Source organism: Molothrus aeneus, chromosome 4, assembly GCF_037042795.1.
Source record: "Molothrus aeneus isolate 106 chromosome 4, BPBGC_Maene_1.0, whole genome shotgun sequence".
Classification (NCBI taxonomy): Eukaryota; Metazoa; Chordata; class Aves; order Passeriformes; family Icteridae; genus Molothrus; species Molothrus aeneus.
In genome coordinates, this window is record NC_089649.1 from 30,988,254 (window position 1) to 31,049,201 (window position 60,948).

General features: G+C 40.9%; 1 protein-coding gene and 1 non-coding gene across 5 annotated transcripts; both read left to right on the forward strand.

Moving 5' to 3' along the window:
• Positions 1-21,154: 21,154 nt before the first annotated feature.
• On the forward strand, positions 21,155-26,892 carry NPY2R (neuropeptide Y receptor Y2). Of its 4 annotated transcripts, none has more exons than XR_010783568.1 (4): positions 21,155-21,302; positions 23,178-23,256; positions 24,310-25,562; positions 26,455-26,892. XR_010783568.1 is itself a non-coding variant. In XM_066549041.1 (4 exons), exon 3 carries the CDS (start codon positions 24,346-24,348, stop codon positions 25,501-25,503), a length of 1,158 nt encoding a protein of 385 aa, XP_066405138.1. In that variant the 5' UTR covers positions 21,155-21,302; positions 23,178-23,256; positions 24,310-24,345; the 3' UTR covers positions 25,504-25,529; positions 26,455-26,892. The 4 variants fall into 4 exon arrangements, 3 of the variants coding, with proteins under 3 accessions (XP_066405138.1, XP_066405136.1, XP_066405137.1); XM_066549041.1 differs by having other exon boundaries at positions 24,310-25,529; XM_066549039.1 differs by having other exon boundaries at positions 24,310-26,892.
• A 13,742-nt stretch (positions 26,893-40,634) lies between these two features.
• On the forward strand, positions 40,635-40,756 carry LOC136556356 (U6atac minor spliceosomal RNA). Its single transcript, XR_010783661.1, has one exon. It is a non-coding gene; the product is annotated as a U6atac minor spliceosomal RNA (small nuclear RNA).
• The last annotated feature ends 20,192 nt before the right edge of the window (positions 40,757-60,948 follow it).

The window sequence follows — 60,948 nt, forward strand, 5'->3', positions numbered from 1 at the left end:
TATTGTGCAGTTGGAATCTCTAGAATGAGCCTCTCATGGAGGTGTCAAACCAGCAGCAGAAGCTCTATTAGAAGTAGTGGCTGTTTACTCTCCGTTGATAAAGGCCAGTCACAAATACCATGAATTTTACATTGTTACTCTTTCTAATCTGTAGTAGGGGATTTAAGAGTTTACAAATGAAATCTATTTATGCATTTCTAGCAAGGCTATAACAACGGAAAGCAGCAATAAATGTCTATTTTCTGCTTTATTTCTATATTTTTTCAATTTTTCTCTCTACTAATTTCAATTCCCACTGACTTATTCACTTGTTATTTATTCTATGTCAGTGTCATTTACACATGCAATGCTGTATCTTGACTTGGGTATCAGATGGCACCTGAACATGTGCCAAACCTCTTCCACTGCCTCAAAAACTACAATTAATGAAAGTTAACTTTTACCAGAATAAGATAGGTATTTAAAAACTGAATGGATTAATTTCTAAAATTAGGAATTAGAAATCAAATTTCTTTTCTTTGGGCCCTTTGTTAATCAGGATTTTCATCAAATAGGTGAGTAATTTCAAAGAACTTCTGGCTATTACAAGGTTATGGTTAACCCTATTCATGCTGAGCACTGAGTAAAACATTGCATTTTGACTTTGAAGCCCGGTATTGGATAGAAGAATAGCACAAAGGCAGGATACCAAAAAACCACATTTCTTATTAAAAACATTATTATGGGCATCTTGTCTGTAAGACTGCAGTGGAAAAGGATAGCAGTGAAATTTTTTAAGACTGAAATACTGGAGTAATCATCTTTGCCAATACAATTCTATGGGAGGGACTGGGGAGGTTCTACATGAGGACTGTAGGGTGGTGATGGAGATGGAGCAGAGGAGGTGGGGAGAGGGGGAATGGGTGTGAGTAGGTGAAAAAGGATCACTCATGAGCTCAGAGGTGAGCGAGAGGGACTGGGAGGAGCCAGTGGAGATTTCAGCTTCCTAGAAAAAGAGAATGATCAGTTAGCAAGGGTCAGTGAAGCCTGAAGAGTTCTGAGTGGATGAAAGCAATATATCAGAGAGCTGTGGAAGACTGGCAGGGCAGGAAGACCTCATGGTCACTTTTTTCCTCCCCTCCTCACCCACATATTCCACAATGCCTCTTGTCTCAGGATCCCTACTCTTCCCTAGAGTCAGAAGCCACACTCCTCACTCATCGCCATCCCAGCACCTCCGACAGCCACCCTCCAGCCCTGCAGGAGGCAAGAATCCTGCTGCTTCCCTGCATCTGGGCCCTTCTTAATCTGCTGCACCCTCTGGGCTGGAGGGAAGGGATGGAGCAGGGCTGGTCTGCCGGATGGAGACTGGAGAATGTCTTTCTGCTGCTGTCATCCCCAGGGGAAAAGCTGTGACAGTGACCCCTACTTCTGCTGGGAAGCGCTAGTCCTGGGGCACTTGCTGCTGCCCCGCTCTTTGGCCCCTGCTTTAGCAGCAGCAGCAGACAATACCAGAGCCTTGCAAGCAGAACGTGGGGATTGGCATAGGCAAAGAGCAGTCTGCTGCTGAATCCAGCCATTCATGATCCATTAATGCCCACAGAAATCAGTGGGAGTCACTCTAAATGTGGGGTAAGTGTAAGAATGGCAATACAAAAACCTGTCAAACCTTGATTATTTTTCTCTGCATGATTCCTATGCATAATGGGTTGAATATCATTAACAATTCCTGGGTATCTTCTACAATTTTGTTTTCTGTGTAGGAATGCCCAACCCAAAGAGACTTTTTGATGTTCCATGCTAAAATCTTGCTGCTCAAGCAAGGTCATTTCTGGCTGTGGAAAAACCTCACACTTCAGCATGGTTCAAAGAACTTATTGTGGCCCAGACTTAGGTATTCAGACACTTAGAGATGGAAACTGGAACATAAGACATCAAAGCCCAAAACTCCCACTGATTCACTGATACATTTTTAAATACCTCCAGATCAAAAAGACTAAATCCACCAAGGAACCTAGATCCTACTTGCAAATTAAAATGTGTACTTTCAAAAATAAATTACTATTAGAAATTTCAAAAATTCTAAGTAACTGCTTCCTTACCCCCAAGGTACTTAAATTCTGCTGATTTGCATCCAAAACAGCCCCTCCATGCCTCGTTCTATCTGGCATTTGAAAAACTCTGTGTGTGCCAAGGACATCCAGACTTATTTACCAACTAAATACCCAAAATATCTCTTAGATTAGTTGTTCTCAGACTGCACACTACTCAGGCAAAAGAGAAGGGATTGCACCTTCCACAACAGCATACTTCTGAGGTCAACTAGTTCCTGTGGCACATAGGACACAGCTGTTCAGTCCCTTCCCCTGCAGAATTGGAACAGATGCTGAAGCTGCACTCCTCTTCACTCAAGTGAATACACAAACAGCCTTTTCCAGTCTGTGGTGTTCTTTGGCTTCATGGTGATGCTAAGAAAACAACTGTCTGTCACTGCAATTTCTTCCTGATTTTTGGTTGACTTGGTGCCTCCTGGGATTTTCTTATGGGTGCACAGTGTGGTTCCTACAGGTCACTGCACTGTTTAAAGATTAGGCTTTGCAGTGCACATTACTGAGTTTTTCAAATCCCTTCCAGGCATTTTCCCAAGTGGCACATTTTCTCAAGTGCACTTCTTCAGCACTTTGGCTTCCTTAACTCCCAGCTGGAAAGTTTCTCAGGCTAACTTCTCCCAGACCCACTTCTCCTGCATGTGCCTGGCCCTCTCCTGATTACCAGGGTTATCTGGCAATCCTGACACAGAGACACTGGAAGCCACTTGTCTCTTTCTCCTAACTCCTTCCAAAAGGTGAGACACTCAGTGTGGGAAACAGTGCATTGTAACAACCCTCAGCATCCTGCCAGGGTAGGATTTAGGGTTTTCTCTTCAGTACCTGTGGGATTTGTCTATGGCCTGTGGGAACTGATAAATATTTTAACTGCTGCAACTGTGTCCAGCAGGTGTGATAAGTCAAGGCATCCTGCTCCTTTAGCTCATAGCCCAGCCAGTCAATAATGTGAGCTGAAATCAATGCCCCAGGTCATGAACAGGGCACACAACCTGCCAGCCATTAGATTGTCTCTGCTGCAGGAGGAATAACCTCTGCAGAGGGAAAGGATGGGCAGCTGGGGAGGATAACCTTTCAAACTGCTCCAACACGCGTTTGGAAAGCCTATAAATCTGAATCCCTAAAGATAAATTCTCTGCCATGAAGATTAACTGCAAGTGCCTGACACAGGGGGTTTTTCTGTATTGCAGACTGCTGAAGACAGACAGATCACTCAGTCTTTAAAGAGGGACAATCAAACCTTTCGACCTGTGGCTCAGTGCAGTTTGCTTGAAAAGAAACTGACCATGGTTGGTGTTAAGACCACTGACTGTGATAAAAATGTAGGGATTGCAGCACTCTCCTCAGGCACCATTCAGTGCCATGTGCCAGAGGCTGGGCACACATTGCCTTCAAGACAAAAAACTCACAGCTGTCCCTTCTCTCTTTTGGGTCAGAACAACCAAACCTCTGGCTCTGTAGTTGAATGAATGGCTTTTTGTTTCACTGGCCAAGGCAGAGGCCTGAGGTCTGTCTAGATGAGGAACTGTGCTCTGGAAACCTTTTCAGAACAACTGCATTCAATCTCATGGAACCTGAGTTTTGTATCAGTTAGAAATTGTTTATTCTCTGCATATGATGCCCAGATAGGTGGACCTATTTTATAAAAATGCACTGTGAAATTGTGACATTATATCCCTTAAAGCAGTTAACATCTCCTACTGGGATGTAGAGGTCCTCTGAAAGCAGTGACACATTAAGTGACAGTCCTTACTGTTATAAGGCAGCAATAAAAGGGTTAACATTGTGCAGAATCTCCATGAATTTTAATTTCCTTTGAGATAAGACCCAAACAAACTGTTCTTTAATGTGCTCCACACAATCTACTACAATATCAAGATTTTTACTTTAACACCTGTTCAATAAATTAGAAATATCAGTGTTTCAAAGTTTGCTTCATAGCTATAAAATGTTTTAAAAAGTGTAGACTTGAATAGTGACTTGAAAAAAACACAGCCCTTTATAAAGAATAATAGAGGAAACATATTATTCAAGCAACAGTTCTATTATTTTCCAGCTACACTATACCTTTCATATTCAAGTGCACACAGAATAAACACGCTGTGATTTTGTATGTAACAAACTCTTTCTATTGTAGGTTTAGAAAATCTGAGTTCATTTATGTCATTTGCATTCCACGTTTTTTATAATTAATTCTACTGTCAAATTTCATTCTTTATTTCCCTTGAAATTACTATTTTCTTTTGGGGTGTTATCACATCTTTGTACAATCTTGTTTTTAAAAGGGCATCACTGTTTCCTGACTTGTCTTTCCTGGTATGGAAAGCATTTTTGTGATGAAAGACCTAATAAATGACTTGCAAATCATTTATTTGACAAAGTTAAACCAGGAACACTCCACCCCCAATACAGATTAGTATGGAGGTAATTACAATGTTACCCTTAACAGTGATTATTTATTTAATTTGTTTTTTTCTTGTGCAAAAATCAATGAAACTATTTCAATTTTTCTGAGATTAATTTTGATCTTGATCAGAGCCATTCTTCTCAGACACCATAAAGTGCAGTAAACACCTCTGACATGTTCCCCCAGTCTGGGGGAATTGCTCCTGTCTCCATTTTACATAGATGTTTGACAGGCTCACTGGGAATTAACACGCGTGGCCTGTTTCACTGCTGGTAGCTTGAGCTGACCATGAGTCTGAGCCTGGTTCAAATGTCCATGTTGACAGAAATTTCTTGAGATGCAAGTCTGGGCCAGGCCTGCTACTGCAAAGGAGAAAGCCTCTGCTACCAGTGTTTACCTGAGTGTCTGTCTCCATTAGAAGCCATCACCACAGTTGACACACACTACAGGCTCTCCTGTCTCCAAAGGGAAACACGGCAATTGGGAGGATGACCCTTGTGAGAGAGGGGTTGTACAACAGGGGTTAAGGTGTTATCTCTCAGCTGTGGCTTACAGGTGCTCAGTGTCCAGGAAAAAAGGAGATTTCATCTCCACTGATAGACTGAGGAGCAGTCAGGAGTCCTTCAAAGCAGGACCAGTGCCCTGCATGGCAGTTTGTTTCACAGCTGATGCCAAAGGCATCCTGAAAGAAGCATCTGGGATATAGCCCAGCTGAAATGTTAATCCCTCCCAAGCTGCAGACAGGAGAACTCCTGCCCAGAAGCAGCTGAGTGCAGCAGTGGTTGATTGGCAGCTTTCCTGAGGTATTGAACAGGGGCCATTTCATGCTCATTTGTGCAAGGTAAATAACTTTTGGTGTCCTGTTTGACAAGGTCTTTGGTGTTGAGATGACTCTGAGGTGTTAAAAAATCTCTTTTTCCCAGCTCTGAGACAGAAGAAGAAGATGGGATTCTTCGGCTCTGGTTCTCAAGGTTGTTTATTTGCTCTTATCTAACACATTGTCTTTCTGACCTGCTGAGGTCTGTCAGGCAGGTTGGGTTAAGGCACACTGACCACCCTCAGGGCAGTGTTATCTTTTTATACTAAAAACTACGTGAACTTTATTTACAATAATTTTCCAATACCTATCACCTATGTTAGACAGTTTGTCTCTACTCTAAACCAATCCAAAAGTGCCACCATCACAGCAGAAGATGGAGGCTAAAAAGAAGCAGGAGGAAGGAGAGAACACCTCCGGATTCTTCTATCTTGCCTCTTGAACCCCCATTCTAAAAACCCCAAAATTCTACATTTTCACCCTGTGATAATTTCACTATCATTCTATTCAAACCCTTGAGGCTTGTAACTCCTCACACAAAGTTGGTAATTGTTTCCATGGGCTAAAATCGAGGCACAGGTGTCTCTGACTCTATGCCAAGGTCTCTGAGCCCCCTGCCAGGGTCTTGAGTCCTCCGGGGCAGTCAGAGGAATGTCCTGGGTTCCAACACTGTTCAGCTTGCAAACAGAAGGCTCTTGAATCAGGAGAGCACCTGAATGTAAAAGATTAAAGTAATTCGTAGTCAGGACAGTGTTTTCCTGTGTTCTAGGTAGTACAACAAACAGGTCTACTTTCTTCAACTGGATTAAGGCTATTGTGCACAGTATTGCCAATCCCATCTTCAAAATCCACACAATTGGAAAATCATCACGGTTTAAAAGTTGCGAGACTTTAGGCCTCGCATTTTTTATTTGCTTAGTATTATATTTTTTATGCTACATTTCTGAAGCTGCTTCAAGCCTTTCCTTGAGATCAGAATGACTCAGAATGTACTCAGAAATGAAAACTCCTTTGCAATGTCTTGCTGATAGCATTTGAGACTTGAAGAGAAAGCATTAGCAGTTGTGATACTTGCAGAAACAAGAATTGCCAAAGCTGCCTCTGCCTCTGTTTCAATTTCCACTTTCCATATTTCAATTTTTTTATGCTGAAAGCAAAAATAACTGGAAAAAAAGAGACATAACCACTTCATGAGTGTGGATGTGTTCAATTTATGTTATAGAATTTGCTTCTGAACACTCTCAGCAACCACAGCTGGCTTAACTAATGGAACAGAACTATTTATTCCCCTCCCCATATCCACAGAAGCTATTTTAGATGTATCTTTTCTTTCTTTTTTCATGACACATAGAGTATCTTACCTTATGAGAGAAGTAGATCAGCTGAAAAGAGGTACATCATGTTATGGCTCATGTAAAAAAATACTGTGCTGTATGAAAAAGCCTGTATATTTCTTCAGTCATCTGAAGTAAAAGCAAGAATGATTAAAGAGAGTTGCAGTAGAGGAGAAGACAAAGAAAAATCAAAGGAAAGAACACAAGGCTCACTGTACAATGGATGTATATTGACAGACTTAGAAAACTTGAGCTCAGGATTCACACAGAGAGAAAAGGAGGGGGGAATCCATATGATTGTAAGAATAATAGCATTCTACTGATTTTTCCTTAGGATTCAACCTGTGATTTCCACTCTGGGATGCATCAAGATGAGATAGGGAACAGAGAGATGGAAGAAACTTGCTGATGTCTTTTATGACCTACTGGATCTATGAGTAGCTGCAGCCCAAGAGCCAGCCAGCTCCCTTGTGTAGTGCTGTCAAGGATGTAAAAGCACATGCTCTTGGCAGCTTCCTAAGGCACTCTGCCAGTTACTGATGCAGATATTAAAGCTGGAGAAAGCTCAGGAAGTGTGTGAGGGGCAGATGTTCTCCAGTCGACTTCAGTAAGCTAACTCAGGTGTCTGCAACGATGGTTTCAGGGATGCAGCCTGTGTGATGGATACTGCCAGTCACACCCGAGAATCTGAAGGTTAGTGAGCCTTCAAAGGTGATTTAAATACTGTTGAATTTCCTCTGGGGGATAACAAAATGGGTATTTGTCAGTGCTGATCCCAGGGGTATCTGTAAGCAAAGAATGTGAAGGATAAATCTTTTGACTTCTACAGCAGTAGAGGTGCTGCTATTCTGCCTCTGGATTTGCTCCTGAACATCTTCACTGTATTCTCTCTCATGTTTCATGGCAATGCCATGATTTATTTGGAATTGTGAGGGAGGAAGATTTATGGTTATATTTCCGGAACATCCAGCGGAGAAAAACCACTAAAAACAGATCGGAGGAGTTGAGCTGTTCATCTCAGCAGCCTTTAGTAAGTCCCTCTTCAGACTGAAAACAGGCACCGAGAACAGCTGCAGTTCCTCCAGATGAATTCGCTGTGCAATGTAGGGAGTGTTGTGGGAGGGGGAGAGGTCTTTTCCCTGGTTTTAGAGAATCCTGGCTTTCAAATTTTGATCCCTTATTACATGCTGGGTAGTGATCCAGGGCTAGCAGTGGGAAATGTTAAGCAGCTGAGATCAGTAATCAGCATTATGATTTGATTGTCCAGGAACAATGTCAGCAATGCATTATAAGAACCCATCAAACAAGAAAACAAAAAAGTTCATACTTGAGGGATTGTTCCTCACCAATCTCCAGCTCATTTGATCTCACATTTCAACTAACACATCCTAGTGCACCCTCTAAACACCCGCTAAATTTCACAGTGTTTGAAATATGCAGTGGATTTTTGAGCCTATTTAAATAGAAAAAAAAATCTCATCCTTAATTACAGCAAATTTTTTGGTTTTTTTCTCCTGTGTGTGGCTACAACAGACCAAGTTAAGGCTGCTGCAAGAAACAGAGGATTAAACTTAAAAGCAGTAATAATAACAATAATAACTGATAATAACTGATTTTGGCCTTTACTCTTGCTGTTATATGTAGGGACATAGAGAATATAAATTATATGAAGAGCAAATTACCATCCATTAGTTCAAATGTTAGTTAATTAGTCTGTGAGATTTTTCCCTGTCTCATTATCTATTTGCTCTCCTACTTTCCAGGGGTAAAAAAAAAAAAGGAATAAAAAATAGACAGCTCCCCTATTCCAACCTCTTTCTCAAATGCAGCACATTTCCAGGGGATGTGATTTGCCTGTCTTCCCTCAGCATTGTGATACAGTAAAGTGGTATCAAAACTGCAACTGATAATTGCCTCCAGAGGTTGTGAAAACTGATGAATATAAATAAGTATTTAAGCCTCCCTTGGAGCAGTTAGCAACATACAAAATCAATATTTTTTCAGTATTTTCTCCCACACAAAACCACCCTCTAGTCTGGGGGTGTGGAGAGCTCTTTGGCATTTTCAGCCTTTTCTGTGAGCTGGGAGAAGGTATGACAAGAAATCAGGAAAAGTGAAGAAACACTCTGCTGTGTGGGGTATTTGGAACAAGGTGGGCAGGGAAAGACAAAAAGGTGCAGCAGAAGAGGTTGAGTGAGGAGAAGACAGTGTTTGATACTTATGGAAACCTAAAAGTGAGAGGGAATCTCTGCCAAAGGGGATGAGGGGGCAAAGGGAGTTGTAGTCTCCAGGACTTCTGGTCTTTCTTTAATTATTTAGGACCAGCTTAATACTTTTATTCAAGCAGCTCCTCATTCCTGAGAAAAAATGTTTGCTCCCCATGCAAAGCACAACAGTAATGCCATCAGAAAACCTGGGAACAATGTTCAACTCTAGAAACTGGACTCCGATCCAGAAATTTTAATGACTGCAGCAAAACAAAGCCCTAAAAATATGTTAATTAAAAATAATTATTTTTGTGCTTGCCTAATTCATTCTCTTCAATCAACATATTTACTATTTAACTGAATTTGCATAATTTTTACGTTCTATACATTTATATAAAAGATCCATAGCTATTTTAAAACATTTGTTCACCTCCTTTCATTTTTTCAAAAGCCCATATTTTCCTTAATTCTACTGCAAAAAAATGCCATGGTCAAAACCACAAAAAAATATTCCTGCCATTGATAATTACCGCACAGTTGTTCCAGTTGACAAATTCTGCACCATTGACTGCCTACTGAGATGCAATCAAAATTAAATGGGTGGAAATAACTCTGAACTGGCAGGTTTAAGCTCTAGCAAAGAAGCACAGGGTCTTATTTTCATGACAAATAGAAAATTGCCTTCTGGGTCAAACTAATAATCCATTTCATCTCCAGCAGTGGCAATGGGAAATGCTGTTTGGAGACAACTCATGATCCTGTCTCTCCGCTGTCCATCCCCCTCATATTTCTCCACTACCCTCCACTGCACCAGAGATGCCAGCAAGTATGTTCCTACCTCTTCATTTTAGTGTCCCTTTAAGGATTTGCTGCTCTGGAATTTGTCTGCTTTCTCCTTTTTCAACTTTCTGGTAATGTGCACCTCCACAGCTTTCTGTGCCAGCTGAAGGGAGAGCAGTAGTGGAATTCAAAGTAGGACTTTCTTCTGCAGGTTTTGAACTGCTCTCCAAAAGTTTCAGTGAGTGCCCAAAGGACATCACAGTACTTGGGAAACAACAGTTCTGTATGTTCTTTACACTCTGCCTCTGTGATTTTATAAACCTTAACCATATCCCACTCAGCTTGGGGGAGGAATAAGATCATAAAATGTCCCAGCCTTCTCTGATTCCCTGTGAAGGCAGCTGCTCCATCCTTTTAATCATCTTAGATGCTTTTTCCTGCATTATCTTGAATTTCTCTATGTCCTTCTTAAAACATGTAAATAGGATTGTACAGAATGTTCAAGACGTGGATGCACAGGCATTTTAAATTTTTTGGTTTGCACTTACCATCTTTTCTGAGAAGACCCAAAATTTTGTTGGCATTTTTTTGGCTGCTGTTGCATGTTGAGTAGATGAGTTCAAAGACCCTCAGGTCTCCTTCCTGAGCTCCAGCTGCCAGCTTCCAGTTCAGCCCTGTGTAAGCATGGCTTAGGTTATTCTCCCTAGATGCACTCACTATATATATCTAGACAGGATCATCTGCCACTTTTTTTCTGCGCTTGCTCAGCTGTGTATCATCTCTCTAGAGCTCATTTCTGTGTGTGAGTGTTGTCTGACTCCCTGCAGGAGTTCAGTATCATCTGTGAACTGAGACATCCCTTCCTTCTGCAGGTCATTGATCAACATCTTAAATAAAACTTATTCCCTAAGATACTCTGCTGCCTACTCTTTATCCTGAAAAGTGGCAAAGACTCTGTAGGCAGATTTCAAACCTTATAAGCACCAGTCCTACAGCAACTTGATTTCTTTAGTAGCTTTCTGCCAGGCATCTTATCATGTGTTTGTTGAAAATCCAAACAAAATATACTTTTTGATATGTAGGTAACTTGTAGAACTTCAGAAAGCTTCAAAACACGATTTCCCTTTACAGGATTTACTTAGTACAGTGAAAGCCACAACTCGTTTACAGAAATGCTATTAAATCCTGCACTAATCCAAGTGTTGGCAGCCAGAAGCTGTTTCTGAGCAGTGAGAAGATGAGAGGGGTGGCTTCTTTTTATATGGACTTGATCTTTTGAATGTCTACCCAGGGTGGAAAAGCTTAGACCAAAACAGCTTGAGGGAAGAGATGCTACAATATTTGCAATAAATTAAAAAATATCTGCTTTGGATTGACCAAAACAAAGTCCAGTGCCTGCGGGAGCCTTCTCAGTGTGGAAACCTCATCTGGTAGAAGCTCCAGGCTAGCTAGCTAGTAAAGAGCTCCAGTTTTCAACAACAGCCACGAGATCAATGTCAGAGTGTCCAAAATAACAGATAACTTGGGAGTGGATAACTCTGTTCCCTGACCCTGAATATCTGAAAAGCAGAACACTTAAAGACTTCCCATGACAGCTTCTGGGCTGTCCCTTCTGGAGCTATTTCTGCAGCCCCAGACGCTCATACATTACTTTCACTGGTCCCTTTTGGACTAGTTTTCTGCAGAAGAAGAGGTTGTTCATGAAAAGCAGAAGGCAAGGCAGCTGCAGGCTGTCAGCCACCAAGGGGAGTCTGGCTCTTGACACTTTTCCCTCAGACCCAGTGCCTTTTCTAAGCTGTGGAGAGTGCAGGGATGCACAGCTTAACACCAAAGTCAAGCCCTCTTTCCTTGAAACAAACGTGGGTAGCAGAATCCAAGCCCTGATTTGAAATTGGCCTTTTTTGCACCACCATCCCAATGCTTTCTAAACTACAAGACATGAATATGGTATAAAATTTTGGGTAAAAATGTGCATTAGATTTGGAATCAATCAATAGTTCACCAGTGTAGGACTGGCAGATTCAGTTGTACAACAACAGAAGTTGGTGCTCAAGCAGAACTGAACTCACCTGGGATTAGAAAAATAATAATAACCTAAAGACTGCTGCATAATCACATAAACCTGATTTTTAAGTACACAGGTTTTTTTTTCTCCCCTTTATTAATCTTGGTATTATTTCTTAATTTCTGGATACATTAAAGTTTTAGTAATATGAACCCTCTTCAGTATAAATTGATATCTTTTATGGAAAGACAGATAATTGTTTTATTTATACCCATAAATGAATGATTATATTTCACATAGGAATTATTTTGAAATAATATTTAATATTATAGTGCACTATACCTCTGCAATCATATTTATGAATGTGTGATAGCATTACTGCACTGTTCTACTGAGTTTACGAGAAAAAAGTCAGAGAACTGAGTCTGTAATTTTTATTATTTTGTAACAAGGAATGTTCTGTTTCTTTTGTTGTGTAAAAGCTCACAAAGAAGCATAAACAAAAAGGAATTATTTCTCACTAACAAATACTAGTAATTTAAAACAATATTGCAATAGTAAAACTATTTTAGGTTTCTTTAGGAGTCAAACTAAATTCTACACCTCCAAATAAAGGCGGTGCTGGAGACGTATGTGCCTGCTGCAAGGTGAGAGGTGCTGGCTTGTGGCTGCTCTGAGCCACTGCTGTAGCAAGGGGTTGAAGCCTTGAACTACTTTGCTTAAAGAGAAATTTAATTGTGGTGAAGCCTTTCTGTCTTCAAGCTCTTGGATTTACTGCCTTCTATTGTAAAGTATGTCTGCAGAATATTTGTTACTCAGGTTTCTTTACAAAAGTAACATTTTCATTGCAATGAAGGTAAATAGGAGACATACAAGAGGTTTTTTTAGGCTAGAGAAATTTCAGGATTTCTACAAGGGGTAGGTTCATGTTTGGTCGTGTTAATACTTAGCTGGACAGCATAAGATACAATGTCATGGAGAAAATATTTGTGCAATGCTTCTGCCTTTTGTCTCTGAAAAGGCAAATCAGTTAAACCATTAAATTTTTCATAGGTATGATTTCTTTAAAATGTCATAAGGTGGTAGAAAATCTAACAAAACTTACACAAGAATTCATTATAATTCTTCTGTTATTATTTTCACTACTTTCCCCCTATGTAGGACAGATACATTTGCACTGTGAAGAACAAAATAATAACTTTAAAATCATACAAAACTACTTGGTAATTAATCTTTGCTGAGGGAAGAAATGAGGTGATAAAGAACCAATGTCCTAAATTTTGCTCTCAAATTTGTTAGAGACAAAAGTAATAACACTGATGAAGAAGAGTTCTCTTCTCACACAGAGACACTAAGAGCATTTTCTTCAATTTTGGCAGTGAACAAAAGCTGCTATTAGGAGAGACAAGAGTGCATCAAATCCTCTCAGGAGGAGAAGTTAATAGCCAAAACATCTATGTACAAATGTTTGCTGGTGACACCATGCTGGGAGGAAGGTTATAGGAATAAAAGAGAACAGAAATGTATGGGAGTGTCCCGTATGACTGGCAGGAATCAATGCTGGAGTAAAGCCAGAATTACAGGGAAGATTTCACAATAGAGGGGGAGGGTGAGTTGGTGAGAGCCACAAACTGGATTTTTTGTACATAATAGAGAAGCCAGGGTAAGATAGATTGTGTGCAGATACACAGAACAGGGTGGTCTCTAGTCATTCAACAAAACTCTACTACAGAATCTGTAGAGAAATTTGATTTTTCTGGTCTTCACTGGAGGGCACTGATTGGAAGGTGTAGTATTAATTTACTGTAATGGCAGATCCATCTAAATCTGCCATCATCTTCACCTGTTAGGTGAAGAATTAGTGCACTGTGAAAATGTGTAAGATTGATAATATGACAAAAACTTTTATGGACATCAGAATGGGTTTACAGATTAAAACAATTGCTGTTTTGGTTTTTTTTTTCCTTTCTATTTTTGGCAGTCTAGGACTTGCCATATAGGAATTTTTGCCTGTAACACAGTAAAGGATATTTACAAAAAAGGGAGTCCATATGTGGAACTTGTTTGGGAGAAGTATTTTGGATAGTTTCTGCATTCAGGGAAGCCCCCCCCCAAGTATTTGTGAACAAGAGAGAGAATATCATACAGACTGTCTATAAGGACAAATTTGACACAACCTGCAAAGCATTAAGACTCCAACACTGTATAGTTCTTGTACCTGAAATCAATGGACACTATGTGTTTAAACTTCACTGAGGATCTGGGGAACAACTACCCATATACTAGATTTCAATCCAGATACTGATGGGGAGAAAATACACTTGCACATCCTTGTGGTATCACTAGTGACAGGTGGAATTCCTTTCACTGAGTTTAGGTACCCACAGTGTACAGAGAACTAGCTGAGGTTTCCACTAGGGTTGAAGAAGGTCTTGTAAACAGCTGATGGTGTTCAGGGTGCAATTCATCCAACCCAACATAATAAAGTTTTAAACTCCACTGGTTAGAAGAAGTGGGTCTCTCTTGACATTAAATGAAGTCTAAGATAACAATCTCAGATGCAAACACCTCCACCACAGCCAGCCACACACAGCCTCTTGAGATGGTTTTGCATTTCTGGGGGGATCATATGTGTCTTACCATTCCCCAGGACCCTGAGATGATCATGCTGCAGCTTGCAGGACAGGGAGGTGATGCTGAAGAGCAGTTGAATCTTCCCCACTCCAACCTGCAAAACCAGCACTACAGAAAGAGCTTCTTGCTGAAGGAAGGCTGTGCCAGCCAGAGGTGCAGTGTGAAGGGAATAGATCTTCAGGAAATGATAGGAAAATTTCAGCGGAGCATGAAGGAAGCTTTCAGCTGCTCTGCAAAAGCAGGAGCTGGCACATTCCTTTGTGCTGAAGCTGGGCAGGATGGATAAGCTGTGTGCACAGAGGGTGCTCTGGCTGCTGCTGGTCTCCTGGCTGTGTGCAATCACAGAACACAGCCTTACAAACATGCCAAACCCCTACCCACTTTTTTTTCCCAAGCCTCTTCCCATTCCCTCTCCTCCATCCTGAAATATCCCTAGCAATTCAGATGCCATCACTCTCTGGAAAATGTGGGTGGGAATCACAGGCAATTAACAAAGGCAAACAAAGTTCATGTAGAAAAGTGCCAGTTCAGTTCTGAGTGGTAGGCAGACTTTTTGGATCAGAGCACTTTTCAAGCTCATGAAGAAGATAGGCTGACAAACTTAACTTGTTCACAAACAATGCTGTCAGTCAAAAATGAGGCACTGAAGTTTCACTACACTAGAAGGTGTGACACCTGTAACAGAAGGTATCAGCAAGGAAGAAGAGGAAACAGTTGAAACTTCCCAGCATTTCTGTGTGTTAGCATTTGAGTCATAGAATTGCAGTTCGAGAAAGGGGGTGTACAGGTTTGCTGCATTTAGCCTAGAATTTAGTCCTTCAGAAGTTCCAAAATTGTGACAGAGTGCACAAATGAGACAGTAACTACTTCACTTTTTAAAATGAGTCATAAAAGGTATGGACAGTACTCTTTTTCCACTTCTTTAGCAATTAAAGTAATTTCTCAAGGATAAGAAATACTTACAAAAGAAATCCATTAATTTAATGCTATGCATTTTTCCCAAAAGATATTATTGCATAAAATGCCACACAGAGGTACAGAATGAACCTGGATGAAGCCAGTGAGGGGTTCAGAACAGCCTGCAAATTCATTGTAAATGTAGGAAAGTTTACTGAAATAGTGCACAGAAACTTATAAGAATTAATTAACTTTCAGCAACATGGGAGAAAGATATTCACTTTGTGTCTTAGTGAGTGAAAAAACCCATTTATTTATATAAGATGACATTTTCATAAATTTTCACTGGAAACTGTTTTTAATTGCATCTTCTATTTATGCTCACAACAAATATGATGTGTTTTACATGGCATTATATATCAGACAGCATTATCAAAAGGGCTGTCTTCATTCATGGATGTTGTTATTCATCAAAATAATTAAATTTCTGATAGGTTACTCTATCCATATTGATTCTTTGGAACATCTCTTCAGGACCTAGATGCCAACCACACCAGCAATCTTCTTCATCTTAATGAAGGCTGGCTGAGCAAGGTCAAAAGATGACCCATTTCCTTAAGCTTAAGAGCAAGATGAAAAGGGTTTGTCATGAAAAGAGTAGCATATAGTAACAAAAAAACCTCCAAAACATATGGATATTTTTCAGAAATAAGCTCACTCCAATATATTTCAGAGTAATGTGTAGTCAGCTATATGCTCTAGGCACTCTCTACAAGGAGGAAAGAATGTATGCAAACTTTGTGACCAGTTTTCTGTATTCTGTATTCTGAGATCTGTAACTTGGAGAGGAGGGAACACATATTTGAAAGTTTTTCATCTTTCAAACTTAGTTCTGTTTGTCCCAAAGACAACACATTCAACTCTGCACAGACATCAGCAAGTCAAAAACTGAGCCTGAAAACATTTGATTCAGTTTTAAAAACATACATAACCTTTAAAAATTGTTACAAGACTAATTTTTAGACAAAGCAAAGGGTGAGTGGTATTGTTGCTTGTAACAGCCAAGGATCTCTAGAATTAGAAGTAACTGGCATGCAAACAAGGATAGAACAAGCAGATACAGTTGACTCACTTTTGGAAAGCATCTAGAGATTCACTGCTTTCCCAGCTACCAGAAGCTGAGGACTGAAGTGTGTGTGATATTCAAGCTGTAAACTGTAAGTGAGAATCTATTCTCTGTGATGAGTACTCTAAAATAAACAGAGCATGCTTGCCTCGAGAACATCTAAAAAACTCTTTAGAAATGGCAAATACTAGTTGTCCACCAAGCTTTCAATAAGCTAATGAAGTATCATTTTCCACATTATATTTTTGAGTTTTCAGAATTGTTTGTACTTAAAAAGAAGCTGAATTAAGGAAAAATAGGAAGGAGAAAATGTCTAAAATGCAAGCAACACAAAAAATAGTAAAATAGTTTATTCCTGGTATTTTAAAATCCTATTAAATTTTGGCCAGCCTCTTTGAATTGAAATGACAGAAAATAGATCATAATAAAGGCTGAGTTTTCAGATTGAGATCTAGTAATTAAAACATAGAAAAACCTGTGAAGAAATGACAATTTCTATATTCTCTGCAGAGAAAGGACAGCATGCCAGTAAAGAGCAGGAGTAAGATGGCAAAATGCATAGTGAGAATATGAAGAAATATCAAGGACATGCTCATTGTGTAAGTTTTGCTAGCTGGGAATAGGGAATGAAGCTGTGAACCTTAGAGAAAAGTAGCGTGTCTAGTTAGTTACAGACTGTGTCACAGGTATGTAAATACAAATACGTGCTGGTGTTAAATGGGTGGCTTTGAACCTGTCTCTTCTTGGATGAACTACTTGATTTTACAGTGCTGACTTTGAATGAAACAAGCACATGCCATGCACTTGGTGATTTGGGAAGGCTGGGTTTGAAATGCAGTGCCCAGCTCTGCAGTCTTGCCTTGTGTGGAAACAGGGCTGAACCCAGTCACAGCCTGTGAGCGAACAGCCAGTTGAACTGAGCCTTTGGTGCAATCGTTTTTGCACGAGATGCACCCAACTGTTTGTTTAACCAGCACTGGCTGGGAAGTACTGCTGTTAGCAGCTCCAAGTAGTATTTATACATACCTACCAATACCTCTCATTACCTGCTGACTTGTATTTGCCCCTAAGGCAGATTGATGGTGTGTTTTTGTGCATACAGTTATATTACTGCGTTTGAAAAAGAGAAATAAGTAGAATTGAACCTGTGAGAAAAGGGAACAACAACAGCTTATAACTGTATGGCAAAATGTTTATGGATCTCTATAAGTAGAAAATTCACTCCTTAGCTATTGAAACACTTTTGTTCTGACCTTTTAAGTAAGAAAAGTCTTTTATGTATATAATTTTACACCATATGATCTCTGTGTGGGTACCACATAACAGATTCATCACAGATATTTTTTCTCAAGGTCATTTTCCAGGTTTTTTTTTTTCCCATTTTATTTTTAAGGGATTTTCCATTCTATGTAGAACACTTAAATCCCTGAAATCTGACTCACTCCAGGAAAATCTGTGTGAGTGAGGACTGGCAGAGTTTGGGTTGATTGAATGGCATGCTTTTAAAAGTCAGTGATCAAGGGACGGTGTTTTTTTAAAATTCAACCCTCACAGTAAATAATATAAGGGAAATTCTGTCTGGGGACAGGAGATGGGATAGCTGCTGCCTTTTCTTGTTGGTATTCATCAACAAGAAAAAGATTTGCCTTATTTGCCATTTCAGCAAATCTGATGTTGGACAAGTGATTGGACAAGGACTGGCAACTCTTTCCTAGTGCTGTGATTCAAACAAAATCATTACTGCTTCAAGTCTGGCCACTACAGGCAGACCTTTCTTTTGCTCCTGAGAGCTCATAAACTTAGGAGAAGCTGACATGAATGTTCATTGTTCCATCAGAAAAAAAACTGCATGTTGGACAGAATTTGACAAGACAATTGTCTAACAGTAAAGACAATTGAACAGAGACTGCCAGAGGCAAACTACGTAAATTGGATCTTTTACACCTTGCCATACCTCCCTAAGTGGGATTTACAGCAGAAACAACATAAATCCAACAGCCTTTTTTCCCAAGCTGTTAAGATATGTTATCTAATTTCATCTTAGTACATATACATATTCACAGCAAAAGCTCATTTATAGACTTGCCTTAAATAGGAAGCTGAGATTTAAAGTTCATGTGGCTCATTTATTTAATGCAAGTCAGTTTGCACAGTCTCACTTTACAGCCCATATCAAGGCATCACAAGAGCGTAGCCAACAGGTTGGAAGTGACTATTCCCCTCCATTTATCAGTTGTGAGGCCACATCTCTGGTCACATCTGGGTTCAGTTTGGGGCTCCTAGTGCTGGAAAGACATTGGTAGGCTGGAGTAAGTGCAACAAAGAGACAGCAAGATGATTGAGGCTGCTGAGTTACATAACAATCAAAGCAGTGTTGAGGGAACCGAATTTTGTTCAGCCTCAAGGAAGCCAAGAATGAATGGAAATCTAACTAGTGTTCAGAACTAGGAGGAGCACAGGGCTAGGACAAGATGCACTTAGAACAAGCTGGAACATGGAAAAGTCTGATTTGATAAAAAAAAAAAATTGTCTTACTTTGAGAATTGTTGGCAGGATGGCCTCCCCATTGAGGGCCGTATCTCTCACTCAGAGATACTCAAAACTCTCCTGGAGAGACACAACCTGCTGCATCTAGACTTGATTTGATAAGGCTGGATGTGAAGATTTTTGGAAGTTCCATCCAACACATTGTTCTGTGATTCAATGACTCATGGCTTATCATGTTTTTTTGGTATGGAAATTTGAGTGCACACAAAGTATCCACAGTTGCTTTGGAGGTGATCACCCAGCAGCTCATTTCATATTGAACAGCCCATTTGCTACTTGACTCTTTCTGCCCTTGATGTTAGTGTTTTCATGGCTTTTGGTTCAAGGCAGTGTTTATGGGGCCATTAAATCCCACTCTTCTACAAGCAATAAAAAATACTGGTTTTTATTAGAAATGCATATCCATTATACATTTCAGTTGTGGCTGAACACAGAATTGCCTTGTAACAGGGAATAGCACCTCCTTTCTCTAGCATGGGAAGCCAGCCCTTACCAGCAAAACAACCTCTAGGAAATTGCACTTCTTGGCTTCTTCCAGGAACCTTGGAAGTGTAAGTAAGGAACAGCCTTCCCCTAGCTATGGAATCCTGAGCTGGGCAGATTATAAAAATTTGTAGCATTTCACTATACCCTCCAAGACATTAGAAGTAGTCAAAATTAGAAATGTTAAGTTAGAAGGAATGTGCAGAGTAGGGCAAAACAGCAATACCCTGAGATCAGTGGAAAGCCACTGCTGACTACTTGTCAGAGAAGGAAAGGAAAAGATTTCAGGCTGTCACAGACATGTATTATACAAGTGCTGTAATTACTAAAACTTGTGGCATGCATTTATGTCTGTTGAGAGATCAAAAAATAAATCCTACAATTGGATTGACTGGGGAAATGAATAAACAGGGGTAGGAGAATTGAAACTCCTGGCTCTTTATTTAGTCATCAAAGAAATCTATTTTGCAATAAGCTAGGGGCATTCCATTAACAGCCTCAGAAGTACTGAAGGACTAAGAGCAAGGCCCTTCCTGAAGAGATAGCCTGAATTAGTAAAGATCCAAGGGGGTTCACAGGACATGTTTTGAATTTCAAAAACAACTCTAAATCACTGGAATTACTCCTTGATGCTCCCTTAACATTCTCTGCTGTAGATAAGGGCATATTATTTATTGAGCATTACCTTTGACAAGGGAAATGCTTTTGTACCGAGTCTCCTTTTGAAGAAAAAGATGGCAGAAAAGGGAAGAAAATGTTGCTGATCCCTAAAACTACCTTAAGTATGAATGCAAATTTACCTAAGTGTCAGGAAGTAAAGTGGTATTCCTATTCGGGAGAACAGCTTCTGCAAAGTTTGGGAAGAAAATCGTTTAAGTATCAGTGCTAGCAGCCATAGAGAAAGCAGTCTCCTAGTTCCTATTCTAGGGAACTGTGACCAGGGCTGAAGCACGTTTTGGTAAATCAGGTCCCCCAGATTTAGGGTACTGAGGAGACAGTCCCTTGAATGTCAGCTGGACCCTATCAGAGGCACAGTAATGCTGACTGGCACTAGGTCTCTGTCAGGCTGGCTGGCAGGAGAGCTGTTTTGAAAGGTTATTGGTATAGAACCAAATAAAAGCAGCAGCTGTTGTCTTTACCTTTCCAGCCTTGTAAATAAATATGAAATATTTTATTTTGTTCTTGACAGAATATGTAAATGCTTTATTCATCCTTACACCTGTTCTGGCAACCACATTTGAGGATCAGAAAATCTGTGCAAGCTGCGGTGTTTGTAAGCAAGGATTTCAGCAGTTGTTCGGGGCAAAGGCATCCTCTTTATGCTGCTCCAGAAGGCATCTCGGGCACTGGGAAAGCTAGGGAGCAGGCTCGGGTGTGCGGCACGTACACCGGCTCGGGTCTGGCACGACTCCCTCTTTTTCCAAATCCCTGCTTGAGGCTGGCAGCGCTGCCACCGCTGGTTCCGGAGCGTTGGGCAGCCGGCACATCCCGAGCGGGGGGCAGCCGGCACATCCCGAGCGGGGGGCAGCCGGCACATCCCGGGCGGGGGGCGGCCGGCACATCCCGAGGTCGGTGCGGCCGGCACATCCCGGGTGCGGGGCAGCCGGCAGATCCCGAACGCGGCGCATCCCGAGCGCGCTGCCCGCCGCCTTCCCCGCTCCCGGAGCCCGGAGCCCGGCAGGCGGAGCCGGCGCCGCGCCCCGCCCGAGCCCTTCCCCGGCGGCGGGGCCGCCCCGCCCGTGCCGCCCTCCCGGCGTGCGGGGGCCGCCGCCGCCGCCTCCAAACTTTGTACGGGGCGAGCGGCGCTGCGGCCCCGCCGCCCGGGAGGGGAGAGCGGCGGGAGCCGAGCCGGGCGGCGGAACCGGGGCAGCCGCCCCGCTGCGGAGCGAGGGCTCCGCTCCCCGCCCTGCCCTGCCCTGGCACAGCGGCTCCCGGGCAGCAGCCGGCCGTGCCTCGCTCGCCTGCTCGGGGCGAGAGGAAGGTAAGAACGGGAAGGGGGACGGAGCGGCGCTCCCGGCACGGCGCGGCGGCGGGATCCCCTCAGCGCCCGGGCACGGATGTCTGCCCCCGGGCACGGATGTCTGTCCCTGGGATAGGTGTCTCCCCCCCGGGATGGGTGTCTGCCCCCGGGATGGGTGTCTGCCCCCGGGACAGGTGTCTCCCCGCCCGGCATGGGTATCTCCCGCCGGGAGCAGCGCACCGGGGGCCGGGAGGGAAGCGGCGCCGCATCCCAGAGGCGCGTTTGCTGCCAGCTGCGCCGCCGGCAACCCCAGCCCCTTCCCCAGCGCAGGCACTGCGGTCCTGATGGGAATGCTGCTTGCTAATGTAATCACGTATTCTGCCCTTTTTGCTTACTTGCTCTCAGAACCCGTGTAAATCCTCTTTGGGCCTTTCTCGGCCGAAAGTTAGATGCAATTTTGTGCCTGACCATGAGGATCTGGCTGCTGGGGGGGGAAAAATGGGAAAAAAGCCCCGGTGTGGTGCAGTATGCAAGGTGTGCCAGTAAATGCTATCACCTGGAGAGTTTATCCCAAAAAAAAAGAGCAGAAAGGGTCCTGTCAAACACTACCTGGAGTGTCACCTCAGTTTTATCCCCATTTTTTGAAAGCAATTGATATCTTGCCCACAGAACTGTCCCACTGACCACGTCAAACTTGTCCAGTTTATTTCATCACTTGATGACACACGAGCTCATTTCTCTTTTAAACCGTGGTTGTCCTTTATTTCTCCCTCAGCTTTGTCTTATTGACAAGACCAAAGCATCTTTCATCAGCCTGAATAGGGCAGTAACAAATAAAATAAAAGTTTCAGAGCAAGAGAAGGCTTTGCTAAAAAGAAGGAGTTGCAAGAAGGAATCAACAGAAAGTCAGGGACTAGAGAAATAGGTGAAACTACTTTTGGGAAGAAAGGGAAGCTATGTTTTTTGGCTGAGCCTGGATTTAGGGCAAAGAAGGGAAAGAATTTATATTTGTCAGCCCTCTCACCTTTCTACTGATGTGTATGACATTACCTGCATTGAAAAAAATTATGAGATTTTGAAGCATCTGACAGTCCTGGGAACTCACCAAATCTCTACTGTAATAATGTATGGAAGAGTAATTCCTAGGTGTAGGAATGGGTCAAAGGAAAGTGCTCATCACAGTTCTCAACTTCTGCATAGCCATGATTGTGCAAATTGTGGTGGGTCTCTCACATTTCTAACCTGGTGGACTAAAGGTGTATTGATAAGGAATCCCTTAGGCTTAGGCTAGTAGTTGAGCACCGATTATACTGCTAAAATCAGTGATGTACACTAGTATGAGCAGCTGGCACATCTCAGCTACATGTCTTGTGGTGCTTCACCTCTCAGGCTTACACTATTAATTGTTGAATTAATGTAGGCTAAACAGTATGGCATAATTCTGACCTGTTTAGCTGGGAGGAAAATGCCTTTCCACTCATGCAGTCGATCTGCTTCTTTTGCAAAATAGCTTGCCCTGAGAAATTCTTTGGGATGTGTTGTGCGGGATAGAAGCAAGCAAAAAGTGTTCAGTCTCCTGCTGGCAGCCAACACTCCTTTCTCAGTTTGGAAACCATTCTGAAGGATGTCAGTCACTGATAGTTACTGGGAACAGAGGTAGGGATGAAAATGGATCTCTGTTCCTCTGAAGGGACCCCATTTCCTCTGTGAAATGTTTCTCTGAAGATGGAAGGAATTGAACGGAGCTGATCAAAAAAGAACAAGAATTTTTTAAGAGCCATGTTCACCCAAACACAGCTGTTTATTTAGGCAGACTTGAATTTGAGAAGGGCTAAGCAATGTGTAGCACTCGATGGCAAGAAAGTGACATTTCTTCTCTACGCTTGCTTTCCTTAGGGAAGGTAATGAACGGGGAAGTCGAGTGAATAACTCAGGGCTGCCTTTCCCCTTGGTGGCAAACAGTGGTGTTTTATTGGTAAGTTTGCTTGGCACTGGTAATTTCTTATTCTTTTCCCAGGCCAAGGAAAGGCCAGGTTCTCAGTCCTTGGTTAGCATGCCCCTCATGCTCTGGGCAGTTTTCATGGGGACATGTACTTTTTTACATTGGACTGAAGTCCAAGTCAGCAGCTGATTGTAAACCATTCATATATTGTTCCTACCAAAGTCTTAGGGTAGCACAGAATTTGGCTCAGCCTGTGTAAGAAAGGGAAAAAATAGTGATTTTTATGCCAGTGGTGAAATTCTTACTGAGTTCAGGAGGGGAATGATTTGCTCTTCGCTATGGCTGCAGTCAGAAGTGAATGCCTGATTGGCAGCCTCCAAGGAGCTCTGTTTTCTGAAACATCACACAGAAAGGAAATATCATGTATAACTGTGTTTCAATTGTTTCTTGAATTGATTTCAGCACGAATAAGTTATGCTGTCATTTCAAAGAAATGCTATTATTTCCATTCTGTTTCAGTGGTATTTTTTATTTGCCTCATGGTACAAACTATTGTAAAACAAAGTTTCTTAAAGAAAGATCCCAGCAATTAGCTCACTGATGTTAAGGAAGGGCATAAACATGTAAGAATTTAGTAACTATTTAAAGGAAACACTTTTCATTAAGGAAAAGCTGGAAGATTATTATGCTAATAACAGTCTGGATGGTGCTGTTCCATGTAGAATTCACATAGATATTACTGGAAGATTTGTGCTAAATAAGCACTAGTTTTATGTAGTGGATTGTAAAAAAAATTATATGCTGCCCAGCAGGATCTTAATCCTGCATTTACTTAGGCAAACTTTGTCATTGGAATGCTTTTGAAATCTGTTCCAATTTTCAGCAGGAGTCATGCCTAAATAATATTACTGGATCAGCCTTCAAAATGTAAGGGCAAGAGAATTCAAATATATTAAGCCAGATCTTCTCTTAATCCTGCAATGTAGCATGTGGGTTAGGAAAGAGATGTAGCTTTAGCTCTTTCCTTCTTGTCTTAGCCCATGTGGACCAATTTCTCCACTTGTTCTTGTACGGTTTTGTTTTCAGGGTCAGCTCTGTGGCTTAGACCAGGCTGCTGCAAGGATGGGGCCCCTGGAAGCAGTAGGTGAGGACAACCAGACAGATGAAATGAAAATGGAGCTGTTCACTAAGCTGTACTTGACAAGATACACCACACCACTCAACGAATTGGCTCTGGACCCTAAACCAGAACTGAAGGACAGCACAACACTTGTTGAAGTACAGATAATTCTTATCTTTGCCTACTGCTCCATCATCCTGCTGGGAGTGATTGGAAACTCCCTCGTGATCCACGTGATCATCAAGTTCAAGAGCATGCGCACAGTGACTAACTTCTTCATTGCCAACCTGGCAGTGGCTGACCTGCTGGTGAACACTCTGTGCTTGCCCTTCACTTTGGTTTATACGCTCCTGGGCGAATGGAAGCTGGGCCCGGTGTTGTGCCACCTGGTGCCCTATGCCCAGGCCCTTGCTGTCCACGTGTCCACTGTCACTTTGACTGTGATCGCTCTGGATCGTCACCGCTGCATCGTCTACCACTTGGAAAGCAGAATCTCTAAGCGGATCAGCTTCCTGATTATAGGAGTTGCCTGGGCAGTCAGTGCCCTGTTGGCAAGTCCTCTGGCCATCTTCCGTGAATACTCATTGATTGAGATCATTCCTGACTTCAAGATTGTTGTCTGCTCTGAGAAGTGGCCAGGGGAGGGGCAGCTCAACTATGGCACCATCTACAGCATCTCCATGCTCCTGATCCAGTATGTTCTGCCTCTGGCAGTCATCTCCTATGCCTACATCCGTATTTGGACCAAGCTCAAGAACCACGTTAGCCCCGGGGCAGGGAATGACCACTATCACCACCGGCGCCGGAAAACCACCAAGATGCTGGTGTGCGTGGTTGTGGTGTTTGCTGTCAGCTGGCTGCCCTTTCACACCTTCCAGCTGGTCAGTGACATTGACAGTCAGGTGTTAGACCTGAAAGAGTACAAACTGATCTACACGGTGTTCCATGTCATTGCCATGTGCTCCACGTTTGCTAACCCCCTCCTCTATGGCTGGATGAACAACAACTACAGGACGGCCTTCCTCACGGCCTTCCAGTGTGAGCAGCGGCTGGACTCCATCCACCCTGAAGTATCAGCAGCTTTCAAAGCCAGGAAGAAGCTAGAAGCCAAGAGGATTCAGTTCCCTGGGGACTCTTTCACGCAACCTACCAATGTCTAAGATGTCTGACTGTAAAGAAGAAATAAGTATGTTGTGGACAAAGGGATGAACCCATTTTGGTACATGCATTTTCAATGCGTAGTTTTATTCATAAATGGTGAAAGAACAGTAGCAGGAAAGTCAAGGCAGGTATTATGATTTGAGGGGAGTTAATTGATGCTAAGAGTATGTAAATATACAACTGCAAGGAAGTAAAAGGGAGAGGCTTAGTTTATGGCTGTCTCTAACAGGGTAAATATAAAACTACTCCATCCCTCCCATATCTTCTTGTCAAGTCTAAATGACAAGTGCAGGGTTTGCTGGTTTTGCTGGAGGAAGGCAAATGCTAGATTTGTAGCATAGGAATATTGGTGGTGGGAGTGGGTAGTTTTTATATTTGATGTGAAAATCAGGGAGTGCAGAAGTCTGCCAGGAGAAAGAAACATGTCTGGTGGGAGAATCTGTGTTGGTTAAACCTCAAACTTTTCAGGCCCCTTTTCTCCTACAGGCATCTTTTGCAAAGACAAGGGAATTAAGAAGAGAAATATGTTACTTCTTTTTGACTTGTGCTAGACTATTTCAAGCCAGAGCATTTGAAATAGATTAGGTGGTGAAAACAGAAAAGAAAAGAGAAACAAAACCCACCCAAATACTGGATTCAGTGAGAGGAAAGGTCAAGTTTCTACATAAAATGGAATGTGGGTTTTGGCCAATCGAATGGGGTAAAAAGTCATCCCTTAAGAATTGGAGTTTATGCTGGTGAGAAAATCACGAGCCTGTGACTTGATCAGTCATTCCCTGCAGATTCCTGCCTTTCATTCTGCTCTGGGAACAGCTCACAAATGCAGTGCTTCAAAGTGGCATTTGAGGGCAGGGAATGCAGGCTCAGGTCTTCTGTGAGCACTTCATAAACTGCTAATATTTTCATTTTCAGGACCTGCTTAAATGTCTAATGTGTTATTAACTCCACAGGCTTTGAATTGTGGCTGCTTCTGCCTGGATAATAAAACAGCAGATAATTCTGATCCTCTGGAAAGGCTGCTAGATGGTAAAGTGCTTTTCCTTATTGTGGTTTTATGTCACATATTCATCTCGTCTCAGAGCTTTTTCCATCTTTAGCCTTTGTGAAAATTAAGAACATCTGAATGACTGTAACCTAATAACAGTATGCTATGTTTATGTGATAACTTATCAGTTATTCTGCATGCCGTAGTTAATAGCTAAATTCCTTTTTTTGCTCAGGTATAAAATTTTAATCTGTTTACCATGTTGTACACAGCAATGTTCAACTCTTCTGTGTCTTTGTTAAGCCTCTTTGAACTCATTAAAGAGATGAAGAAAATTTCAATCCGTGTTTATTCCCAGCTGCCCTGTTGCTTATCTAGAATAAAAACAAGTGTGATATTTTCACTTGAAGTCTAGTTTGATGGCTACATTTCAGCAGCCTCATTTTTTCCTTGGATTTTTTTTTATTCCTAAATTCATTATGTTCTCTCTTACAAATTAAAACCCAATAAAACTCCAGTGCTGAAATGTTTGCAATGTAATGAATGGTATCAGGTCTTTATCAAGTGGAGAAATTCATCTTTGTGTATTCAGTATTTGACACCATCCTTTAAATACCCATGAAATCATTTGGACTTGGATTTTCATGAGCAGAAAAGGGAGGTCTAGAGAATTAGCTAGTGTTTACTCGAGCAGAAAAAAGTATCCATCATTCTTAAACAGTTGTACAAAAATAGATTAATTCTCTACCATGTTCAGGACATGATATTGCCCACAAGTTATTTTTATCTGAATATTAATAATATCCAAAATGTAAAACTCTTATGGGTGAGGAAGGATTATAGAAGTGTGCAATTATTATGGACATCAATCACATGTATCACTTGACTCTGAACCCTTCATCAAAAGTATTATTACTACAAATAGCCTCCTTTATTTGAAACGTAAATGATTTAAAAGTTCTGTTTCAACTCCTTTAAGCCTGTTAGAGTGTGGTGTATAGACAGTTTTGAAGTAACCATGACAGTGTGTGCAAAATCTATAATTGCCAGACTAATTCTCTGTAATTTTAAGTCTGCTTTACATCATCCTGTATAAGAGCAATTAATTACAAATAATCTTTCCATTCATTTCATGGCATCTTTATTTTATGGCTTCCTGAGCTTTCTCTGCAGCCATCATGCTGAGCCAGAACTGGTGTACTAGTTTACTGGATGGCTTTCCTCTCTGCCTTGTGGAGGTGGTGCCTTGGTCAGTGCCTGCTTTAGGGTAAAAAACCCATGCACAGTGTCCCACTCAAGGTGTGGATTTTCCCACTGGCACTTGAAGAGGGGATGTGGAAGAGCCAGCACTGACTTATGTCTCTTGCATTGCTTAGTCACTCCTGGGACCTGGCTCCTGCATGAGCACAGCTACACACTTTAGTACCCATCACTAGGGATGTTCCTAGGAAAACACAGCATTTTATCATCAAAAGCAATGATGTAGCAATATCCCTCAGGGTTGCCCCAAATTCCAGCTGTCAGAAGGATCTGGGAATTCAGGGTTCATCCCCATTTCCCTGTAAGGGAAAGTGAACCTGTAAGCAATATCTGACCACTGGACTGAGAAGTCTGCAGGGGACATTCTGTTTTGCCTGAAATAGGAACCAGGATCCAGGTCTCCCCATTCACCTATTAATGCTTTAATGATATTTTTAAGGCATTATATTATTTTCCTGTTGCTTAGGTACAGGTTTCATACAAAGCCAAAGAATAACAACAGCATTCACCCATTGCATAATTTGCTAGTGGGCAGCAGGGCATCCCATCCAAAAGGAAATGTCATCAGTGGTTCAGAGCAAGAATTTGAACTAACGTACCTCAGTTCTCATCAGTGTGACTGAGCCAGCACACTGCAGCCTCTCCTCAGGCAGCAAAGTATTTCTTTTTAGAGCTGTTCTATTGTTCAATTAAACATTGAATATCATGGTTTTATGGGCAGGAACTTATGACCTTTGCATGGCACTCAGGTTCAGGGACAAGGATATCAGAACAGATACAGACAATTTAGGCTAGGCCTCCTCCCTTATTCTCCATGAGTACATCAATTATAAAGATACTGCAGCACAGGCAGGATGAGCTCACTGGGACTAGTGCTATGCTGATCTTTGATATTACAGAAATGAGATCTATCTACCACATAGATGCCATCAGATGTGATGTAGGATCCTAGCTGGTCATCAATTTTCTCTTGGCCTCCGTGGAAGAGGATGTTTTGATGCCTTGCAAGTTTTACAGGCAGAAATGTGTCTCCAGTCTCTGGCAGCAGCGCAGTCCTGAATGGTCCCTTATTGTGGATATTCTCAGTTCAGTTGAAGAAAGAACAGAGATAATTTCTCCCAGGCTAAGCCTGGGAATCTTAGAGGAAAAATTAAAACAATTATTATCTCTCTCTCTGTGGCTGTTATAGATATGGTTCTCCAGAGTGTGCTATTCATAGTCACCAACAGAGTGAGATGTTTCTACTTTGAGACCAATCCAGTGTTACCTTAGCGAGTCACATTATAAAAGACCCGCTACTTTCATTAAATGCCTTTCCCTTCTGATCCACCTGGAGACTGGAGTCTTTCTTTCCCTCCCTGACTCAACAGCATCATGTTATTCCATAGGTGCAGCTGCAGCTCTGTGCTCTCCCAGCTCTGGCAGGGCACCAGGCAGCTCAAGCCTGGAGGCAGAAGAGCTGCACTCGTGCACTTTCCTGAGGCTGTCGTGCGTTTGCCTCGGAGGAGAGCACAGCGCTCTGCTGCTTCTGGACAAGTTCTAAAGTCACATTGCCTGTACAGGGTACAGCAAGGGCCTACAAGTGGAGAAGCAGTACTGAGTGAGCTTGCTAGGGTTTTATGGGAAGCCAGTGAAGATGAGGTTTTGGTAAGTGGGGACAGTGCTGAAGCCTCTCACTGGCCCTGTGAGTAAATAGCCTTCACTGAGAATTGTGACCTCCACTCAGGGCTGCTGCCTATGACTGAACAGAAAGATTTTCTCAGATTGTTAATGTGAGAAAAAAATAGATTTGAGGCCATAATTTGAGGCCATAAGCAGTTAAAATAAAAGGACTAAGCCCTGACAGCAAATGGGTTTAATATGCATATCTATTAATATATAAATTGTACGTCAGAGCTGTGCAGAAGTTGTTCTGTAGAATGAGTCTGTAGAAAATAGTTGTCTGTCTGTATAACCCTGCTTCTATACAATGTGCAATGGACATACATACCTTGTCAACATACTAAGTTAGATAACACTAAGAGTAATAACAGAATGGAAAACACTACCTGCATTTCATCTGTCAGACCACAAAAAAATCACTGAATTCACTGATTAGTATAATCCATTTCCTTGCTTCATAGTTTCTAAACTCTCTCTAGGATTTTCTTACTTTAATCCAGATCATGACCTTAAGGGATGAATTTTGTCTTTGGATGCCTGAGTTATTTACCTAATACTGTCATTATAAATGCCACTCCACAATAGGGAAACTACTTTGTGCCAAATTACAGGTTCTTTGCCCTGAAAAGCTATGAGATGTATGTAAATCCATGCAAGACTGGTTTCACTAAAGACCTGTGTACTGCGGTACAAATGCTTATTTATGCAATCAGTAGTGATTTTCATATTTCCAATTGGCTGCCATTTTAAAGGAAATTCGTACAAGTGTAGTGAAGAACTCTGAGGCTGGTAAAGCTGGAGAAGTAAGAAAGTCACAGGATGGTAAGAAAATCACAGGATGAGCTGCTGCTTCAAGAAGAAAGAAAGAGAGAGCAAAAACGAGGCTAGTGAAGATGTCATTGATTTATAGACTTTTGTTCTTCCTTTAGTCAGACCAGTGAGAGAAACGTGTAGAAATGAAACCAGGCCAAATGAAGACATATGTACGAGGGACAGCGTTGCCCAGGGAAACTGAGGAACTTTCAGAAGAAATTCCTGTGATTGTTTGAGCCTTAGAACTCACATCATGTTCTCGAGCCAGTAAACCCGGATGTGTACATTACTCCACCTAAATGCAATACAGCTGAACAGCTCTGTACTGATAAGGTATCAGAAGCAATGGATGTGTTATTAATTCTAGCCAGGATATGGGATGAATAATGCATACAAGCTCCTCATAAGCTCATTTCAGATGGGATATATGAAAAAAATGGTGCTTGTATTAAAATCTTTTCCCTCTCAGACTTCACTGAGCTCCTGTGGAAGCAAGAGAGCTTCAAACTCTAAAACTTGAAGACAGTGGAATTAGGTATCTGAGGGATGGATGGAGGCACAGTGTAGCTCGAAAACGTGATTATAATTTTTGTTTTGCTGATCTGCATTGGAGAAAAGGCTGTAGTTTGCCTCTTGGACCTGCAGCTGAATTGCACAACTGGAGTTTATATGAAACAGACTTTTATTTGCATGCTTCACAACCCTCATAATCTACTAACTCTGCTATGCATGATATCTTCAACAGCAGAATCCATGCTTACACATTTATTGGGTCAAACTATTTTTTATCCTTTCAAGTTTGCATAGAAAAAGAGAAATTTAGGACAATTCTCCTATTTATTATCATCCTTCAAAATCAGTTATTTGTAGCCAGCTGGATTTTAAAGTTTTTTGGCAGTACTGTAACTTAGTAATCTATTTAAGGTAGCCAAGGTGGTGAAACAGCCAGCCTTGTTCTCATTGCACTCTGGATTGGGGCAAGCACATCTCAGCAGAGCCTGGCTACAGCTGCTCACCAAATCAAAGGTGAGGCCAAGATACCATTTCCCAGTGGATTCTGAGGATTGGTCCCAGAATCCTGAGCTGAGGAAATATTTTTCAGTTTTTCAGTGCTTGGAATCTTGGTTTATGCTGCTGTGAGGACAAAGCAGCACGTTGCATTTGGCAGCATCCTTCATCCTGGTTACACTCTAAAGTAGACAGCTCCACAGGTTGTAAGTGTGCAAGTGCCACATGTCTGCTGCCTCTCCAGTTCAGTGTAGCCCAGCTTCCAGAGAAGCTCTCAAACAGAGCTGACAGAAAGTGTTTCACAGGTACCCTTGGACTGAGCACGTGGAACTCTCCCTGTCACAGGGACACTGAGGGCATGAGTGATGACAGGGTTGCTGTGACAATTCCTCTCAGGGAGCTCATCCTTAGCTCTGATTAAAACTTGGTCTTGTACCTCCCACTCTCTGGAGCATTGAGGTGGCCTGAGGCACCAAAAGCTGATGGCCACTTCACATTAATACATGAAGTGAGTGGTGGTAGACTGGCACTTCGGCAGTGCCTTTCTTCTCTGTGCCTCCATCAGCTGTACTGCTCATTGCAGAACTGAACTGGCATGAAGATCCATGGGGAAAAATGTTTTACAGATAAGAAGTGTTAATGTTCTTGTACTGACACTAACACTGGCTGATGGGTGGTTTTGCAAAATAGAAATACTTTATGACAGAGCTGGGTGCAGCTGTGGTGGGATGGGGGTGTGCAGCAGCAAACGTCTCCTCTGTCACCACAGCATGAGGAAGATGCTTGCACAGAACCACACAGAACTTGTTCAGGCCAGTATGATGTGCAGGAATCAAGAAACCTCTTCCAGTTTAATTCCTGCTTCTGTAGGTGACAGGTGAAAATTCAGTGTTAGTGATATACTATGGTATTCGGTGTTGAGATCTCTCACAAGGCATATTAAGCCAGAGGAATGATTGCAAGGACAAGTAGAACTAAAAATTATGCAAGGGTGAAGCTATAATAAAGTCATTCTCACTGTGCATAGCAAGTTTGCTTTTTTCCAAGTTAAAATTCCATGGTTATCTCAGATAACTGGAATCAAAGGTAGAGAAAAGAGAGGAAGAGAACTCATTGCATTCAGAATCCTTATTTTATTTGCTTGTTTTCTTCTAATGGGGCAGCAAAAGGGCTTATATCCAGCTCAGTGTATAATTGATTACCAGGACATAAATTGAAATGAAAAATCATGCTCTCCATAATTGCTATTCAAAAGCCTAAGCTTGCAATATTCCCTGAAAGTATGCTTTCTGATTTATCTATGCCATTCATCATGCTTCCCCTCTTAGTACTTGTGCCTGTGCCATGAATTTCTGATTTTAAACCTCAGAAAAAGCTGCCTTTCTGACTCTTAAGTTAGCTGTAAAACCCAATGGTATTTTATCTTACTCTTCATAAACTACTGTGTAGTATCTCTCCTTATCTCTTCTTCTGTCTTGGGCTATAAGAGCATGTAGCAATGTCTACTTTGTGTTTATTATTTATCTGTTCCTGACAAACTCCTGGAACACTTCATAATGTCATAAGCATCTGTTGCATATGTATGATACAGCTAATTTCTAGCTTCTCTGGCTTTCCTATGGTAGAATATAGCTCTTCCAGTTCATAAAAAAAAATCCAATTCATCATTTTTGTTGTTCAGTTTGCTACTTCTCTGAGACATAATATGGGTGATACCAGAAAATTTTTCTCTCTCTCTTTGTGAGATTATATGTATATGGAAAGCTTGGTACTACTATGAAGGAAATTAGAGTATTTGGCTGCATAATGCTTAAATCTTGATTTCTGAATAAAACCCCAAACTAATGATTCTTCAAATAGCTATGCAAAGCCCAGTAATTTAGCATTAATAAAGCAGCAGAAAGTCCTGCATGGGCTCTTGACAGGACAAGATGGCACGATGAGGCAGTCACGTGACTTGAAAAATACTGAACTTTGGCTCAAGAAGACACTTTGCTTACCTGTTTTGTCCTGTTACACAGGAAGTTGCTTGTCCCTTCTGCTGGAAACAGGTGCTCATAGTGCAGGCTCTGCTGCTGAAAGGGGAGGATCCTGGTAAACAAAATACATAGGCCTTTGTGTGTGATTCTGGCAGAATTATACAGCATCCCTGAATACCTCCCCTTTCACATTTGGTTGCCCATCTTCCCACCCAGTTTGCTACAGAAGAGATATTCCTCTTGGGATCTACAAGTGACAATCCTTCATGGTCTGTTTACAGCCTTATGTCTTCAGAAATCCTAAACAAGTGTCATTCAAACAGTGGGAAAAGAGCCAATAGTGCAAATAGAGCTACAGCTCTATCACAGCAAGCCTTGCTTTTTGAAACAAAGGAAATGCTGACTCATCAAAGAAGAATAGGTAAAATGAGGAATGTTAGAGCACTGATGACATTTTTTGTTCCTGTGCTCGTGATTTCAGATTAGAAACTGCATGAATGGTTTTCTACAGAAGTTACACCTAACCAGGATCACAGCTGCTGAGATGAAAAACAGATGAAAGAGGTTAACTATTAAGACTGCTTTTGCCAGACTGAAGTGCACTTCTAATCTTTGTACTGTTGTGATTCTTGGTGTTGGTGTCTATAGCTGAACTCCTGCCAGGTGATGTGCTTACTGTTCAACTTTGTGTTACAAAAAGAGCTGAAAGATAGAGAAAAGTAAATTTTGGTGACAGTTGCTTTTGCATTTATGCTTCCAACTCCATTTTATTCCTTTGAAAATCTCCCAATAAACCATGTCATGCCTTTAGACACACATGCCCATAGCTCACACAACCTGCCCGGAATGCTTGGCAGCACCTGACTGAAATTTCATTGGACCTGTCCTACCATTCTGACGGAAGGCAGCCAAGTAGGAGGCCTCATTTTACCTGGGTAATTTGCAGCCCTAATTAAGCATACATTCTCTCAGACACAGGCTGAACACTCTCAGGGTGGAAAGCTTGCAGACACTCTACTGTCCTTGGTGAAGTCCTGGCTCGTCCATGAGGATGCACCAAGTGTGAATGACTGGGCCCTCAGAGCTCTGTCCATCTGCAGGTCTCTCTAAGACTAACATCTAGAAAAGCCAAGGGAAAGCATGTACTTTGCACATCTTGCCACACTTCTTTCCTTACATTGCAGCCTACACCTTAGGATGTCAATGTAGAGTGGCTTTTATCAGTGTTACTTGGAAAAAATGGGTGCTACTTTCTGTATCTCCATGGGGGTTTTAGAAACCATGTATTTGTCTGTAGCCCCTATTTGGAATCTCACCACAATAACCCTCTTGAAAAAGTGGGAAAGGCTCCTCATGTAGCCAGGTTTTTTGGTCTGCTCCATTTCCTGGGGCACTTCACTGATCACTACTGTATATTTTCCTCCTGGCTGTCAGGAGGTCAGGTTTTAACATTCAGCAATAATTTTGGTTGCTTGAGTGTGTAACCAAGACCAGTCTCATCCTTTATTCCTACCCACCTCAGCATTTGAAATTGGAGTTTATGAGTTTTTTCATGGCTGAGAGTCATATACACCCATATTTAGAGTCTTATCCCCTCAGAGGCTGCTGAGAACCTTTGCTTGATGCAGATTTCAGTTTTTCACTGGGCACTTTTCAGATAGAAAGAGGTGAACCAACCCTAAACACAAAAAAGCAGCCTAGTTTCTGCATCCAGCTTTAGAGAAGGACAAAATCTACACTGGGAGAATTGCCTATTAGAGTTCAACAATTCATTGGATTTTCATTTCCCATTAACACACACAGCTTAATTGATTTTTAAAACAGTTCATTACAAAAGTATGGTCCTAGGCAATGTTCCTAGTATACTTTCATAATGTGGCTGCAGACTGGCTAAAGGGAGATGTGGGCTATTAAGGCACAGATGTGTTCCCATTGTTTATAATCTTGCAAACACTTAATGCAGACCCTGCAGGATCTGAACACTGTGGCACCTAGCAACTCAGGAGTGCTTCAGTCCTAGTGTACACTGGCAGGTATTTTATTCAGATGAACAGCATGCCACTTGAGGTCACGATTGCTTTGTAAATCCATACTTAGGAGCTCTATTGAACTCTGTAAAATTATACCAGACCAAAATATTCTTTTTCATGGGGAAAAAAAATAAAGATGAGCCTGATGTATTATCTTATTTTACCCTCAGTTACTTGCTATGTTTAGTACAAAGTTATTAGTTGCCTAACACTGAGACTTGTCTACCCTTTTACTTCTCCTTCCCCCCCCCCGCCCCGAGCAATGCTTGATTTGAGTAGAGCAGTATTTTAAAAGGAGAGAAAAAAGTCAGATGTTGGCAAATATATCTGGAAATGATAGTGAGCCATTGGAAAAGAAGGAAAAATGTTTTTCATGCAGAAATTTGTATTACACACTTTTTTTGCCACCACAAAATGTAGCTAAATGCTTCCATTCGGTGTTTTCCAAAGCAAAGCAAAACAGAACAGTAGGCATGTAAGCTGGTGACCAGATTCTCAGCTCCCATAAATTAGGTCAGTGTAGCTCCACAGCACATAGCAATACTCAGACCATTTATATCCCATTGTGGCACCAGCCTGAAGAACTCTCCCTTCCACACGCTCAATTTCAGATAGAGGCAATAAAAGGAAATGCACTATGTTAGCACTATGACAAATTTTTTTATTTGCCCTACTTTTATCTCTTTGGAGCTTTGTTTGGATGGATTATTGGTAAATTCAACTTGTGTCCTCCATCTGAAACCCCTCCTGAGGCAGGAGGGAGGACACAGGAGAAAGGGGCTCTGCAAGTCAGAGCAGCCAGGGCTGTGGCCACAGCTGTTGCCAGCAGCAATGGGCACAGGGGAAGAAAGGCTGGTGAGTAACTGGCGGCTGGAAGATCTTGGGTAGGAGATTGAAACAGAGATGCCTGAAAATGGGATAACAGGAAGATGGGGGATTTTATTGCAAGAGAGTTCGAAATGACACGGTATGGGGATAGAAAGGAGAACTTGAGGTCTTAGAGCCAGGAGATCAGATTTTATAGAAGAACAGCTGTGTGAAATGGTAACAGAGACATGGATTAGAGCTGTGGTCAGGGATGGGTAATAAAAAGAGCCTTTTCTCAGGCCTGTTAACTCCATATCTGTTAGGTACCCTTTTCACTCAGCTAAGTGTTTTTGAGAGTTGACAATCTGTGATAATGGTGATATCTGCTGATCTCCATCCTTTTTAAGTATTGTTATGAAAATTGAAAAAACATTCAAGGGCATTTAATCACCTGAGCAAGAAGTTTTACTAGTATTTGTGTTCTTTCTTTTAGTAAAAATAAATATTTTATTCTGAGTTTGTCCTAGAAGTCACAAGATTTGAAGAGATCCCAGGGAAAAACTATTTTCACTGGTTTTAAACCTGATGCAGTTCCCTGTTTCTCCACACTGCAAAATTTCAAATTTGGCAACCCAGTGGACAGTCCAAATGAAGCCTGAAGCTCCTCATCAGCAGCCAGTTTCCTTGCCTTGAGTTTCAGCAATCCAGCTGATGGCTGGCAGTTGCTCCTTCATCTGTTCTTGTTCCCATAGAAACAGAGAGAGAAAATAGTAAAACTTAGGTAAAGCTTTTTTTCTTGGTTTTTTTCCTTCTTTCTCTGAAAGAAAGAACAGCAGCAAAGATGTTCATGAAGTGGTGCTTGTTTTCCATGACCTGGGGCTTTTTATCATTGGAACTGGCAGAAAGTAAGCAGCCAGCTTCAGAACCATAGGATTCTGTGGAATCTACAAGAAGTACAGGCTCAAGTGAAATAGAGACATGGAGATATTTTTTTCAGACAAGCACATTGACTATGAGTCAACAGCAGTATAAGATCAGTAAGAGTTTACCAGATGAAAAAGTAAACACAAAAAGCATTAAAAAACACCTGTAGGTGTGAATTCTTCTCTTTGCAATTTAATAGCACTTATTGACTCTAGTGAGGAGCAGACTGTATTGTTTGGGTTTCTTTCATTATTCCATGTGCAGACATGATCAAAACATTTGCTGGAATTGAATTCTTCCTTTTGTTGTAATTTTCTGTAAAACTACAGCCTGGTTGATTTGTGAGTGCTTGTGCACACACTTCTTTTGGACATTATGGTGCTTTCACTTAATTCTTCTGAAATTATTCTGGCTCTGTAATGGTGCAGAGGAGCAGCAGTTAGTCCAATGAGTGTGTTTTACAACATGCATTTCTGTAAAAATAAGACAAATAAAAATAAGACTTGGCATTTAAATGTGCCAAAAAGGAGAAGAAAGTATCTCTTCCAGGATGGCATCCCTTCTGCCTCAACATTTGTTGGGTTTATCACTACTGTGAGTGCCACGCAGCCCTTCAGAAGGACTTCAACAGTGTGGAGAGATGGGAAGAGAAGAAACATCTGAAGTTCAACCAGGACACATGCAGGGTCCTTCACCTGGGCAAGGTCCTGCACCTGGGCAAGAATAACCCCCTGCATCAGTATGGGCTGGGGGCCAGCCTCTGGACAGCAGCTCTGGGGACAATGGAGCAGCAGTGTGCCCTCGTGGCCAGGAAGGTCAGTGGTACCCTGGGGTGCATCAGGAAAGTCATTGCCAGCATGGCAAAGGAGGTGATCCTGCCCCTCTGCTCAGCCCTGGTGAGGCCATGTCTGGAGTGGTGTCTAGTTCAAGGTAGACAATGAAGCCCTGAAGTGAGTCCATTAGAGGGGAACAAAGATGATGAAGGGACTGGAGCATCACCCTCCTCTTTTGTGAGGAAGGACTGAAGGAGCTGGGCCTGTTCAGTGTCAAGAAGACTGAGAGAGGACCTCATCCCTGTCTATCAATATCTGAAGGGAGAAAGTCAGAGATCCAGGCTCTTCCCAGTGGTGCCAAGCAGCAGGACAAGAGGCACTGGGCAGAACCTGATGCACTGGAAGTTCCACTGGAACATGAGGAAGAACTTCTTTACTGTGCAGGTGACTGCGCACTGTAACGTGTTGACCAGAGAGGTTGTGGAGTCTCCCTCACCAGAGATACTCAAGAACCCTCTGGACACAACCCTGTGCCATGTGCTCTGGGATGGCCCTGCTTGAGCAGGGAGGTGGTGACCCACTGTGGTCCCTTCCAACCTTACCCATCCGGTGACCCTGTGATCTTCCAGAGAGACAAATCACATAGGAATGACAGTGCTCCATCTGATTCAGACTAGTCACAGACTCATCACAAACATCCATCATGCCCAAAGGTTAACATCTTTTGGTTCTCTTAGTGAGGCACTACGTGATTGGCTGGACATCCATTTAAAGCCAATCTCCAGACAGATTTGGGAACAAGCTGGAGAGTTGCCCATCGCAAAAGTTACCTTAATGAAAAGCATCATTCTGGGAGTTAGTTTCCATATTGTGACGTGATTTCACAATATTTTTGTTGAGTTTTCATGATAATTTATAATCTTATATATGCAGACACTAATTTCTGTGGTCTTCAAGGCTTGGCAGCCCTGAGGTTCTTCTACTGCATCAGATGAGGGAGTAAACTGAGCTGGTGATTGTCAGGGTAATAAAATGGATACGGGAAACCAAACCCTCTTGTCTGTTCTTATGAGAAATACCTATTTCCAATAAAATTTCTACATTTTAGTGTAGCTAGGAGAGATTTCTTGATGGTTTTCATTAGTAAGGATTTTAATTTTAGGATTTTAGGATTTTAATTTAAGTGTGTTTGCTAACAAGAGCACTTAATTTTCTTTCATCATTTTCTTCTTTGCCATGGAAGGTAGCAATTTTACACGTTCTAAGAAGTCAAATAATAGTGCATCCTGCCTCTCCTTAAAATCTGGGAGACAAAAATCTCCAATTTCAGTTTGAAACAGCCAAGAGAGTTAAAAAAATGAAATTTACTTATTGATTGATTGATTGATGGATTGATTTGTAGGAGATAGATGAGCCTAGATTCTCTGCTTTACTATTCTTTTCTCCTTGGTGCCCTATGCTCAAACTGATTCACTTTCCTCCATAGCTGACTCAGAAATGTGAACTGTGAGCGTGGACTCAATGTAACTTATTTTTATTCACCAGCTGGGACGCAAGCAAGGTAATAAGACAAGCTCTTTCTTCATCAATTATCTTTCCTGTATCAGAGGTTTTACCTTTTGTGTATAGAAGGTCAAACTGAAAATTACTTATAGAATGTAGGAGTTTATTTTTTAGAGCATCAAAATGAGTAGATAAGATTGAATCAAAGGTCTGTATAACCCCAGAGGGCCAGAAGAAGTGAATAATTGATGGGGAGAGAATAGTGACAGAGCAGGCATATCATGACAACTCACCCCAGTACATCCTGTTTTCTGCAGAGCTACACACACTGCACATTGGTAATTTATATTAAATAAATCCTTGAGTGCTACAAAATTGTTATATTTCAATGCCAACTTGTCCAAGCAAACCTGTCTTGCTTTTTGTGCTTATTCAAGCACTTAATACTCCATGGGCAAAGATTTCAAGGCTTAAATGTACGTTGCATTAAGGACTAGTGTTTCTTGGGTTTCTTTGCATCTGAATCTTGTCATTTTTTTTTTGCTGTCTCTCTCAAAAAACGGAGCTCATGACCTTCACCATAAGAGTCTGGAATACCTTTGCCTTGTGCCCACTGATGAAAAGATCTACTAACCATTTGCTTACCTAGAGCTGCAGAGTAAGAGAAATAGGGACTTAAACTTCAGCAAATCCTATTTAAACCAGAGGCTGAACTGTCTCCATTAATAAATGATGATTTGGGTGAAGATAAAACAACTACTAGAAAATCAATATTTAGTTATTATCCAAGGATACAGGCTGTTTCTATCTCTTTTCACATGAAATTACATAGTAATACATTCAGCATTTTGCTGATTGGCTTTTCACCAGCAAATCATTTCTTATAAAAAGCAAGCAATAGCCCAGCTATCAGCACGAGGCAGGCATCATGCATCTCATTATCTGAGACACAAGAATCTAACAGGGAAATACTGCTGCTTCCAAATCATTCCTCTGCTCTCTGTATTTGATAATGTTGCTGTGAATATGCTTGTGGTGCTTTTGATGGGTGTTGGGCTGACATCAAGAGATGGCTGAAAACAGAACTTGTCTTCTGCACCCCCAGAAGACAAGGAAGATCAGTGAGAGCAGTGACAGCAGGCACATGTCAGTCAGACTGATGCTACATGCTACTGATAATATGCCATTTTTCATAATCCAGGTTTCTCTGTGCCTTTCAGTAGGACTTTTGTTTGCAGAAGTGAAGGCATAGGATGTGTGCTCATCCACTCAAACCTCAAGGAGTCATATGGCAGGCTTGAAGTTGGTAGACAAGGTTTATTCACTTGGATCTCTGATCTTATGAATTATGGATGTTTGGTAATTCTGAATTATGACCTTTTTTGAGTGTTGTATGAAAGGAGAGAAGATCAGCACTCCCCTTGAAAAGGATGGAAGAGGCCCTTGTGGTCTGTACAAAATGCATACAGTTAAGGCACTGCCACTTTGTGGCATCTAACCATGTTTAACCCAAAGAACAGCATAAGTTGTGTCAGGCGAAGTTTAGGTTGGATATTAGGGAAAGGTTATTCTCCCCCAGGGTGGTGGGGCACTGGAACAGCTCCCCAGGGAAGCGGTCACAGCTCCAAGCCTGGCAGAGTTCAAGAATCATTTGGACAATGCTCTCAGGCACAGGGTGTGAGTCTTGGGGTGTCCTGTGCAGGGCAAGGTGTTGGAATCAATGATCCTTGTGGGGGTCTTCCATCTCAGAATATTCTATGATTCTGTGACAAGGCAAAAGGCAAGTATTTAAAGTTGCTGCCTGTCCAAATTCACTGGTGGTTGTTCAAAAATATTTCAGACTATTGAATTGCATAAACATGCCTATTCCAGCACTTGAGGTATAGACACAAATGCACAGAACCCCTTACTGTAGGTTATAGAAGACTTCAAAATGTCAGGTGTGCAGCCAGAACTGACTCGGGGTTTAATCACAATACAGGTAAAATTCAGGTTTCAAATATGATGTGGTAAAATTCCTTTCTGCCTTCTTCTTGCAGGTTTTACCCTCCTTCCCACAACTGAAAACAGAGCTGTGCCCCATTGCCCTGCACTCCCCCTGCCTGCCTCTGAGTCCATGCTCTGGGAAGGAAAGCAATAGGTACTCCTGGCCAGTGCTGGGCTCAAAGAGCAGGAGGGAAGGTGCCAAAAGAGCTTCTGGTGAGCACAGAAGCCATCCATCCATCCATCCATCCATCCATCCATCCATCCATCCATCCATCCATCCATCCATCCATCCATCCATCCATCCATCCATCCATCCATCATCCTCCTGAAGTCTCCCTATGGAGTGCACAGGGGAGTTTGGTGTGCAGCAGCAGTGGGAAGGCCAGATTAAAGTTCCTTCTCCCTCAGTGCTGGGCTCTGTACCACACCATGGGCTCCTTCAGATCTTTTTGAGGGTTTATTCACTTCCCATGTGCACCAAAGAGGATGCTAGCTAGCTCATTAATATTCTGCTGTGCTGTGGCTGGATCCTGAAGCTCTCATTCTCATTCTCTTTCTCATTCTCATGCAACTCTGCTGCATTGCATGAGACAAGCAGCGTAAGCAACAGCTGCTTAGCTCAAAGCACATTATGAAACTTGTAGGCATAAAATTATTAACATAATTTCTAAAATCTAAAGAAAATTTAGCCATGGCTAATTTCCCCAGGTGCTCTAGAAATACCTTTTTCTTGTTTAAGAGGTATATAGGTCAGTCAAGTGTTATCAGCAACTAGCATTTAATGAGAAAGCTAATGCTTTCTCTGCTTCAGTCATCAGTTTTTCTAAAGCTGACTATTCTCAGAAATCTGGGTAGTTTTTTTAAAAGATATATAAACATACTAACAAGTAACACAATATACAGTACAGAGGTGCAATCTCTGTCCTCATATTTCATCAGGAGCCTCCTTCACTCCTCCTGCACGTAGCACTTGTTCTCTCATTTACTAATTCTTTAAGGACTGACCTGACATTTTACAGTTTATCATGATTTAAGAGCAGAGCACAGCCAAACTGTTTCAAAAGCACACTAAAGCACAGTTTGTACCCCAGGCCCTCCAATCCTTCTTTGACAGTGTGTATTGAACCAGACTAGGAAAATGATCTGAAATATTCCAGTGCCACATATATTTGAGCAAAAAGGAGCAGAAGAAGACAACAGTGAGGGAGGAGAGAGCTGCCTTTCCTAAGCACTGGATAAAGTGCACTGACACACACCTTAATCAGTGTGGGGATGGTCTGGCTTGGTGTTATGGGCATAGTTCATATTGAATTTCTGATTTCTCTGCCCAGTGTCTGGAAGATCTGTTACCTGTGATAAAGACTCCAGCACTGTTAGATTGAAAGTCACACAGGACTCCCTACCTACCCTGCCTGTAAGGAGTAAAAAAACCCAAGAAGTGCATTAGAGATGCTTTCCTTCTGTTAAAGATACTTAGTAAAATATTTCTGTAGAAAAATGAAAACAGTCACCATCTTCTGCAGCAGCACAAAAGGACAAATCAATTCCAATGATACAGAAGGCAGTGTGGCTCCCCATGGACTTTCTGTTCTCAGAAACAGTAAGAAACTTGAAGTAACCAGTCAGCAACAATCAAAGACAATGAAGCAAACACTTCTTGAAAGGATTTATTAAACAGTACTGTCACATCATATGATCATGGTCTTGTCTAGCATGCTTTATTATCCACTTATTCAATATTTACAAATGCTTGATCCAATGTGATGGGGAGCTTTCCTTCCTTTTTTTTTTTTAAGGTTTTGTGAAGTAAATAATTAAATATCTGTATATGGAAAAGGGAAAAAAATCAAGACACTGAGCAAGTTAAATGTTGAAAAAAAATCAGGTTTGGAATGAATCCCATGTGATTTTCACTTATTCAATGAGTTGAAACAATTATCTTGCAAGACATTAGAGATTCAATACACAATGCTGCTCAAGAATGACGTTATATTTATAGTAAACGAGGAAGTATTGTGAGACAGAAATTAGACACATTCTCTTCAAAGCTTGACAAAGGTTAAATTTTGCCAGGGTGTTCTGGCAAAAGAGAAAAATAAACATATGCAACTTACAAAAAAGAGAATTTGCCATTAAGGTAAGTGTTTTATGGTTTTCTGCCACATACTGGTACCATTTCTCCAAAGCAGTAAACAATATGCTATGTGCTTCTGATAGGAAAACCCTCTTTTAAGTGGTGCATTTTCAGAAACAAAGTTGCATTCATTTACACTTATTTTAATTAGGAATTTTTGCAAGATTTAATTTTAATTTTTTATGATCTAACATATGAGACCTCACAGTTTCAAAATGCTGTCCCAGGATCTGCTAAGGTTGCCCAAAGAGGTGTTGAAGAAGTCTGCTATTAACAGACAGAACAGCATTCTTCAGTCTCAGATAATAAAAGCAAAATGCAATGGACAAAAACATTTGATTAAAATATCAACATTACCAGTAGCTATGAATGAAAATGGATTAAAGGCATATAATGTCTAGGAAGAACTGATTAAAATGGCAGATTGTAAATCCATTGAAAGACGAATTTCTTGCACAGATCTGTGACTGCAGCTGCAGAAGGACTAAAGGACACGGATACAGCCTGTGACAGGTACACAGAAGCATCAGGGAGGTAAAAATGCAAACAGCCAGGGCTGGGGCTGAGCAGAAAGTGCCACTGACAAGAGAAAACTTCTGAGGAAGTGAAAAAAAGCTTCTTTTACTAAGACTTCTGAAACCTTTCCAAGTTCTCAAAAGCAAATGGCAAAACTTTCTGAAACATCTAAAATGACTTTTTTAAATTAAAAATTATGAACTATCTTTCTGTGGCATTTTGGTTTTTCATTGTTCCAGTAATATGCTATGGTAATCTCCTAACCTTATTTCACTATCAGAAATATGGAATTTTACCAGAATATGGAATAACTGGGAAAGTTGTCTGGTTTTACTTTGAAAACCTGTAGGAAGACTTTCCATTTTCCTCCGGGAATCAGATGAGAGTAAAGCAATAGGATGACAAGAGCTGGCCACAGTAGAAATGCATTTATTAGACAGAAGCAGGACCAGAATAAAATTGTGTTAAGAGTATATGCTTTATAGGGGAAAGACGAAAAGTAAAGAAAGTGTGGAAAGAGATTCATTGCTTATCAAGCTGGGAGGAAGATAAAATGTGAAAACAATTGAGTGTCTGAAAGATTAGAGTATTGTCAATATTAAGAATGTGGATTAAAAAGATTAGCATAATTGACACTAATTTCACATTGTGTAAATTTGGAGTGGAATGAATTTCAAGAGGCTATAAATGGTAAACCAGTGCTGTTAAAAGAAAAAACATTGTCTTCCTTCTTATGTTTACTTTTCAAATAGGTTACATTGAGACATTTTCAGTGAAACATTGAGATTTTGATTGAACCAATTTCTATAGGCTGAGGTCGTTTCCTATTAAAAGAAAAAATCTAATTTTCACTGAAAACAATCTTGGGCTTTCATTATTTACAATGAAAATTATAGAGCCTCTTCATAAAAAGAGATATATTCTGATGCAGATACCTTTGGATATCCTAGATAGAGGTCTGCAAGTGTATTCATGATGAAATAGTGTGGTGGTTTGACAGGAAATGTGTTTTTTGAGATGCTGTGTTTTTGGCCAATGGATATTCAGACTTTAATATTGGCATTTAACCTGGCCATTAGGACATGGACACGCCTCTGAGAACACGGGGTTAAAAGCAGAGCTCTCCCCTGGGAGGGTTCTCTTGGGTTTCCGGCGGGAAAGAGTTCGGGTCTCTCCCCCGGCCCAGCTGCTGGCTGGGCAGGGGGAGGGGAAAGCCATGAGGCCGAGAGAGGTAGGCCTGAGCCCGGGGGTGGAAGGGTGGAAGAGAGAGAGAGAGAGACACCGGGAGCCATCGGGCAGCCCCCCCTGAGAGACACAGAGAGTGAAAGAAAGAGAGAGAGAGCCGCTGCCTGGGACTGTAACCTTGAAGCTTGATAAACATGAGCCTGCACCGGCAGCACGGCTGGGACAGAGAAGGGGGGGGTTCAGCCGGCCGCTTGTAAGAGCTTTTAACCCCTTTTTGGAGAATGAGAACTTTACAGATCATTGACCTCTCCTAGAAGATAGAGTGGAAGATGAGGAAGGAAATGGGCCAGTGTGAGAGAGGTCTGGGCGAGTGAGAGATAGTAAAAGAATAGAGAAGAATCCTAGTGGGAAGAGATGATGGAGTGGCTTTTGCTGGACTCTTTTTGTACAGCCATGGACAGAACCATGTTCCTTGTGACACAGAGACTGCATTCTAGGGGGAGGCAAGGGCCTCAGAACCAAGAGGGTTCAGTGTTGGTGCCCCTCGGCCCCAGGGGGTGAAAAATATGGGGGGGACAGGTGTCCCAAAGGAGAGATTGTGGGGACAGGTGTCCCAAAGGAGAGACTGTGCCTTTTTTGGAACGGGACAGAGCATCCTTAAAAAAGACAACCCTAGAAGCAGTTCTGGTCCGTGTTCAGTGGTGAGAGCACTGGACATGGAAAGGAAGAAGTCACGACGGCAGATGTACTCCGGGCGGTGCCACGAGTGACACAGAAACACACGAGGCTTCAGCTGTGTTTCCAGGGGAAGCCCATGGTACAAGAAGGACTCCTCTCCTCTTGATGAACTGAGGATTGATTGTCTAAAAGGTGGTGCTGGACTGAGAGTTGGTGATTTGAGGAACAAATGTATTGGGTTGGAAATTTGGTGGGGGAGGAGGAAATGCATTTGTGAAGTTTTCATTTTCCCTGTGTGTGTGTTCCTTTTTATCTGTAGTTGTAGAGTAGTTAATAAAGTTCTGGTTCTTTTCTTTCCTAAGTAGGAGCCTGCTTTGCTTATTCCTGGTCACATCTCACAGCAGAAACCAGGGAGAAGGTATCTTCATGGAGGCGCTGGCATTGTGCCAGTGTCAAACCATGACAAATAGCAAAGACAGGAATTGAGAGAAATGAAAGCAGCCTTGGAAAGGACATCTGTGGAAACAAAGAAAAATGAGTGTTTTAAAAAATATTTATGCTAGGCTGATTCAAATCACATTGTGAGGCTGGTGAGTCATGGAAAGCAAGAAAATAATAGGATTAAACAGAGGACTGCCTTGCAAGATGGCTAAAGCTAGTACCCTCCACCACCCTTCCCAAAAGTGATATACCTCATCTCCTGGGTGACCAGGTGAGGAGGAGCCATCCCCTAGTGAGGGGCAAGCTGAGTTGTCCTACAAAGCTGTGCAGAAGCAGAAGAGGCAATTAATGCAGGGGATTGCATGCATGTGAGCTTCCCATTTGCTTGCATCTGTTTGCCGTAATAAGCGAGCGGTGAGCGCTGGCTCCATGTACCCGACCACAGGAGCTGAAAGGACAGCACTGAGAGAAAGATTTGCAGTTAAATTGCCTGAGCAGACTAAACACAGAAAGAACATTTTAAATTAGCTGGGTTCAAATGTCGGCTCACTTCAGAAATTAGAATTAATCTGATCTATCACCGTCTCGCACATCTGTCAGCATGAGAAAATCACTGACTGGCAAGGAAACAGAACTGGCTGTCTGCTCTGGTCCAGAACAGCAGAGCCATCAGATTTCAGGAAGGTTTTTACTTCTCTTATGATGGGAAACTAGGGGGAAAAAGGAAATTAACTTTAAAAGAGGAAACTTCTCTACCATAATGATAAGAAAGGGAACTCAAATAGCATAGAGAGAGAATATAAACATTATTAATAAGAATAGTCATCATTTACATGAAATAATTCATTTTTGCAACTGCTGCCTGTGGATTAATCCCTGTGAATACAAACACGGAATTACTCATTATTTCTCCATATAGTCATTGCTACATTCATGCTTCTTTATTTTGGTCCCAATCTTTATTTTCCTCAAGAACACTTCCCAGTGAAGGCATGGGTCAGGGTAAGGAGAGCCCATGGTGCCCAGCTCCAGTGTGAATCACAGGGTTCATGGTTTATTCCTACCCTGTGTCAGACTGAGGGCACATATCTCAAGAGTGGCCAGAAGTACAGCACCATGGGAATACTGCTGTTTTTTCCTTATGTTGCTGTCTGGGATGTGAACTGTTCTATTAAGTGAGGCTATGTCAAAGACTTCCATGTCAGCCCCAGGTAACTTCTTGTCTGATTCCCAAATCCAGCTGTGAGATCAACAAGGAGCCTTCAAAAGCTGTTTCCCTTTTTCTAACAAAAAAGAATCGCTCAGAAAATGAGGCTGATGTGTGCTGGGCTGTCAGCAGGCTGCCAGGGGAGTGACACGCTGCCAGCAGTTGGTCAGCCAGATGGTCACTCTGGGCACAAGCAAGAGATTGTTTCTTTCCTTTATTTGTCTGAAGCTAACTTGCTGCTCAGCCCTTAATTGCTCAGGGGAAAAAAGGTATGCAAGTCTCTTTTTCCCTTTCATCACAGGTAGATCAGTTATAGCCTGTGGTGTCTAAGCAGATGAGGAGGAAACAAAAGCGTCTGCTGGCCTGGATCCCCTTGGGTTTTTTGGCCAGGGTACAGAGAGTGATGCTGGTAGGCAGTAAACTTATGCCAAGTCCAGGTGAAATGGCACAGAGGTCTAACCTCAGACATAGTACAGATTATTGGACTTCATGACTTTAAAGGTCTTTTCCAATCTAAATTATCTATATACCAGCCTGAGAGTAGCAGCAATTTCCTTCCCTCATCTTTATGAACTATTTTTCTAACTCCCCATTCACTCTTCAAGAAGCAAAGGGAAGAAGTTGTTGCTGCTGAGGTGCCTCCAACCAGAGACCCAGACCAAGAGGAGGGCGATCATACAGCATGTGAGGTGTGCAACCAGGATAGACCAACCCAGCCTTAGTTTTTGTAAAAGACCAATATATTCAATTTATTCTTCTTGCCTTCCCCTCTGCAGTATGCACTTATGGAAAGGAATCAATGAAAGAGCTGTGGCTCCAATTACAGCCTGTTTCCCAACTTGCTCCAGGGTAATACTCAGACTGAAACAAATGGCAAAGCTGTAGCTTCCCCTCAGTCTTTAAAGAATCCATCTTTTCTGACATTCAGACTAAATTTAAACTGCAATCCAGGACAATTTGGTGATGGTAGCTGATTGTCTGTCTTCAAGTGATTTTTAGCCGCTGTGTTGCATTATCACTATTTTTCATCTTGTGGCATGGAGTTAATTCTTGCAAAGCAAAGCAAAAGGACATCTCTACATCAGGCTTGTACACCAAGAAGAGAAAAGAAAGGTCAGCAGCTCTGTAGTGTATTTAGGCTCCAGCAGGGGTGGATGAGAGCTGGTACACACATAAAACCTCATGCAGTATTATGCCAAAGTACCGGTTTCTGGAAGGACAAAGATAATTCACCAGAGACCTTTACCAATTGACTGTGTTTTCCTTTCTCCTTCCATAGCCAATTACAGGATGCTCATAATTTAGCCTCCTCCCTCTTTCCCTGGTGCCTCCAGCCACGATTCCACACGATGAGCAGCAGGCGCTCATTGCGACTCCAGCCGTGACTCCATGCCTGGGTGCTTGTCCCCAGTTCCATGCTCTGGGGCTGCCAGACAAGAGGAACCCACCTGGGGTGAGGTATCCCCCACAGCAGAGGTGATGTCTTTATTCAACATTGGTCATTTCCCCAGTCTTGTTCCTGGAGCATGGTGTATAATATTTTTGCTGTCCAGAAGATCACACTGTGTTCAGCATATGCCCTGGATCTTTACCAGTGACTTCTAGAAACAAGAAATCTTGTAAAATATTCAAGTATTATGGGACTAGCCTGAGTTATAGCAATATAAAGATGCAATGTTGACTAAATTTATTTTCCAGTTTACATTACAATCCAAACTAGCAGCTTTTTTATTTCTGCTAACTTTCAACTAACATAAAAATAATTAAATTTTTATTGTGCCCTGTTCATGAAAAATGAAAGTGCATAGCTTATGTACCAGTACTTTCAAAGCTAACTTTCTCCAGAAGTGAATATTTGTAACTGAAGAGTTTAAATTTACAGAACTGATCTACAGCAATAACTAATTCAAGTACTTTAAAGGATGAGAAATTACAGGGAAGAATTTGTCATCGGTGAACCGGGATGATTAAGCTAGTAAGAATCTTGATTGTCATGTTCCCTAATGAGAAAATGACTCGTTTGTGGAACAAGTCCTTCATTATAGATTATTCCTTCAGCTGTGGTATTTTCTGCCTGCACTGCATTCATCTGTGGTCAGAATACTGTGGTGCCACAACCCCAAATAGCTTTGTGCAGAGACATACTAACTGCTAATTCTGAGGTAACATTACTTTTTAACAGTGAAAAAAACTCAGATTGGTTAACAACGCATTTTATGGTTGATTCAGAAACTATTGCTTCCCATGCCATGGTCTCCAGTTGCTCCTTTTTAAAATTAGCAACTTACAATTATCTCAAATACCATATACTAAATCACAAGAAAATTATACAAATTAGAAGTACATTAGTTGAGAAGGTGGTTTGTTAGCCATAAACATTCAAATTGATAATACTTTAGCTCTAACTGTTAACTTATGTGTTTCAATTCCCTTTATTATTGTGCTTTAACACGTTGATTTTGTCACCTCTGGGTGTTTGTTTTCTCTTCAGGGATGTTTATTAATTTACGCCATCATCATAAGCCTTGGAAGGTTCACAGCTTTATATGAGTGTGTGGGATTTAGAGGCACATTTAATGCTAATACAAATTATCAGCACTTTATTCCCTCACAGCTTGCTACTCTCTGCCTTTCTCAGCTACTCATATTTCTAGAAGAATCTCTTCTAGCTCAATCCCTTGGTCATACAGTCAGTCAGTGTTACTAGGATTTCATCTCTGACTGCAAACAAGAAAACAAGATTATTTTTTATTTAACTCTAGTGATTTTTTAAATTTTTCTTGATTATGCCAATTGTTATTTTTCTATAAAAAGATGTAATTAATTCAAGGTGAAGAATTTGTAAAGGACAAGCTTGAAATGCAGGCAACAGCACATCCCCAGAGATGATTCACTGTAAGTTGAATGGGAACTAAGAACCTGACTGCTGAGAAAGTTAATGGATTCATGCAGCCTGAGAATGGCCACAGAGCTAAGAAAAGGCTTTTCATAGATTACAGAAAAGTGAAGAAATGGCCCATCCTTAATTACTGAAGTCCTCAGAAGCAGTGGTGCCAAGGAGAATATGAATCAGTCCACAAATTTGAAAAAAACAAGCAAACAAACCCAAAAAACCCCACCAGCCAAACCCACCCCCACCCCAAAATCTCCAAACCTGCTTTTCTTCTTTGGATCAGGTTAGTCCAGTAGCAGTACCCTGGAATAAGACACATGTAGAATTTAACCAGGAAACATCATAAGAACACTTAAAAACAGCATAAGAAACACATGGTTGGACCCACTTAGGGGGCTGGTTTGGGTATTGATACAGGAGGACAGTAAAATGATGACATTGCTGAAAAAATGTAACCGGTGACAAATGCTTTGTGCTGCTTGAGCAGGAGCACTCAAGGGAGTCACATAAGAAGAATTGTATCAGAGATCTCTGGGACATTCAGCAAAAATAAAGGCAGGTGAAAAAAATAAAAGTGTTATTTTAAAATTTATTTTATGCTTAAACCCCCAAACACTGTTCATAAGAACTTAGTTTCTTAGTTGGAAAAAAAAATGAATCAAAAATGGTATGGAGTTGTAGAAGTTAAGGATGCAACTGTGATACAAATACTCTCCAGGAAATAGGTTTACAACGCTTATCTTGATGCAAAGAAGCACTTTCATTTACATAAGTGTATATGGCTCCTCAGCCATTGCCTCTGGACACATTTTTCAGGTGTGTGAAAGCAGTAACCAATGTTATACTTGATCTGTTTTGTTCCCTTGAGTATGTGGATTTGCTGACCACTCTGTTCTGTCTGTAGGGTTTTTTCCTAAGTCTTAGGGGAAAAAATTTAAACATATAAGAAACTCAGAGCACTGAGGAAAATGAAAAACTTGTGTCTCCTGGTGATAAATATGGAAAGAGCAGAAATGAGCAGATGGCACATTGCACACCATCATCCTTGCAGAGTATATACATATATTAAAAATTTCCTTATCTCCGTAACAAAATTAAACCTGTAGCGTAACTCAAATATCCTCTCCCCTAAAGATTATCTCGTTTGTTGATCCTGCAGAAACTCAGAAGCTCTCTTCAGAAACAGACTGGGAATTTTTTTAAAGTACATTATATTTTTAAATTATTAGGTGGATCACAATTTTCTTTCAGATTTAGACAAGTTATTTTATGCTACTAATGCAGTGCAAAGATAAACCAAGTTAGCTTCAGCTGTTTACCAGTTAACTCTATCTAATATAATTCATCATCACTTTAATTCATGTACTTAAATTGATAGAATTTTATGGTTTTACCTAATTTTCTAGTCATTGTGAAGTCTGTTATAAAGTTATGATATTTGTTTTACATTCATCTTAGCTTGGTTTATCAGTAATAGGAAATAGAACAGTGAAACAATCTGTCTTAAAATGAAGAAAAATTTCTCCACTCTAGCTACAGTTTCAATAGGACAAACACTCTCTGAACAAGCAGTTAGGCACCTAAAATAAATTTTAGAATTATTTGGTGGAGGCTCCCAACAGAATGGTTACAGCATTACTCTGAGAATAAAGGAACACAGAACACAGTGGGACTATGTGTAAAGCTATAAAATCCCGTCTTTCACTTCGCATTTGCATCTGGTGTCTTGGGATCTGCTATTAGATCTATGACTTGAAATGCTAGTAAGTAATAGGAATATTCCTAACAAAAATTATTATTGGATAAGCACAACACTGTACCCTCGTATCAAAAGCAGATTTTCAATATCCCCTCATGATATTTATGATGACTGAAATATACTTAAGCACACAACCTCACCTTTTCTTTCCAGCGATTAGGTTACCATGAAAATGTCCTTCTCAAAGCTGGGATGACAAAGGTGTGCTAAACTAGATTTTAATAGTAGAGTCTACTTATGTCCTGTTTTGCTAAGTAAGCTTTTTTTTTGGATCTAAAGTTAAAACCTGAAGCAGTTGTGAGATATTTAATAACTGATGCTTTTCTCCTGTCTGTTTCCAAATAAAATCTTTGTGGCAAGATGCATAATCTAGCTGGATTAGAGTCCAAATTATTCTAACATTCAGCAGAATAATAACCATTTTGTCTACAGAAAAGCAATATCCAATGTATTTTTCATAGTAAAATGAGTGCAGAAAGGACAACTGGAAGAGTAAGATCCATCTCTTTAGATGCAGTACAAGACTTCAAAAGTAAAATGTGTTAAATTTTCTATTATCTGAATTCTTCTGTGGTCACAGATGTTCTCTCCACTTTCATTTTATTTATTGATGAGAGACAATCATGTATTTAGCCCAGTCACTTTATTGCCTTGTTTTTATCATGAAAAATATGCTCATCTGAAGTGATTCTTTTTGAGTCTTGCCAAAAACTGTTCCACGAAATTAGAAATAATATAAAAACCTTACTTGACCTGTCCTTCTTTATAGTAGAGGAAATGTATTGTACCTGACTATCTGTATATACTGTCTATATCTGTATATAGGCTTTGCCCCAAAAAGTCCCAGTTATCCTTAATGGGCTGCAGCTGTGATGGCCTTAATTAAGCTGCAGCTGTGACCAATAAAGATAACTAAGATAAAAGAAAGCAAGTTAGCCAGTCAGAGAGAACCTTGAAGGAGTCCTGAACTAGGAAAATACAAGATGCAGAAGAAAAAGTCTGTGCTGTAAAGATCTGCAGCCATAAGAACACACCAAGGCTTTAGAAATCTGACGACAACAGTATGGGATTCAAGAAATAGAACAACAACACTTCTTGAGTTATTTTATATGCAAAAGACAAAACATAACTAGCTTTATGCTTACTATAGCAGCATGTCTCAAAGTAAGAGTTGTAGGGCTGAGAAGAGGGGCAGGATCACCTCCCTTTTCTGCTGGTAATGCTGTTCCTAATGCATTTCCTCTGTTCTTCAGAAGGGTTGCAATACAACCAGGTAATGGTTATCCTCATGTTAGGGAAGCTCCAAGTAAGGGTTCAAATTTATGTAAGCTTTGTTGTGTTTATAATGGGAGCTATTTATTCCAGCAGTGCTTTTATTCTGTAGCCTCCTGTAATATTCATTAATTCCCATTTCAACTTCATAATATGGAAATGCAGCCAAATTAAAACCTCACCGTTAATTTTCCTCACTGAAGGCAACATGTTCTAGGTAAATAGATTAGTACACATTAAAAGTTCATAGTGGTGCTGAAGGAGCACAACAGACCATTTTTGCAGTGCTCCTAGCAATACTAGTAGTAAATTCTTATTTAGAGACTTTAATAAAAAGTCCAGGAACAGCTGGATCCTGAAGTGCAGAAACAACGTGATTTTCCAAAAATATTAAAAGAGATGTACTAATGTATGAAGGAATGACAAAAACAACAGGTTCTCTGTTCCTGATAGCTTCAAAGTGGGGGGTTTTTGCCACATTCTGTGATTCAGAAAAGCACCTGAATGTAGCCAAAGATTGCAGGAGTTGATTAAAGGAAGCTGCTGCAGCAGTGTTTCATATACAGTCTGTTGATTGTTTCAGCAATGCTGAGGAATCTTTTGAATTTTGAAAAGTTGGAAGTGCTGGGCTTGAGAGCTATATTTTATCGGGTAGAACTGTGAACTCTAAGTCTGCTGAAAAATGCATCTTCTCAGAGCCAAATGGCTGAGAAAGAAACGGTCTCCTGCTCTTGGAGCTCACGGCTCTGGCTCCCTGTGGAAATGGGCAGCCGGATTATTTGTAAGTCAGGTGCTAATGCAAGAGGAACCATCCCCAAAGGACCCTTAAACTGACATAGTAAGTAAAAAAAATGGTACTAGAAACAGACTTCTTCTGTGCGGGCCACCCACTGAAGAAATAAATCTATTTTTCTTACACGCCCCATACCATATATTAAGAGCATTGCTTACTAATTTAAAGAAAATTTGAAGAATAAATAGGACTCATCACAACTTGTATGATATGTCTAAGGAAATTACTGTGTTCACTCCTTAAGCTGTGTCTCAGAAGTTATTGAAGATTGCTATTCTTGAAAAGGGGAAAAAATATAGAATAATTTTCAACTTCCAAGTGGTTAACATAATTTGCTGAGATTGATTACTCTTAAATATAAAACTTAAAATTAAGTGGTCTAAGAACATAGTGAAGACTTGACTTTTTCTGTACAGAACATAAAAATGCCTCCAAGCCTATTAATATATTTTATGGCATTAATGCATAAATATTCTGAAATGACCATTTTTCTTATGGCTTGTTAATGTTAACAATCTGTTAGCATCTGGATTAGAGCAAGGTCAATGTCAAAGTGTGTTTTTGAAAATTTTCACTTCACTAAAATGATCTGAAAGCACAATTTAGTGTTAAGTCCTTCAGAAATTGGACCATATACATGTGTGCATATGCCAAGGTCTTGGGGAAAAATAATTGTTAAGAAGAAAGTTTTACAGACTTTTCTAGTGCTTGAAAACATCTATAATTGTACAAAAATGAAAGAATAGTATTCAGTTGCAAATGGTCTCTAAACAATAAAATCAGTAAAGAAATTTATGTCAATTTACTTTGGTCTCTAAGCACAGAGAATAAAAATGGAAAAAAAGAGGCCTCAGTAGTACTTTTCAAGTACTATTACTCAGAAGATCACATCTCGAATCGACTTTTTATACTTGAAAGAAACAGTTGCAAGTGAAAATTTGTTTTCAACAAAAAATCTATTCGTTTTACAAAAACCACAAACTCTACGGTTGAATTAAAGTAGCTCAAAAGATTCAGTCAAACAACTTAATAACAATTTCCTTTGGGCCTTCTCACTACAGTTGGTTGTTGGGTGCCAGAGGTCAGGGGCAGAAAGTGAGAAGATGTGTTTAGCTATCATTGAAGTTTCCTGAACAGAAGTCCATGAATGTTGACAGATGTGACCACAACATCCAGGATAATGATTTCCCACATCAGCTATTGTAAAGAAGATTATGTCAATAGTATCAGACAATTCTAAAGAATACCTCTAGTCTCTACTGCAAATTGATAAAAATAATTTCACAGATTTTTCCTTTCCAGGGAGAGACAAGAACAGTATCAAGTTCAACCTTGATTCAACAAAGACACAGTTTTGGTTGCTTTGTTTTGGTCTTTTTCAAATGGCAAGTACCTTTGAACAGTAATAAAATCTTATCTTGATGAATATGTTTATTCTCAGGTAATATGCTGGATGCCCAGCCATCGTTCTGCTTCCATGCTCTGATCAAACCAGTCTGTCTTTTAAAACAATTTCATTTCATACTGCTTCTCAAAAGCTTTGCAAAATTAGTGTCACTAGAGTAAGCACATTACATTATTCTCCTTGCTACTTACAAAAGGCACCCTTAAATTACCTTGCCCTACCTTCATACTGCTTGATCCTGCAGAAACAAGATATCCCACAAGCCAACAACTGGTCCCTGAATTGTTGTCCTACCACTTTGGACTCTTGGGCGTGTTTGGGTATGCATGGGTTACTGCACACTTCAATGAAGAGAAAAATGGGGCTCAGTCCCTACCATAACCTTGCTGGTAGGTTCTGCCCAAAGAGAAAGTAGGTTTACCCTGGAACCAACCAAGTGTCAAAGCAGGATGCTACAGTCATTTATCTAATCACTCCACACAAGTAACAGCCTAGGAAATCTCCTTCAAGGCAGGGAGATTCCTCCATTGCTGGGCAAAACAAAATGTCATGTTATTTCCTTACTTAAGTAAGAAATGCAAGAAAAATGGGACTTCAACCAGCTGCATTCACAGCTCTGCACAGTTGTCAAACCAGCCTGCAGATTCTGGGAGGTAAGAAAGCCAGAGTGCAAGCTCAAATGCAAATAAATAATGTACTTGCAGGACCACCACTTGTGGTGGTCCCAGCTACATTAAAACTCAACAAATGTGCACAAAACTTAGCTTTGGAATGTTATTTTTCCTCCTTTTTCAATGCCTATTTTATTAACTGGAAGGTTACAAGTGAAAGAAAAAGCAGGTTCTTAGGTAGTCACTGGGTGATTGCCATACAGAATAGTTGCATCTCACACTTGAGAGTGGGAAGCCTCATGTCAGCAGGTACAGAAGCAAGACTTCTTTTAAGCACACTGTGAAACCGTTTGCCAATGATCCTTGTTCAAAGATTTTTCTTCTTGGACATTATCAATACTTTTCACAAAGTGACCTTAGATGAACTACAGTAACTTTGAGTTTCCTCCCTGAAAAATCAATGATCTCCCATAGTAAGGGTACATTTTGTTTTTCTACAAAAGAAATAAGGAAGGCACTGCTCCTCAGGAAAGGAATTCTTTTGAATACCATGGCTCCACAACATATTTCAGTGCTCATTGTAAATAAATCAAATGCCTGAAGTCAAATATATCAAAAAGCACTCCAAGTTGGGATAAATTTATCTGCCTCAATTTTTTTCCAAAATAAAAAGCAATTCTTTCAGAAGCACCTTGTTTTCATCTGCTCCAAAGTACTATTGTAGTAATTAGTGAAATCAACTTGTTTTTGAGACCAAACTCTTTTTGGTCTCTTCTAACCTCCAGGGCAAAGGGAGGCATTTTGGGCTAATCTGTTCAGTGCAGACAAGCTGAACACACAGCATTTTCGAGGTAGCTTTGACAGGAACTCAGTGTCTGATGGGAGAAAGCACTCAGCACTTCTACACAACTTTGGAAAACCCATGTCTAGAATTAGGCTCTAGGAATGTATTTATTTTCTTTCCCTCAGAAAAACAAATATAGTCTAACCCGAAAAAATGCTACAATCCTATGTCTTTTAATAAAAGATGCTGTGATGCACAGAAGGGCTACTACATTTTTTCCTGGCAAAACTTCCTTCAGTGTCTTACGGGCCAGAAACAGGAGGGAGCCACTAAATCATTTTCACAGAAAAGTTATGAAGGCTTTTCCATTCCAACATCTAATTAGCTTTGGAAAAATTTGGTGCAGTGAAGTATGCAGCAAATAGAGTGCAAGATAAAAACATCCTGTCTATGATGGAAAAATAAGGTTGACAAATTTACACTCTCAACACATAATGCCACCACCAAAAGAGATTGTTATTTATTGTTTTCATCACAAACAGATATTGAGATTGCCCCTGTATCTATACTCAGCACTGCTCAGGGAATGATGCTAGAGGATAGAAAAAAACCCCTTTAGTCCATGAGAAAAAAGGAAGGTGAGTGAAGAAGACAATATTAGTCATAATTACTGAATATAAAATTTTTGAGTAAATTTTGAGTGAATTTTTGAGTAAGTTGAGAAAAAATTTGAGAGGACAAAGTGAAGGATGTGAGCAAAGCAAGTAAGCAAATGTGTGCATGGGGAAGGTGGAAGACTGCTTACAAGGCAGCCTTTTCTCATGAGCCTGCAGAGGTGATTCTGGCTTTGAGATTCACTTTTCTGGGCAGAAAACTAATTACATTCCTCATGCATTTGTCTTGTTTTGGCAGAGGTCAGTTGAGGGACCACTGCATCTCAGCTGGGTATCTCTACACTACAAAGCCACTTCAGAGGGAAGCTCCAGTGTCACTGAAAGAGGAGAATCCCACTGGAAATGCTGGGGCTGCGATAAGCAGTAACAAACAATCAGCAGCCGGCTCATCAATGTGCAGGCTCCAGATGAAGAAGAAATTTCAACCCAGAATAGGCTATCATGGCAGCAGCTTCCCTGGGTCTGTCAGCAGCAGTAGCTCTGCATGGGACACAGCCAGCCAAGGGCAGCAGACCAGAACTGCCTGCAGGAAAACAGAGCTGGCCCTTGGGGTGTGTGGGAGGCAGCACGAAATGGCATGTCCATTCAAGCTCCCCTTGCTGGATGCCACAGCCACCAGAAAAATGAATGCTTGGGCTTAGTGCCCACTGCATAAAGAGACGGTGTCTGCACTTACAGAAGCTGTAGTGATAAATCCTGATTTCTTTCATTTTGGCCATGACTATTTCCTCTCCATCTCTTCCCCAAGGTATAAGCCATTTTTCTGGAGAGCTGCTGGTCCACTATGGGTACGAGATGGCATCACTGATGGCCCAAGTGACAGTGCTGCTCAGTCAGCAACAAACAGTATGGGAACAGATGATCTCAACAACTTCACCAGTGATGATCTGAACAAGATGAAAGTGTTAGGTAGTATGCTCACCTGCTTTCCTTTTTTCCTTAGATTTCTGACAGCAGAAACAGAAAGGACAAGTAGAGTGCAAGTGCACCCACTGCACACTCTTTACAAAAGTTTATAAGAACCTCATCAAAATGTGCCTTTAAAAGACACCATTAAGGTGACTGGAGCAGAAAAAGGGAATATTCTGAGGTTGTTGTGTTTGATTAATGCATTAGACAGCATAAGCTCAGGAGAGTTCATGACATTATGGATCAGTGTCAATCAAAGTCAATTAGTTACTAGTCAAAGCAGACTTAGCTTGTCCCTATATGTTTTGTCTCTGCTCAAACTCTATCATTTGCATGGACTGAAAATTATAGGTATGAAATTTTACCTTATAACTGTTTTGCATTATACACACACCATTAAAGCCTTATCTTAAATTAGCAGGTCTCTAACCCTTAAGGGAAATACATTGCTTGAACTCTGCCTTTATACTGCAGTTAAATAAATTTGCCTTTGACAAACCAAAATAACTCTGAAGTCTGCTGGCACTGTAATTCATATGTGATTTTTATGCCTTCTGAAGTTATCCTCTCAAGGTTTTTTGTCTCTTGCTGAAGGGACAATTCACACTTCACACCAAAGAGTCTCTTCAAACTGAAAAACGTACGGTGCTTGAATTACAGGACCCATAATGTACATCCAACAATTCCTGAACAATCTAGGACTAGATTTGTTTCATATGGATGTATTTATTGTAGTCATTCCATAGAACTCTTAACAATTACTAGCATTGCAGTCCAATGCTCTGCATCACTGACACTTGTCAGTGCTGCTGAACTGTGAGTTGACTTCCTAGACATCACTGAAAAAGGAAGCTGAACAAGAGATTTATCCATCAATTAATCCAGGAAACCAAATACAAGTGTCTCCTTAAAGACTAAAGACCTGCTCTTATGCTTCCACCTCTGTCTCAAAGTCCAACTACAAACAGGTTCCCTACTAGTTAATTTAGAGGGATTAATAACTGGGTGACTTTATAATTCACTTCAATAAGACTGGGAAAACAGACCAATAAATCTTGTCTTTTATCCACCCTCTTGTTCTGCACTCTGTTCTATACCTATGAATGACTAGCATGAGATGTAAAATAGTTCCCTGAAGGTTGCTACTGGCAAGTCTCACTCATTCCCCATAGGTGAGCCTCTGAATCTTTGAGGGAAAAAAAGTTATTTATGTGTAGTGGGGCATTAAGAACAAGTACTGTGCATGTACTAAAAATGCAAATCACACCCTTGAATCTTTAAACTTGGCCACATTTGACAGCAGCAGCATGAAAAGGAGCATATTTGCAATGCTGCTATGACCTTTCAGCTGTCTTGGTCATCTTGATCGTATATCAGCTTCCAGTCACTTGCAGCAGTGTGGGAAGAACTGACATCAGCTGAGGACCTTTGGGAAAGTTATATTAACTGTAATTATTACTGCAGTATACAAAATGAAACTCTCTCCTCTTATCACCAGATGCCAGACTGGGTTACTGGCTTAATCATAGGGTCTGTCAAGAGGACTGCATAGCAGACTTTAGGGAGTGAGAAAAAAGCTTTATGGGCTGCTTCTTCCCTGATTTGTTATATGCTTATACAGGCAGTCCAGGTAGTTTAGCTGCCAATGACAAGGATTGCCTGAGGTATCAGAGAGGAGCACAAATTAGGACCATCTCATTTTTACAACGATTTTCTTCAGTCTCTAGGCTCCAAACAGCAGCTTTTCTAATAATGGAGGCTATGTCTCCCCAAGTGACATTTGTGGGTTTTATCTGTAAACAAATTGGAACAACTGCAGGAATAGCAATTCCTTCTATACCTGCAAATGCTGGCATGAGGATGAGGCACTTTTATAAGCCAACTCCTTAGTGAAGTGTAGAGAACTTATTCATCCTAACTTCCAGTATCAGGTAGTTGCAACTATTTTATGCTTTTTATTTCTTTTCTCCTTTTTGAATGAGGACAACTGTGGTACATAGGCACAGACTGAGTTTTAGCAACTTTTTCTAGTGATAATGATATAAAATGTGTCCAAAACCTTGCCAGATTGTGAAGTTGACTGTGAATGTGATGAAGCATTAAGTGAAGCTACCACTACAGCTCTTTTGATCAGTAACAAAACCCTTTAGTGAATCTCAAATCAACAAATGCTTTTTGTTAAGATCTGCCAGGGGAAAGAAGCATCTTTGTTGTACTATACCTACAGAAATGTTGTCTCTCTCCATAAGATCTCCATGGGAGAAGTTTCAATATCCACTCATTACTGTAGGCATGTTTATTTCTACCAGTCCAGGGCAGATAAAGAGAAGATGGGCAACAGTAGAACAAGAAAACTCTTTAGCAGAATATCTAAAGTCTAAGAGTAGTGACTGACATTTATTCTAAAAGAAAAAGACACTGTTTTTTTGCAGTACTGATCAACACTGGGTACT

Coding starts and splice junctions, on each gene's coding strand:
- NPY2R (XM_066549039.1), top strand. CDS start 24,346: ATGGGGCCCCTGGAAGCAGTAGGTGAGGACAACCAGACAGATGAAATG.